Here is a 71,650-nt window from a genome sequence, read left to right as displayed (position 1 = left end):
ATGAGTTCCCGTCTATGGAGTGGGCCTTAAATATTATCAGAAACACAGCAGTGACAATTGTACCATCTTTGCACCAGGAGGCACGTCTTGGTACTGTAGCATGCGGTGTCCATAGTTGTTGGTGACAGTTCTTTCCCAGAAGTCCACACAGTGTCTTATGACACTGTCAAAGCTAGGCAGCAGGAAGGGAGAGTCCGGTTCAGACCTAGTTCAATTTCTTTACATTCTAGCCAAAACATGCAGTGTCTTTGATGATGGGATCTTAGCATCTAGTTCTACCATGCAACCAACAGCAGTGGCAATAGCTTGTATGGTGTGGGAGACCCAAAGGTCTTCTTGGCCGACAGCTCCTGGTGAGGAGCATACCATTGGCACTGGGACTTTCAATAGACAACAATATGGCTTCTGGGCCATACCCTTCCTGTTCACACAGGGTACTTTCACTTAAATTCTATAATTGTTAGCTTTGCTACTCTTCCAGATGTTTTTACAAACCTGCAAGACACTCGAGAGTTAACATTATCCAAAGGAGCCTTTTTAGAAAGGGTGGGTTAGATCTTAGGTTCATCATCGTCCATTCTAAGTGCCTGCCAGTTGGTCAAGGGCAGGTAAGGGGATACAAAAAGGTAATAAGGGTCAATGCAGTACAAAATGGTCTCGTTTCTTGCATCAGCTCTTTTGTCAAAGAGCAATGTTTGGTACTGTAGCATTGATAGAGGGCACACTACTCCAGGTAGTCCTTGACAATCCACAGCCATCCCTGTGAGCCATTCCTCCTTCCTTATCTTCCTTATCCTGCACTGGGTCCCTGCATATCTGTCTACTCAGGAGAGAAATGTTCACAGCATACTGCCCACCCCTAGGCTAAGCTTAACCTTTTACCTGGAAGTTGTTCCAGAGGCTTAGAGCTTTCCAGAAACTATTGTAACATTTGATTTTCTGTTAATTTTTCCCCTTAGGAACTCCAGTTTGTCACATTTGCCCTCGAGCTGCCCAGATGTCTGCTTTGTCCTTCTCTTCCCCTTCTTGATAACTTTAGCACCTTACAGATGCAATTGACAAGCTGGCTAGAGTTTACTCAGCATAAGCCTCTACTCCATAAAGATCTCATCTCAACACAGGCTTGGCTAAGCCAGCAAAACCCCACATCAGTTCCGTGGTCCCTACAAAATCAACCAAGCTCTTTCTTAACTCTCCCACGCACATAGAGCACAGCTCTGGCAGGTCCTGTGAACTGAGAACCACACTCTTCCCCTTACACTTTCAGGTCCTTCAGTAAAACTTGCCACTGGCTTTCAGTTCTGCTATTCCTAGACATCTGAACAAAGGACCATCAAGTATCCTTAAAGGCTCCTGTGAGCCAGTCCATGGAGGAGAGTATGGAGGAGGGCCGATATCCCTCCTATTGCCTCAAGCTGTGCTGCTTTGTTTCAAGGAAGGATGGGAAATTATATTAGTTCCTCTGCTTTCAAAATACTCAGCCCGATCTAGTCCACCCTCACCTCCCAGAACTTCACCCTCAGGTTGTCAGAGGCTGTTCTTTGCTACCTCAAGTCTTTCCCTGTTCAGTTGGTTCAGATGTGGAGTGTCCCCTGATCCTCACACTGTCTTGTATTGGAGCATTATGAAGACCTGCCTACCCACCATCTGCATGCCAAATCATAGATTCCCTTCTTAGGCTAAAAGGTTGGATTCAAGGGCCACCTTCTGTCACCTTTAACCTCTTTCCTGCCTCTTCACTGTCCAGGTCTTCCCTTGAATTTCAAGTTGTTATGAAATATAGCATGGGGTGCATGCATTGGGGTGGGGTGTGCCTGGTGGGCCTATGCCAAGGTGTCTCCCTGAGAAATCATGTCATGCAACAGACCTGGTATAAAGGACATTTATTAGGGGGGAGGGGAGTGAGAGAATGGGGAGGCAGACAGACTAGAGCAGAGCCATGAGAGCAGAGAAATGGGTACAGAAAAGGACAGAAAGAAGGACAAAAGGGGAGAAAGAGACTGGCTGGGAGAGAGAGAGAGAGAGAGAGAGAGAGAGAAAACTGGGGTGACAGCAGTCCTTTTATACCTCGCAGTTGGCAGTGGCAGGTAACAGTGGCAGATGATGTTGTAAGCGTTTGCTATGTTCCTGGGAGGAGCCTAGTAAAATCGCCTGTAAGCTAAAGCAATTCTTTGGATCTATTTAGCACAGATCTCATTTGTATTCTCATTTCCTTGGAACTTGCCAACTGTAAGAAACAGCAAGCCAACACTTCCATCCCATCTCCCACAAGCCTCTTCAAAAGAGAATTTTCTGCCAAATTAGAAGCTAAAGCAGCAGACAACACCCAGTGCCTTTTTTGCTTTGTCATTTCTCCCTTGGGTGGGCAGCTTCTTTCTGGGAAGATAGTTTAATTCAAATTGCATGTGGGTGACCACAAGAAAGGTCACATAACTGACACCACAGCTTGATGACCCCATCCTGTGAGTGCTACTTTTAGAGAGGGCAGTGCAGTTTCCAGCTCAGCAGTAGTTTGGGGGCATCTCATAGTGACATGGTGACATCATTCATCATGGCGCCTCAGACCCAGTAGAAGTAGATGGCCAATGACCAGGCTGGATAGCAATGACAGGTAAAGCAAACAGTTTCACCAAAGTCTACTTTAGTGATCCAGTGAGTTACTTGGAGTGTCTGACTCAAAGAGAGCTGTATCACCAAAGAGCCTACTTACCCCAGCATTGTCATGACTTGAGAGCCACACGTTTGGAGTAGTCTACACAATTTTCAGGTAGCTTGGCTAGCCAGCAGTACTTACTGTCTCTACAATCCCCTGAGTATCAGAACTTACAAGAGGTCTCCTACCCTACTCTTGTGAATAATGTTTCCTGTTTCCTTCATTTCCTGAGTCTTAAGAGTCTTTCCAGCCCCTCTGGAAACTCCAATTGGGCACTCCAATGTGGAGGAAGGGACTGCACTGCCTTCCCAAGGCCACCTCCCCTTTTGTTTCATGTTGGAGATGAGTTTAGAGCTTGTGACTGTAAATTCAGACAAAGACTATTTGACAGAACAGGTGCAACGGAGTTGAACGTGCTGCAAGAGCACGCCATATGTGGTGAGCCAGGGGTCCTTTCGTCAACTTTTATTTTGTATTTGTTCCTATTGAGTTTTTGTATGTGGTGTGTATCACTATGACTTGCAGTTTAAAAGAAAAAGAAAAAGAAAAAGAAAAAGAAATGAGGGCTGGTGAGATGGCTTGGTGGGTAAAGGGGCTTGCTGCCAAGTCTGATGACTTGAGTTTGATCTCTAGAACTCATATTATGCAGAGAGAACTGACTCTGGCAAATTGTCCTCTGCCCTCCATACACTCACACACACATAAGCAATAGATTAAAAACAACAACCAACCAACCAAGCAAACAAAAAACCTTGGATAACTTGGAAATCAGTGCAGTGGTTCCTCAGAAAGATGGGGATCGATCTACCTCAAGTCAACCCAGCTACCCACTCTTGGGCATATATCCAAAGGGCGCATCATTCTACTACAGAGACAGCTGCTCAGCTATGTGCATCACTGTTCTATTCATGATAGACAGACATTGAAAACAACCTAGATGTCTGTCAGGGGATAAAGAAAATTTGGTACATTTACAGAACTTACTCAGATGTTTAAAAAGAAAAACGATATCATGTAATTTGCAGGTGATTGGATGAAACTAAAAAAAAAAAAAAAAAATCATCCCGAGTTAGGTAATTCAGACCCAGAAAGGCAAGTATGGTAAGTATTTGCTTTTATGAGGATGTTAGCTGTTATCAATCAAGTCATTGATAAGCAAGCTATATGTAACCATATAACTGTTTTGTTGTTGTTGTTGTTGTTGTTGTTGTTGTTATTTCCCCAAGACAGGGTTTCTCTGTGTAGCCCTGGCTGTCCTGGAACTCACTCTATAGACCAGGCTGGCCTCAAACTCAGAAATCTGCCAGCCTCTGCCTCCCAAGTGCTGGGATTAGAGGTGTGCACCACCACTACCAGACATAACCATATAACTGTATAACCACAGAATTTAAGTAGAGAATAAGGGACTTGGGGGGTGAGGGGGATAGATCTCCCTAGGAAATGGAAATAGAATAAACAGTTATGGATGGACATGTGTGTGAATGCAGGTGTGTGTGTGTGTGTGTGTGCGCTCATGAAAGTGCTGGAGTAGGAGAATCAAACAGGGAGTGGGAGGGAAGAGGGGCAGAGGAGAGACTATGCAGAGAGACAGCTAAACCTAAGGGTTGTTTAGAAACCTAATACAGTACTGTAGAAGCTTCCTAAAGTATATACATATGTGAAGGCAATCGAAATGAAGTCACCAAATAACAGGGAGACAGAGCCTCAACTGGACATCTTTTGTTACCAAATAAAGCTTTCCAGTACTGAGACTGTGTTACATCTAATTGAGTTCTTAACCAAAGGGGTCCCATGGGAACTCCCAAACAACCCAGGCTATTATAAGGCTATTGGTGGCTCTCTACAAGCCAACAGTAAAGCCCTGTTGCTGAAGACAACACCCACACAACTCACTGAGCACAGGAATTGAGCCTACCTAGAGCCTTCTCTATGGACTAGTTGTGTTAATGGTATTGGAAGATATAATCAACACAGCACCAAAGGAGAAAGGTAAGCACCAACCCAGCTACAAATCCTTTGACTGATGGTGGTGACCTGCCTGTATGGTACACCAGTGCAATAGTGGCGTAAGGCATGTGGAAGTAACCAACCAATGTCTGATTTGACTTCAGGCCCACTCCATGAGATACCTGGCACTGCTTGTGTGGCCAAAAATAGATAGGCCAGGGACCTATGGAAAAACCAAATACTACTTTTCTGCTAAAGAACATAGCAATAAAATGGCTCCTAATGGCATGCTGGTATAGTCTTAGTTCTGTGCCTCACTCAGCCATCATCAGAGAAGCTTCCCCTTGTAGCAGATGGGAACAAATAAAGACACAGACAGACAATATGCAGAGACTGACCTTGGGACACATAGCCCTAAAAGGTATGTCTCCATCAAATCTCTCCCCTCTGGGCTCAGGGAACTCTTTAGAAGAGGAGGTAGAAAGATTGTAAGAGCCAGAGGGGTCAGAGGACACCAAGGAAATGAGGCTCTAACACAGCAGGAACAACACACATGTGAACAAGCTCACAGAGATGATCTCTAATTGATAAACCACTTGCAAATGAAAACATTGCCCCCACACCCCAGGGAGTTTCATTGGAGAAACAAACCATTCTTTTTTAAATTTTTTAATTTTTTTATTTTTCTGAGACAGGGTTTCTCTGTGTAGCCCTGGCTGTCCTGGAACTCATTCTGTAGACCAGGTTGGCCTTGAACTCGGAAATCCGGAAACAAACCATTCTTAAGGGTAGGCAGCATGCCTTCAGTAGATGCCCAACAGAAAATGAACTCAACAGCATCTTTGGAGATCCTTTGTCTCAGGTTAAACTTACAGGTCCTTTGCATCTATATAATGGCTTCCAGCTTTGGTTTTTTATGGGATTCCCACGTGTGAGAACATTTGTGTCTCTGCAGTCATATGTGTTTCTTGTGTTTTCCCTTTGGCTCTTTTGGTTGTTTTGTTCTATTGTTTTTGCTTTTTTATTTTATTTTATCATTATTCTTTAGAGGCCTGTAGAAGTTAGGTCTGTTATTTTTCCCAGCCCCATCTTCCCAGAAATAAGACTCAGAATATATTTACAAATATCTTGGCCATATAGCAATGCTCTTATCTGACTAGATCATAACTTAATATAACTCATTTATTTTGATCTACATTCTGTCACATGGCTGGTTACCTGTGTTCAGGTACCATGCATCTGATTCATAATGTCTTCTCGGATGAATCTTCCATGCCTGGCTCTATCCCAAACTCCTTTCTGCTTCCTGGATGTCCCACCTCCTATTTCCTGCCTAAGCCATAGGCTGTCAGATTTATTATTGACAGGTGCCACATCCATACAGACATTAGATAATCCCTCTACAGTTTCCCTTTTTAGTCTAATAAAAGGCTCTTTTTCTTTCAAATATACATTGAATAAAATAATATCAATTATGAAACAATTATGAAAACTATTAGGTAAGATTTATATTCATAATGTCCAATCTGTTTATATTTGGCAACTTAGATAAAGTATTTGATCACCTTCCCCATCTTGGTGAGTTTAGAGTTCTATCTCAAAATAATGTTCTATCTTAACTTGTATTACCTTTCTAAAAACATTATTTTAGACCTAAAACATCTGCTTAAATCCTAAACAACTTAAGCTTATAGTAAGACTATGACTATCTAGTCTTCAACCCCACCAGAGACCTGAGAAGGAAGAAATATTACCTGAGTGTGCAGGAAGCACAGGACACAGCTTCCAAGAATTAAAAATGACAGAGACAGCTAACTGCCTAGACACTCCCCAATATTCTCTAAATGTTGGAGCATCATCTTCAGCCTTCTGGCCCACAATATCTGACAGACCTTTGTGAAGCAGGAATTATGAAGGACTTGCTTACTCTGTATTGGCAGAACTTGGCAACCAACTTCCCTGCATCCATTTGCCCTTTTTGGATAGCATTCTGTCTGAGGTTGAAGTTAGGGTATTTTCTTTGCCCAGTGGCTGGCCTGCCACAGTTGAAGCCATCTCCAAATGGAGGTCCTTTGATGTTCATCATCTTCCTCCACAAGTTGAATGGGATGCTGTCAGGAGCTGATACGCCTCGATGTCAAAAAAGATCTTAAATTAATAAAAGCATGTTTGAATGCCATATTCTGTGAGTCTCTGAGGTTTTTGAAGACCATCTATTTATAGAATATTTGAACAAGGAAACAATGCTTTTTTTTCCTAGCTGTTTATTATCTGTTCAACCCAGGATGTATATTTTTGTGATAATCTAGACTAGTATCTGGCAAAAGCATTGGTTTTATTGACTGACTGTTAACTTACATTAATAATTAACTTAATTATTTTAAACAGTTTGTAATATCAGCTATTAAAAGGACTGGTACTAAGCCTTGCATTTTTAAATGAGTTGCAGAGGCACAATACCTGTTGTGTTGAAACATATATACATTGTGGTGTAACAAAATTAACCTTAAATTTTGAATCAATATACAAAGATTTATACCAATGAGAACCTTAAACCTTTATCAATATACAATAATCCACATCAGTGTAAACAAAAATAACCTTATTCAAGAATCAAAAGCTCTAAGTTGAAGAGGAGATTCAGTAATCTACCCTCTTAGTCTATTACTTCTATATGATAATTCTATATTACCCATTTTTTCCTTCTCAACCCCCTATTATTTATCTAAGAAAGAAAGAAGGACAGCGAAAAGGAAAGGAAAGATAGAAGTCCCCGAGTCTAAGCTCCCTATTTTGTTTCCTCCCTATCCAAGGCCGTGACTATTTGTAATCATCCCCTAAAATGACCAAAACTACCCACCAAACTTAAGGGACTAAGATGAAAGTCTTCCGATAATTGCTTCCTGCTGAATTTGGATGAAGAATTCCTTTTCGGGGGCTCAAAGGAAAGGACAAATGGTTAAGTTAAAAGAAAGCTAGCTGGCAGCTTTTGTTGTCCAGTGTCTATATGCTGGGAAAGTTCAGGCTTAAGGGAAGTTCTGACTAGCTCAGTCTGTACAGCTGGACGAATTAAGATCAACTGGGGTCAGCAGCTTTCTAAAGCTGTTCTGGAAGCAAGTCTCTTGAGGAAACATCATTGGAACAGTCTGAGGCAGGATCAGGCATCCCAGAATCCTCAGGGGTGGATCTTGTCAGGGTTGCTATCTTGGTTTTCCATTCTGCAACATACAAGCATTTATAAGCAATATGCAGTTCTATAAAGACATTAGTACGGAATGTGCGGTGTGCACAAGTCAGGTAAAGATGATTTTCTGCCCCTTGTTTGAGCGGGTAAAAGACAACTGGTTTTCTTTAGAAGTTAGTTTGACCAATAACCAAATTGCAATATAAATCAACCTTCATGCCATATAAAAGGATGACATGCAATGATAAGTCATGAAAACTCTGTAGCCAACAAGACCTATTGGCCATTCAAGCTGAAGTTTTGGCTGGAGACATTTTTCTCTCAGCCAGTCTTAGAGTTGTTCCCAAGCACAGAATCACCATATACAAGCTATCGGTTCTGTTTGATCTTGACTCGATTCTTCTTGTGCCTCGCCAAGATCTTCATGGGGTTTCCCTCTGTCACACCTGATTTTTATCAGTTTGGATGGAATCCAGAGGTTTTTCTTTTCTGCTGAAATCTCCTCCCTAACCTTACCTCCTTTCTTCTCTTTTAGAACTTGGACTCCCAGGCTGATCTAATTCAGCAGTGCTTTCTAGAATCCAGTGTATCTTAGTAGTTGTGCTGTTTGTCAACAAAGCACATTTTAAACCATCTTTTGGAGACACCACATCTCCTTTCTATCTATTCTATGAGCATTTCCATCCAAGTCCTGTTACAACTTTTATACCTGTGGAGCCTATAAGGTACATCTGTAATGGGTTTTATGTCATGATGCCTAAAATACCATTGTATTCTAATAGATGTGTATGCCTGAGATTCATCAGCTTTAATTTGCAAAGTCGTTTTAAGACAGTCATCATCTCTAACAAATGTGCAATCTCAGAATCGTTCCCCTCGGAACTCAAGGCAGAAGCCCCATTGGAACTACAACCATGCATCAACTGTACAATGGATGGGAAAGTGTACGTATTTCAATTATCTAAACTCTATAACGTGGAACACACAGTCCACTGTGTGGCATTGCTTTAAGTTGGCATCAGCAAGCAGAATCTGGGATCTTCATTTAATATATTGCATCTCTATGGGCTGCCATCCCAGTTTCTCAAGCCCTGTGGAGCCTTCCCATCTGGAACTGTTTTTTGATGTTATTATAAGTTCCAGATTGGATTACTCAGTGTTTCCTATTTTGATTTAAAGGTCCCTTCAACCTCTGTTTCATGGTCTCTAATCTATTACCTAATTTCTCAGTCTCTTCTTTCTCCAAGTCTGTCTTATTCTGATCTCTCCTAAAGAGGACTGTAATCATTGAAAAAGCAGCCATTTGCATGCTGATAATCGAAGCAAGATCACGTGGAATCCAGATAACATTGTGCCACCATGCTTCCTTCCATCCCAAATATAGAAAACATTTTTCTATTTTAATATCAAGACTTCTCCCTAAGGACTTTATTTTCTTACATTTAAATTAAATATTTCTTTTCGTGAATTTTTAATATCTCTCTTTCCTTCCCTTTTATTGTTCTTTAAATTTAATACCTCACCAGTTTAGATTCTTGGGACTTTTTATTTTGTATCTTGTGCTGTTGCTAGCCCAGCCCTGGCCATTCAGATAGCTCAGGGCTCTTGGTTCCCCCTTATGCTGGCCCTGGCCAGGCCTTACCTGTAGAGCTTCTGCTGGCTTCAGACCTAGCTCCAGCACGTTTTTAACTGTGCAGCTCTTGGTTGACGTTGCAGCCATTGTGCCCCTGGGCTTTGGTTTGCTTTTGTTCTTTTTTACATATACCAGGCAGGCCTCTTGTCTGGCTAGCCTCCGTCCCCTGCCTTTCACCTAAGCCTTTTCAGGCTGTGTGCTTGGGTTCTACTTGCAGTAAGTCTAATGACAATTATAGAAGTTAGGTCTGATACTTCCTCCCAGCTCCATGCTCCCAGAAATAAGACTCAGAATATATTTACACATACCTTGGCCGTATAGCTAGGCTCTTAACTGACTGGATCACGACTTAGTATAACCCATTTATTCTGATCTACTTTCTACCATGTGGCTGGTTACCTTCTGCCCAGGTACCATGCTTCCAACTCCTGAGCAAATCAACCATGCCTGGTTCTATCCCAGAATCCTTCCTGCCTCCTGGATGTCTCTCCTCCAATTTCCTGCCCTTAGGCCATCAGATTTATCGTTGACAGGTGCCTCATCCATACAGACAAGGTATTCTCACTACAGATGCCTTCTTTGGTTTTTATTTTTATATTGAGAAACAGAAAGGATGTTGATCCAGATGGGGTAGGGGGAGAAACTAGGAGGAGTATGAGGAGAGGAAGCCAGAACCAGAACAGAATATATTGTATGAATAAAATTTTTTTTTTCTGCGACAGGGTTTCTCTGTATAGCCCTGGCTGTTCTGGAACTCACTCTATGGACCAGGCTGGCCTCGAACTCAGAGGTTCACCTGTCTCTACCTCCCAAGTCCTGGGATCAAAAAGGTCTGTCCCATCATGCCCAGCAACAAATTCTATTTTTAATAATAATAAAAAAATTAAAAAAAAAACTTGGAAAACTTGACTTTCCTCACTGAGTAGGCTGAAGTGTCAACTCATGTCTCTTTCATGAAGGAATGCATTCAGTGGGTGTGTTATTGGCATTTTTAGTTCTGTCCTGGATAACGGAGGCTCAGTGTGCACGGCTGGAAACAGCTTCCCTCTGCTGCAGCATCTGTGATCTCTACCTGGGTGAAGATGAGATTCTTTTTATTTTTTTTCAAAGATTTATTTATTTATTTTATGTATATGAGTACACCATTGCTCTCTTCAGACACCACAAGAAGAGAGCATTGGATACCATTACAGATGGTTGTGAGCCACCATATGGTTGCTGGGAATTGAACTCAGGACCTCTGGAGTTAACCGCTGAGCCATCTCTCCGGTTCCAAAGATGAGCTTTTTATTTTTTCATTTATTTATTTTGTGAGTGTGTGTTTGGGTATAGGCGCCGTCGCATGTGTGTGGAGGTCAGAGGACAGCACATGGGAGTCAGTTCTTCCTTTCTACCAGGTAGGTTCCAGTCAGACCTCAGGCTGTTAGGCTTCAAGGCAAACACTGCCGAGCTGCCTGGCAGCCCAAGATGGCCTTCGAGACTTTGTTGCAAAGAAGCATTTTAAGATGAGGCAGTTTGAAGCACAGTTAGAGCTTATTAAGAAGAAAATTTAACATAGATTTAAACACGGCGGTTCATAGAAGGAGAGACACTTGGGGAACGATACTCCAGGGTTAGTGTGGACTTCTCAAAAGAGAGGTGCTTACTCACCTTAGCTGTTAGACACATGTGTGATTTTATTGGCTTTCAAGTTACATGTCAAAGGTTAGCCAAGAAAAAAATGCTCCCTCCCCCATTTTTTTTTTTTTTTGATAAGTGAGATTATAGGATGGTCCTGGAGGTGCCTTGAATAGGATTGTAATCAGACTTCAGATGCCAACGTGAGCGGTCTACATTCCCACTGGCAGACAGTAATAACTGGACCCAGTGGGTTACAAAGTAAGGGTTGGGAGTATGGGGGGGTTAGAGGTTGGAGGACTGGGGGTTTGGGGAATGCATTAAGAGGTGTGGGGTGGATGTGAACCAAATATATTGTATACATGTGTGATATTGCTAAGGAATTAACTAAAGATATTCTGGGTTGGAGGATGGATCAGTATTAATAAAGAGTGGCTTATTATTGCTCCTGTAGCGACCCTGAATTCACTTCCCAGCACCTATAGGTGAATGGCATACACCTTCCTCTGACTCCAGCTTTAGGGGATCATTGACCCCTTCTGGCCTTCATGGGCACCAGGACTCATGTGCACATACCACCAGCCTATAAACATGATTACAAGTAATAAACTGAACTGGCCAGTTTAATGTCAATGGGGGAGGGCCCAGCCAATTGTGGTCGTCTTGGGTTCTATTAAGAGAGCTTGCTGAGCAAGCCATGGGGAGCAAGCTAGTAAGCAGCACTCCTCCGTGACCTCTGCATCTGCTCCTGTCCTGCGTGAGCTCTGCTTTGAATGATGACCAGTTCTATGGAACTGTGAGTAAAATTAACCCTTTCCTTTCTGACTTGCTTCTGTTCATAGTGTTTCATCACAGCCACAGAAACCCTAACAAAGACGTAAACCCAATCTTTAAAAAAAAAAAACTGGAATAAATTAAAAGATATTCTTGGAGAGGGAGAGAGCAACTATGGTTATGAGTCTCTGGAGTTGCACAAAGAGGCAAGATGTGCTTTTACTGTTAATGGGGCTTTTTGCTTTCTTCTGAGACTGCTAGGAAATTTCAGGCTTATAGCTGGAAAACTAGAAAGGCTATATATGCTTAGGCCAAAAGCATGATTTGTTGCTATTAATATTTCAATATTTTTATTTGGAACAACTCTGTATAAAAGGATTGTTATCTCTGGGTAGGCAGCCCTCACAGCAAATGTTAACTGTGCCTGAGTTCTTGACTCTCAGCAAGTGAGAGGCTTTAACCAGGTTGCAGGATGGGGCCTCCTTTCCCTTCCCACGGTCCCTTAATTTTCAGGCTTTCTATGCTGCCGTAGGTCAAAGCCCTGGCCCTAGCTGCCCTAAGCAAGTGAGGCTTGGCCACCTGTCCTGGATACACTAAACGCAAAGAGCCATAATAGAGAAGAACAGAGAAAGACTATCCATTGTGCCCACAAATGAAGAGGCCCAGGGAGTCTCCCATGTCTGCCTTCAGGGATGCTGGCATGGTAGTGAGTGGAGAGCAAGTCTGAGTGTGACCAAGCAGTACCGATCAGGTATGGCCACCCATCACTAACCTGTCACTGACACAGCACACCTTCAGCTCCCGGCTCCCTCCCTGTGCAGTTAGCAGCACTGTGCTGTGTCCTGAGAGGCAGGTCCCTCTTCTTGCTGGCAACAGGCTTCAGGCTTTCTCTTTCCTCCACCGTGAGACTTCTTTGGAGGAAACTTCAGTCCCTTAGGATATGTTGTGACAATGGCCTCATAACTGAAGGGAGGGGCACCAGGGCCTCTCTTTAGTCTGCCTTTGCTCCTGCCAGATGGTTACAGGAACAGTTAACCAAGGGAGGGGCAAAGAGGAGAGCACTTAAGGCTCCAAACAACAAACCCACTAGCCTGCCCCGGAGACTATGGCCTGGGGGGTTTTATCGGGAATACCATCTCTCTGATGCAGTCCCAGCTCAAGGCTAAAACTGCACAACTAAGTCTTCATGTGTCCACACCACAGCCTGAGCAGGAACCCTCGCTCCTTTGAAGTACTGACTCTCCGTCTCCCCTGTGCCTCCAGTTGTTACCGTGATTAATGTGAACAATAACAACTACAATAGCATCAACATTCTTGTAACTCCGACTCCTTTCTGGCTTGCAAAGGGTTTTGTTTTGCTTCTGACTTAATTCTACAATCCTGGGAGTAATCAGTCAGGGCCCATCAGGGTCAGCCTTGCTGGTTCCCAGTTATTTACAGCTGTTCTTTTGGAGTGTGGAGGGGGCCCAATAAGCGATATTTCTTTCCGTGCCTGCAGCCATGGTTTATGGAGAGACAGAAGCACAGGGGTCTGACAGAACACTATTCCTTTGATCTTGGCAAATCTTGAAGCTGACCAGGCCTCCTTGCTGCCTGGGTGGCTGGAAACAGGAAGTTAGAGTGGAAGGGAGGGAAGCCAGAGCAGGAAGGGCTAGCTAGAACCAGCAGTGGGAGAGAGCAGGCTGGATTGGTGCAGTGTTACAGGGTCATTGACAAGTGGAACGGGGCTGAGAAGCAGATGCTGAGCCCGGATCCACATTCTAAGAGCCACTTTCAGTACAGCCTGGGCTGGGGAGCTCCTGATTGGGAGCCCCTTCAGGAAACTTTTGTGAGAAAACTTTCTCAATTCAAAAGACCCACACAGGTCTAAATGCCTCTTGTCATCTGAGCCAATGAATGACCCAGTTCAGTAGATTCTGAGGGCTGTTGATGTTAGACTGTTATATAGCCCCCATAGTATAGTTACAAAGGAAAAATTAAAACGTAATGTGTAAGAGTATAGAACCTAAAGAAATGCAATTACAAAGAGACATGGACAACAGGGGGTCATCAGAAGAAGAGAGATTTGAGAAAAGATGAAATGGTTTGACTGCACTGTAAAATGTACTAATAGTCACTTTAAAATTGTTCAGTATGAATTTTATGTTATGTAAACTTTCTGCAAATAAAGAAGCAATAGTCCAAGTTAAATACACAATTAAAGAATATAATTCTTCCAATTAAAATTCAGTGGTGCTCAACATGGTGACCAGAACTTGTAATCTCAGCACTTCGGGCTGAGGAAGGGGGGTCCTGAGCGCATGAGGAGGCTAGATCAGGACTAACCTGAACTGTCTGCTGAGTTCTGGCTAGACAGGGCAGCATAGCGAGACTTACTGCCAGAAAATACCCTTCATTAGAAGCCATTTAGGTCTGGTTGTAGAGAGGATTAGTAAATGGGAAGACATAGCTGAGAAATTTAATCCCGGGGGGGAAAAATCGAGGTTGAGACAGGAGAAATAAAAGTCTGTGGATAAAGACAAGCTAATAGCCATGGCTGTGGCTTGGGTGTGGTTTGTTTCCACTTAGACCCCTGAGGAAGCTTCATTTCTAGTTCAGTGGTGTTGAAGATGGGAGGAGCTTTAAGAGGTGAGCTGGCCATTAAGAAGTTCCAACATGCTTCTTGAGGGAGGGAGTTTTTGGGCTGGATCGGCAGCTGCGAACAGGGGTTGTTACACAGAAGGGCAAGCAAGCAAGGCTGTTCCTCTTGTTCACCAGCAGCCGCTTGCCCTTCTGTGTTCTCCCATGGATTGAAGCAGTTGGTCAACACCACGATGGGCTTCCGTGCCTCCAGAAGGGTGGTCCAAGATAAACTTTTTTCCCATCTCAGCCTTTGGTATTTTGTTATAGCAACTGAAAACAGACTAATACACCTATCTAATGAAAGTTTAGGAGAAGAAAGTGAGAGAGATAGGCAGTATGGGAGCAGATATGGAAGTCACTTTTTAAAATTCATATACAATCCTGGAGACTAGCGTAGAAGGTTTCAATAGACCTTTTGGGTTTCGATGAGGCAAATAAAGACCAGCAATGATAAAAGGAATAGTGGAGTGGGATGGAGACATGGCTTTGAGATAGGGTGCTTGCCTGGTGTACACACGAGATGCTGGGTTTCATGGCCAGCACCAAAAAAGAACAGAAGAAGCACTGATCCCACCCCCATGGAGGAGGGGCAGGGTTAGTGTTGAGGGATGGACCCTAGGGGTTGCCATGGATACTGGCCACAGCACCTTCCTTTCCTCTTTGCTTGGTTCCCAGGTTGGGGGACCATTGCCCAGTGTCCTGAAGTGATAAGGGAGAACTGCATTTTGTATAGTTCCATGCTACAGAAGCCCATACTGCTTGCTGCATGGCCTTGGCTGTCTTGGAGTCCACAGTTCACTGGGGCTTCATTAGAGTCTGTTAGCATCAGAATTCTTGTGAGTGCCAGGCAGCTGGGCCTGGCTTTGGGCACTTGCTGGAAGCTCTTAGAAGTCAGATCTTTCAGAGGCAAGCGAGTCTGGAATGGGTTTCTGAGTGCTGAGGTATTGATCACCAAAGCCATGGTACCTGGGGGAGTGTGAATTTCCAGGCCTTTTACTTCCAGCTCTGAGTAACCCGGGTTCTCTAGAAGTGGCTTTTCTTTTCTTTCTTTTTTCTTTTCTCTTTTCTTTCCTTTTTTCTTTCTGTTTTTTTTTTTTTTTCTTTTTGACAAGGGTCAGTCCTGTTCTATTGTTTGGATAGTAAGTGTGGCATTCCTTCAGGCTGCCTGAGTAGGGGTCAGTAGTCCACTGTTGGGCTAGGTCAGATTTTCTCTAAGTTACTCTGCTAAGAATGGATGGAGAGCTTATTTCGAGCTTGGATCCCCAGACCCTGGCCCCAGGGTACCTGGTTCTGAGTCTGCCACCAGAACCACCATCTGCTGGTCTGGAACCTGACTGGTCAAAGTTCTTGTTCCAAATTTTGGCTTTTACTGAGGGCCAGTTTGATATACTCAGGGTCTGTCTGTGTTGGGCCCCAAAGCTAAAAGGCCAAGAAATAACAAATGAAACAAACCAGCCAGCTCAGGGCAGAGTGATGAACGTTGGTCCCCAGCATGGCCAGTGCCTCCTGGGAGCAACACAGAGACTGGAGGTCTCTGAAGGGACAGGCACTGTGGGTGGGTCTCAAGAGAGAAGGACAAAGCTATTCCAAGTCAAGGAGGCTGCTTTAAAAGGAAGCAAAGGTCTCCTTCCGCTGGTGAGGGCAGTCTGAGCTCTTCCTTCTGGCTAGGGAGGGAGCAGGAGCTGGGATAGCTTGGGACACACTTGGGGGCCATGCTGCCAACAGCAAATGTATGTGACCAGGTCTGCTTTCTGGGGGAACAGATCAGAGGTGAATCAGGCTCTGAGCTCCAAATGCACTCGGTCCTGCCCCCGGTGACCTTCAGACCGGAGCAGGTAGCTCACCTTCTCTGATCCTTACCCGAGGCCCACAAGTAAGATGGCGAGCACCCAGAGCTGAAGCACTTAGGAGGCTGAGACCAGGAGGCTTGGGAGTTCAAGGTCAGCCTGGGCTACCTTACACAAACAAAGAGTAAAATAGGCCTGTGGTGTGTCTAATACACGAGGTCATTGGAAACAGGAAGGCACACAGGAAAGCTCTTCCGCAGGGCCGGGAGCCCAATGACTCAATAAAATAATGTCCTTTGTTTCTCTGTTTGTGATCGGCAGCTGGCGGGCAGGGCTGTGGGCCGGAGCTGGTGTGGAGTTCCGTCTTCACATCTGGAGGATTGCAGGGGTATGGAAAGATGAGAGTGTATGAAAGAATTGGGGTACCTGTGGGTAAGACTGGTGTCTCAGACAAATATCAGCAAGTGAAAATCTGGGGCACCCTCCTTCCATGGGTGGCAGATTCCAGGCTGCCCCATGGAGATCTTAGTAATTTGGAAGAAAGGGGGTTCTGGGTCAAATTTTGAAAAACATCATGCTTGAGAGGCTGCCTGAGGAGAGAATCTGGAGAGAAGTTAGGAGAGGGATATGGGGGAGGAGGAGAACACCAGCCACTGCAGGGGTGGGCTGAGGGTGTGGCCACACTGCTGACAGTGACAGGCCAGTGGACCAAACTGCAGAAGACCAAGGTGCCCTTCAGGCGGCAGCAGGGAACGGAAGGGTTTAGAGGGCACTGGGCAGGCCGTTGAGAGGATTCAAGGCCAAGGGAATGGTGTTGTGTGCTGGTTCCATGTGGAACGGAGAGAGCTCTGGCCTGAGAGAAACTTCCATGCCAGGAGGCAGGAGCAGGCAGGGGTCAAAATGTTTCATGTGGCCAAGGGGTGCAAAGTGGGATGCTGGGAGAGCTCTGATGCTGAGTTAGGGGGAGGGGAGTGCTCTACATTAGGGCAAGGAGGGAGGAGGAAGAAAGCCACGAGGAAAACCTTTGGTTAGAAGGAGAGGGGGGGGCATTACAGAGATGGCTGAGCTGGTAAAGACATGCTTGTATCGATGGAGGAGGACATGAAGTGGGTGGGGCATATCCTGTCTCTCCCACAGGGCCTGCACCCTGGGGCTGTGTTTGTGTGTGTCTCAAAGAGACACAGGAGCTGGACCTGGCCGGTTAACATGGGCGCTGACTCAGCTTTCTTCCCGGATTTGTCGTCTGTGTGGTCCATCTGCCCCCTCCCCCAACCCCAGTTATATCTTGTGTTTTTGATTTGGTCCCCTTAATAAATGGCTGGGAAAGGAGAATGGAATTCAAACCACATCCTGGGGTAATGAGATCTTTAAGGGGCTTTTCTTCCTTTTTTCCCCAATGCTAGAACCTGCTCCCTGCCCTCCTTGGAGAGACACAGATCTCTGATTGCCTGATGAAATCCAGTTCCATTTCCAAATAGAACTCAGCTGGCACAATCCCAGCAGCGGGTGCGAAAGCTTTGAGGAGAGCAAGAGAGTCTCTTGTGATCACGATGGAATGGCCACAGGCTGGTTCTTGGGGAGAGTGTGGCCAAGCTGGAAGGAAAGAGAGAGGATTTTCATGGAAAACCTGGCAGATTAGCATGCAGGCCTCTGGTTTTCATCCTGGAGTATGCAGAAGGCTCAGAGCTAACTGTGAGAGCCCTCATGCTGGGTGGGAGAGGTCAGGGACCAGGGTCACACTGCCCAGGAGATGGCTGTCTAGGATGCAAGTCAGATTCCCACTCTGGGGCCAGGGTGGAGTGTGGGTGTGCTGGTGGAGAGTGGGGTGGGGAGCAGTCTGAAGCAGGTTACAATCTGCTCTCCCGAGCCTCCTTATGGCCACTTCCCTTTGGCTTTAGTGACTGGGCTGGGATCAGTGCCTGCCACCCACTTACTGGGGATGAGGACTGGGGTTCCTCTCCAGCTAAGAGTCCCCTGACAGGGTCTAGCTCTAGCTCCTGGCCTTTCATCCTGGGACAGCGGCCACCTTTCTCTACTTCTCCTGACCCTGGGCTACTGCTTTACTGTGAGGTCTCTAAAGGTTAAGTTCCTCAGATAGCATCCCATCAGCCCCTATAAGGAATGTACACGGGCAAGGAACAGGCTCCTCCTGTAGCTGCCTCTCCAAAAGCTATCACAGACCTGCACCTGAAGGGCTTCTCCTTGCCCACCTGTGGCTTCTGTCCAGGTAGAGCTGAGGACCTCGTCCTGCCTATTGGAAACATTTGTGTCGCCTTCTCCACAAATCATGGTAGAGGCTGGAGTCCTGAAACTAGGCTCTCCCAGCTGTCCTGGGCATGCGACAGGAAGAGGCGTGACTAGAGACATGTGTGTTCTAGTATGTGGGTGTGAGCTTTCCTGTACCCTCAAGCAGTGGCTGTCTCCTGGGTTGGCTCAGTTCTCTGGAGCTAACGACATGGAACCCGGATACTGCCATACTCCACCTTGGTGATGATGGACTGAAACTGATCCCATAAGCCAGCCCCAATTAAGTGTTGTCTGTGCAAGAGTTGCCTTGGTCATGGCATCTGTTCACAGCAGTGAAACACTAAGACACTTCCCCTGTGGACACTCTAGAGGGCTTGTGTTTGAATACTTGAGTGGGGATAGAGGTAGGAAGGCTGAGCCCTATCTCTTAGGGACAGCAGGGGAATCTGCCACGTATGGTGGGGCAGACAGCCTTTATACTCAGCCATCCTTCATCTGCCACTGGACAGTTGTGCCCTCACCTGGATATGCAGTCCTACTAAGAGGTCCTGTCGCACTTCTGCAGTGACTCCCAGCTCTAGTCTTCTGCCTTAGCTCAGGTCCCCGAGTGCTACATATAACATACTTTTCCAGATCTCCTTGGCCTGGTACTCAAGACCCCTACTCAGACACGAGGGTTGCCCATGGCCAACTTTCCCTTCTGATACTTTCAGTCATACCCACTGACCTCTTCCAGTCTAGAAGACCTTGGGTCTTCTCTTGTTTTGCACCCCAGAGAGTGTACAACCTGGCACCTGTCCCATCCCTCCTCCCCTCGCCACTTCACCCCTCCTCTGCTCTACAAGTCACTCTTGCCTATGAGCATGAACTCCATGTTGCTACAACCCTATCCCCTTTTTAGTCCTCCCTGTCCCCTCTCTAGTCCTCCCTGTCCCCTCTCTAGTCCTCCCTGTTCCCTTTCTAGTTCTCCCTGTACCTTCTCTAGTCCTCCCTTCCCCCTCTCTAGTCCTCCCTTTGTCCTCTCTCTAGTCCTCCCTTTTTCCCCTCTCTAGTTTTTCCTATCACCTCTCTAGTCCTCCCTCCTATAGCTCTCATTTGGGCATGCATAGCAGTTTCCTCCTCAGAGCACACCCTTTCCTGTGTACACTCTCTGCTATCCTTGTGGCCTCCCTGGTGGCCTTGGGGCCACAGCTTTGTGTGGCTAGGAAACAAATGCTTTGAACACATTGAGCAAAGTTTTGCTGCTTCCCTGGGGCTGAGCAAGGGCAATAGTGGTACCTGCTTGGAGTCCTTAACAGACTGGATTGTGTTCTTCCCACCAATGCATTCGTTCTACCAACCCCAGGTAGACCAGCCAATACTTGGCTGTGCTTGGAGGTGGCCCTTTGAAAGGGACATCAATGCAAACTGAGGACAGATGGACAGGCCCTAATCCAATATGACTGATGTCTAACCCCAAGTTCATCTTGGGATCCTGACATGAAACTGAAGTTTAAATAGAAGGAGTGACGTGGTTCTGCCCAGCAGGGACTCTTCATTGTCTCAGCTCGGGAAGACATCTCTGAGAGACAGGATCTTCCTCTGGCTTGCTCCAGGGCCCCAGTCTTTACCTCCTTCCAGCACAAGCTTCTGGGTTGTAATTCTAATTTACTGTGGGACCGTTGTTTCGTTAGTAAGATGGGCAAGGGAGGGGCAAGAGCGTCCCTCTAGAAAGGATCTTCAGTCATGCCACTCTGGCTGCAGTGTCCCCAGGACAGCTTGGAGTTGCACGGGGGGTGGGGTGGGGTGGGTGGGGGGGAGGGATGAGGGCACTGCGGTCCTTTGAGGTGAGGGTACTGGGAGGCGTAGACTTCAGGGCAGGGGTGGAAGGCTGGAGTCAGGGAGGCAGAGGGGACAGGATGATGTATCTGGTTGAGGGCTATTGGGTCATGCCATCCATGGCCACACACTGCACATATATTAGTGACAAGATCAAAATTGTCTTGGGTGCCTAGAACTTTGGGTGCCTGAAGACACTGAACTCAGCAGAGGGTAGGGACTGTAGTAGTCAGGGTTCTCTAGAGGAAGAGAAGGACTCTCTCTCTCTTTACATACATACATATATATATATTATATAATATATTATCTATATTACATGATATATAATATGTAACATATTATATATAATGTTATCTATACATCTAATATACATATATATAGATATATTAGATATACATATATGTGTATATATGTATATTCCATATACATATATATGGAATTACATGGAATTTATTAGTTTATATGGAATTTATTAGCATGCCTTGAGGCTGTGGTCCAGCTTGTCCAACAATGGCTGCCTACCAACAGATATCCAAGAACTCTAACACCAGTGAAGGAGAACACTTGCCTGTGAGCGTTTGAACAGGCAGGCAAAGAGCAAAAGCGTCCCTTTTCCATGCCTTTTGTATAGGCTGCCAATGGAAGGTGTGGCCCAGATTTTAGGGTGGGTTTTCTGACCTCAAATGATCTGGACTTAGGGTGGGCCTTCCGACCTCAAATGATCTAATGATTCAATCAAGAAAAAATCCCTCACAGATGTACCCAGCCACTTGGGCTTTAGTTAATTCCAGATGTAATCAAGTTGACAACCAAGAATAGCCACCACAGGGATCTACCTCAGTAGTAGGGCAGCGACCTAGATGTGCAGGACCCTGGTTATATCCCTAAGACTCCGGGAACAGAACCAGGAGAGGGCAGTGGATGGATTGGCTAAAGGGCAGGAGGAAGTTCAAGGCCATTTGGGAATTAAGGCTAAGCTGTAACCATGGCTATGGCTCAGGGGGAAGAGAAGAGTCATGGGAGGGAATCTGTCCAAGTTTTTCCATCTGCAAAATGGGTAATGGCTATAGACGCTTGTCTTAGAGATGACAAAGTGTATTTAACAATATTGCTGTGTCACTGATGTAACAAGGGCAGTTCCACAGGGCTTGTCCCCCTGCTTTACATTGGCTTATTAACAGCTCTTTCAAAGATGTGACCACATTACTAATTGCATCCTGAAGCCACATGGTTCTGTGAACGCAGCCCTGGGTGGCATTGTTTTTAGCCCTGTAGACTGCTGCTGAACATGGGGTCAGACTTGTGTGGGGCATGCTTTGAACCCAAGGATTCATCAAGAAGAAACCAAAGCCTGCTCTAGGCTCAGTGCATGTCTCAGACCCCAGACCTGCGTGTTGTTCCCCCCTTTCAAGCAAACGCAGGGGCCATGCCTGGTATGCCCAGCTTCAGACGGTAATAATGAGCTAGGCTAGGGACAGGTAATGTGGAGTCCAAGAACTAGATTGAGGACATCCTGGGGCAAGGAAAGGACACTCTCCAGCTTAGAGTGTGGAGGTTCTTGGTCCTTAGCCTCCTACAGACTTGCCAAAACCAGGGAGTCTGATTTGACCATTCTGAACCACCAGGCTTGTGAGCTTTCTTGGAGCAATGGTGCCCTCTTGTGGTCTTCTTTGCAATTGCAGACAGTGAATGTGACAGCTCAGTGCTGCGGGAGAGTCTACCCCACCATTTCCAGGGTGACAGTCCAGTCTGTTTTTTATACTTGGATGTCCTGGTGCTGTCTTTGGTTGCCTTGGTATGTCCTTGTTCCTCGTTTGTGTCATCTTTGTCCCTGGCATGTCTGTCTCCTACTGGTGTGGGCTGTCTGTCAAATATCTCTTCCCATCAGCCTCTGTCCCGCTGCCAAATTCTTTCCTGCTGTCTCTGGCTCTCCCTACCCTGCTCTCTGGTGTCTGTGTCCCTAAGCTGGGGTCATGTCTGTTCCCCTCCAGTTGGAACTGGTTTTTGAGAATGCAGGCTTAGCTGCTCTCTCCAGAATGAGTCAGGAGCTCCTGGAGGGACGAGGGCTCAATTCCCAGCTCTTGCTGACCTCAGAGAGGGTGCACAAGGGCAGAGGAACTGGCTCAGCCGGGGACTGGGACAAGAGATTTTCCAAATCATGTTTATGGGGTGGGTGGAGACATCAGGAGTCATGGGAGAGGAATGAGCAAACTAGATGTGGCCTGCCTGGCACTGTGCCTGTCCCCCTCCTCCTCTGGGGAGGGCCCAGCATGTGCTACCCACTGCGAGGGGTTGAGCACGGCTGCTTGAGTTGAGCTCCCTATCTACTTAATTGTCATCTGGGTCTGCTGTGCCTCAGGGCCTTTGCACAAACCCCTTTCTGACAGTTTCTATCTGATGCTTTACCTTTGAAATCATCTCTTCTGTGAAGCCTTTCCTGATTTACAGTATCTGAGATGAGCAGTGCTGTACACCTGGCTAATAGCTCTTCTTCCCTACTGTGTGTCAAATGCTGTATTATCAAAGTCTGTCCCTTCTTGGCCCTCAATAAATACTTCTAAGAGGATGTCCTAGAGTCTCTCCTAGTCCTACCAGAGGTTACCCCTTCCTGACTCCTCCTTTCCCTCTCTGCATATATATATGTGTGTGTGTATGTACATTTTTGTATATATGTACATATATGTATATCTAAATATATGTATATTTGCACATATACACATATACATATATGTATTGTATATATTTGCACATATATGTATATATGTACATGAACATGCATTAATGCATATGTACACAGGGTGGATGATGCTTTTACAGCTGTGGCATCTGGTCCACGAGCTGCTCATTTGCATCATGTAATAAGGCTTATGTCTAAGTTCATTACAACTGTATTAGGAGGGAAAATTCAGTTCTTCAGTCCCAATAGACACACTTCAGATGCTCAGCATCCATGTGGGCTAGAGATGGTGGGGCCCAGGGGACAGCACAGACACAGAACACTGGTGTCACCCCAGGAAGTTCCATTAGTCAGCACTGTCAAAGAACAAGCTTTGGAAAACATCCTACTCCTGGATTCTTTCCCACTGTGACGAGAAGGAGGAGGAGGAGGAGGAGGAGGAAGAAAAAGAGGAGGAGGAGATCTCCATGTGTCCAGCTCAGGATCTGAGGGATGGGGCATCTGATAACATGCATTGTTGGATGGCTCGATGTATGGTATGTACATGTAGATATGGGTGGATATACATATATATGGTTATATGTATGTATATATGTGTATATAAATGTACAGATGTATGTATATATGTACCCATGTATGAATACTCGTTCCTGATTTCCTGTATTCCTGAAACTCCTATCCATAGATGCCCCAGGTTGGAGCAGCAAGCAGTGTTGCTTCCTAGCTAGTTAGTTTTGTCATTTGTACACAAATTAGAGTCACCCGGGAAGAGGGTAGCTCACCTGAAGAACTGCCTCCATTGGATTGTCCTGCGGGGTGTCTGTTAGGCATTTTCTTAATTTCTAATGGTTACAGGAGGGCCTAGTCCACTGTGAGTGGTCCTTCCCTAGGCTGCTGCTAGGCATGGGCTGTATAGGCCATCACCCCTCTAGATGCTGGCCATCATCCCTCTAGATGCTTGCCATCTGAGGCAGTCTGGAGATGAGAGCAGTGAGTTGGCCCTGCTCCTTGCCAGCTACAGCACTTGGGAGAGTGGCCCTGCCTCTCCACTGGGCTGACTCTGGAGGCAGGGTGTGGGTGAGCTAGCCCGGAGAGCATGAGAGTGGGAGAGCTGAGTCTGCTTCCTACCAATGGCCATGTGGCCCAGCCAGAGCAGTGCTGGGGAACCCTCCCTGGTGGGTGGTGCAGATAAGGGAGAGCTGGTATGCTAACCAGCTTAACTCCCACCCAGGCCCAGATCCAAAATCTACATCATCTGTGAACTGCTGGGGCATGTGGAAGGGCCAGTCCTGCTGATCCAAGGGTGCAGCATCTCCATGACACTGGGCAACAACAGGACGACTGGGAGGAGTCACGGTGAGGGTCTAGTACTGATGGTGTTTCAGAAGCCTCGAACCAGACCAATGACTCATTGCGAGGAGCATTTGCAAGTGAAGATGTGTGGACAGAAGAGTATACTATGGGACACACTGACACACTACAGCTTCCAGGATAAGATGTTTTCTATGCTTTTTTTGGTTAATTTTTTGCTTGTCTGTTTGTGTGGTTTTTATTTGGGGGGGGGTAGGTTTTGAGGGCAGAGGGTGGATGCAAGGGGGAGATGAGTGGGACTGGGGTAGATGATGTGAAAAAGAATCAATAAGCCGGGCGTGGTGGCGCACGCCTTTAATCCCAGCACTTGGGAGGCAGAGGCAGGCGGACTTCTGAGTTCGAGGCCAGCCTGGTCTACAGAGTGAGTTCCAGGACAGCCAGGCTACACAGAGAAACCCTGTCTCGAAAAACAAAAACAAACAAACAAACAAACAAAGAATCAATAAAAAGTTAAAAAAAAAATACAAAGTGAGTTCCAGGACAGCCAGGGCTATAGAGAAACCCTGTCTCAAAAAACCAAAAAAAAAAAAAAAAAAAAAAAAAAAAAAAGTTAAAAAAATAATACACTGGTAAAAGCTATAGAGGAAGATTAAAAAAGAAAGGAAGGAAGAAAGAAAGAGAAAGAAAGAGTGAAAGAGAAAAAGAAGGAAAGGCAGCCCAGCAAGCCAGGGGAGAGAGCCAACAGGCATCCTTGCTCCAGGACTTTACGCAGTTCTGTCTCGGTTTCCCTCTGTAGCTTGCTTTCGGTTAGTGCTTTTTGCAGCAGCAGAGAAGCAAGCTGAACAGCCAGCAAGCTGGCAGGCGAGTGAGTGCCCTTTGCTCTCTACAGGCACTCCTGCTTCTGCAAATGAGCAGAGGGCTGTTCATGGCCTTTGTTTGAAATGTTTGACTTAGGGTGGCGGTCAGGGCACGTGGGGGATGTAAGTGCTTACCGGTCCCTGCTGTTAATGACAGCAGGGCAGCACAGGAGACTCCAAGCTGAGCAGTATCACAGGATGGAGGTAGCCAAGGTGGCTGGCATCAAGGAGCTTTCTCTACAGACCTGAACCCGAGAGGCACTGAGATGCCTGGAGAAGGATGGGGTAGCCTCGAGGCCAGAATCCAGTCCAGGTCAGGGAAGAAAGGAGCTGAGGCAGGCCTAGGGGAATCCCTAGCCCTAGCAAAGCCTTCCTAGCAAGTGGGTCTGGACATCCTGGGCCTGATGCAGAGGAGGTGGGAGCTGAGCAGTGCTCTGTCCATCCCCAGGGGCTGCTCTGCACTCAGTCCTGGTCAACCTTATTCTGCTATGGCTGGCATGGAGGGAAGAGTAACGCCGATGAGGGGAAATCTGCCTGAGTTCACCACATATATTTACTCAGAAGCATGTTTATACAGATGCGCATACCTACACTCCATCACAAACACACCCCTACACACACACACACACACACACACACACACACACACACACACAGGAAAATGTGTACGCATACTCTCACATGCATCCACAGACATATACAGGTGCAAACATACATATCTCCCTCCTAGAACTTTAATGGGTCCTTGGCTAACCTATGTTATTGTTGAAAAGTGGCCTCAAGGAGACTGGATTTGGTCGGGGCCTGTGCTTCAGGTGAGCCACACCAACGTGAAGAGCCAGTGGGCTGGAGTGGGCTTTAAGACTTGGCAATTCTGGGAAGATAAGAAGCCCCCTCACCTGCCATGGACCCAGGGACTGGGAGGAGAGGGTAGCAGTGAACCAGGTCTTGGAACTGGGTGGCTTTGAGAGGTTGGTGAGTGGGAGTTGTCATGTTCAGTGACAGTGAAGGATGGGTGACACGGGCAGGCAACTTCTGCCACTGTCCTGTTGTTCCCAGACTTTTCTGATCTGTCTTTGATTCTTCAGCATCTTTGTGCCAGGAGCTCCCCCAAAATTTCCAGAAAGTTTTCTAGATCCCAGAGTCAGGCCCTGGGAGGTGTGCAGAGAAAGGATGGAGGGCTTGTTGTTCATCACTGCTCTGTCCCATCTGGTGACCAGGTCAGGCTGGGACACTTATAGCACAGGTCCTCTTGGGGTGTGGGTAGTGAACGTGTCTCCTGGGGTTGGGGAGAGGCAAACTCCAGGTTCTGGGTCTGCTGGCTGTCCCAGGGACCATGTGATGCCCTAGCTCTCTGATGGGGCCCTGGTACTCTAGGGCGTGCACAAGGAGCCATGGCATCAAAGGGAAAGCTGCATGCTCTACGACGCCTGAGTCATGTGTTTCCCTCCTTCCACGATGGATTGCGTGGTCTGGTCTGACCTGAGTGATGGGCTGCTGGGGACATGCAGAGTGTGAGAGCTTCGTTGGTGGGTAGTGACATTCGGGATGGACACTTAGGAGCTGATGGTGAACCTGTCTTCCCAGGGACCCTGAGGTCACAGACCTTAGGCAGGAAGTGGGGCAGGGAAAGTCTGGAGGCTCATGGAGTCCCCACTTAGGATCCTGGTACCTCAAGTGGAGATAAGCGTAGCAGAGAGGCATGGGCTGTGGGCTTAGGGAGCAAGGTCAGGTCCTAGGTCCTGCTGCTGGCCTCTGTGGGCTTCAGGCTTTTTTTAAAAGATTATATAGATATAGATAAAGGTATAGATACACACACACACACACACACACACACACACACACACACACACACACACACTATTGCTCTCTTCAGACACCAGAAGAGGGCATCAGATCCCATTACAGATGGTTGTGAGCTACCATCTGGTTGAGATGGTTGAGAATTAGACTCAGGACTTCTGGAAGAGCTGCCAGTGCTCTTAACTGCTGAGCCATCTCTCCAGCCCGGGCCTCAGACTTCTTAATGGTGAAGAATGGAGATCATAATGCCTGTGAGCCCTTCTGAGGGCCGGGTGAATCTGTACATAGGATTGCTTGACATGTGGCAGACTCTAGAGAGGAGAGGGGATGTCTCTCGACTTCTCTCTGTTCTCCATCTTTCTACTAGCTCTTTCATCCCTGGACTGACCTGGAACTCTTAGCAAACAAGAACTGAAGGAGGACAGACATATGGATGATCTGGATATCCATACTCCTGGGACACAGCTCAGGGCCTTCTCCATCTCTCCTGGTCAGCCACACCGCACAGAGCCACACCACAGCCACATGGGTGCCACCTGCCCTCCAAATGCTATGTTGAGACCAATGGACAGAATTGTAGTGCTGCGGAGGACTCTATGACCCAGGGAAGGCTGGAGCTGAATAGGGTTCAACAAGTTCTTCCTTATGACTTCTGTGTTATCTGCCCCATGTTCCACGTTCAAAAGGACAGCAACTCCGCAGCTTGTGTGCCTTTAGCCCACCTCCACCTCTTCTGTGGAATCAAACTGGTAATAATTGAAACTGCATCCTGTCTAGAGCTTTGGAATACAGGGTTTAATAACTTAATATATGTATTCCTTACTGTTCATGTTGTGGTGACCAAACACCCAATAAAAGCCATTTGAAAGAAAAGGCACATTTGACTTACAGTTTAAGCATAGCTGAGAAGGCATGGTGGCAGGTGACGCCAGGGTTGCAGGGGACTTCCCAGCACAGCAGGGAGCAGGGAGTGTTTGCGCTCAGCTTCCCCCATCCCTCTGGAGGAGCTGATGCCCTCTGTGTTTAGGGTGGTTTTTCCTCCCAATTAATGCTCTCTGGAAGAGCCCTCATAGACCTGTACTAAGACCAGCTTCATGAATCCCTAACTAAGACAAGCAGTCTGACCTGAGTGTGACAATTGAAATTAAACACTGCACACATATATGCCACTTTTGTATAAAAATCAAGAAAAATTATATAATACGCCATTTTGCATCTCTCAACCTTGGATTGTGGAAAATTTCCCAGTCAGTGCACCTCAGCTTGCACACTAAAAGAAGGCTAGCTCATCTTTTTTTGTTGTTTGCTTTTTTGAGGAAGGGTCGCATGCAGAAGACCCCGTCTCTACCTCCTGAGAACTGAAATTATAGGCATGAACCACCACATCCTGCTTACTCAGTGCTGGGGATGAAGATGGGGGCCTTGTGCAGTTAGGTGACTACCAGCTAATCATCCCCTGAGCCATTTGTCATTCTGTGTGTGTGTGTGTGTGAGAGAGAGAGAGAGGGGGGGGGAGGGGGGAGGGGAGAGAGTGAGAGTGAGGGGGGAGAGGGGGAGGGGAGGGGGAGGGGGGAGAGAGAGAGGAGAGAGAGGGGGGAGAGGGGGAGGGGAAGGGGAGGGGAGAGAGAGAGAGAGAGAGAGAGGGAGAGAGAGAGAGAGAGAGAGAGAGAGAGAGCATGTTCACATGTGTGGACATGTGTACTCGAATGTGTGTGGAAGCCAGACACAACCTCAGCAGTCATCCTCAGACCTTCCTTTGAGTCAGGATCTCTCACTGAACCTGAAGCTCATCTATTCTGCTAGACTGACTAGTTAATGAGTGTTAGGGACCCGCTGTCTCTGCCTCCCAAGTGCTGGGGTCACAGGCATGTGCAGTCATGCTTGGCTGCTAATGTGGGTTTTTGGAACTCCTTATGCAGTGGGTACTTTACTGACTGAGCCATATCCTCCAGCGATGTGTGTGTGTGTGTGTGTGTGTGTGTGTGTGTGTGTGTGTGTGTGTGTGTGTGTGTGCATGCACACAGGAGTGCATGTGTGCTGATTGGGCCAGGCTGTCTGGTCATCAACCTTCAGGGATCCATTTATCTTAGTCTGCAGCACTGGGATCTAAGTGCCCATGTAACCGGGCCTGGCTCATTTATGTGCTGTTGTGTATGGTCAGGAAAATCATCTCCAACAACTACACTTTTAGTGGTGAATGAATGAGTCTATGAATTATAAAGCAAGCAGAGGTTAAAGGTTAAATAGCAAATGATAGGTAGATGATAGATAAACAGATAGAGAGATAGCTAGATATAGACAGACAGACAGACAGACAGACAGAAAATTGGTCAGCTGGAGTTCCTGATAGAGTACTGGGCAGAGCAGAGGGTCCCCTTGAGTGTGATTTCAAAGTCAAAGACGAAATAGCCACAGAGAGAGATGACATCACCCAACTGAGTGCTACCAATACCTAGCAGGAACAGACTGGGGAAGTCGAGGCAGTCAGCTAGAGTTCTGAATGCCCTTTCTTCCCCGACTTCTCTTTCTGCTCAGGGTCAGAACACTGTTGATACCTGTTGGGAATAGCCTGCCTGCCAGCAGCTCTTCTTGGCACAGTTAGAGGAGCCAGGACCATCCAAGTCATCCGAAGACAAAGGTTCATGGAGGACACATGATTAAACATGGCCCACAAGTATGCGTGTGGGCAACCTTGTTTCCAGAGCCCACTTCCCAGTGAGCTCAGATAGCACAGGACAATTTACCACCATGACGTACGTTGCATGAGGCTCTTGGAGGCATGTGTATTTAATGCTTGTATGACAGGCACTTTATTGACCAAACCATCTCTCCAGTTCAGTTTCTTTTCTTTTAAAAGGGATTTGTGTGTGTGTGTGTGTGTGTATGTGTGTGTGTGTGTCTGTCTGTCAGTCATGTGGGTGTCTGTCTGCCTTAAGAGGTCAGAAGGCACCAGATGAAGCTAGAGTTATAGGCTGTTGTGAGCTACTCCGCGTGGGTGTCAGGAACTGAACTCAGGTCCTTTGGGAGAGCAGCAAGCGCTCTCAGTACTAAGCAATCTCTTCAGTTTTAGTGTTTTCCTTTCTTGACACAGATGTCCATGTGTGCACTTGTATGTTCAGGGGGCAGGTGGTATGTGTGTATAGAGCACAGCTCCTGCGACTAGGCTCTTTACCTAATCAAGGGATTTGGGGCAACTTGGTGCGAGGCCCTTAGCCCTCCTTCACAGGGCCACAGGGCCACCTTCCCTTTTGCTGCTTGACTCTTTTGTCTTTGTTCTTTCCTGAAGGCCTTGTTTTCTACCTCAGCTGAGAACTTTACTTCCTGTCTCACTGAGAATATAGAAGCACTAGGAGGGAATGCCCACAGTTTCCTCACCACACCCGTCCCATCTTCAACAGTGTCCACGTCCTCTGCTGTCGGGGTCTCTTGACCTTCACAGATCTGCAGAGAGATGATCTTTGGGAAGCCAAAAGACAGTTAACTTGATTAAGGACGACTCAGTAGCTGGTGTTAGCTCAAACTTTAGGAGTGTGGTGGTTTGAATAGAGATAGCCCCATAGAATCATGTGTTTGGATGCTTGGCTCATAGGGAGTGGCACTATTAGGAAGGGTGGCCTCATTGTTGGAGATGTGGACATCTTAGACATCAAGTTTGTCACTGTGGAGGCTTTGAGGTCTTAAATGCTCAAGCTTCACCCAGTGTGAAAAAAATCCAGTCTCCTTCTAACTGCCTGAAGATCAAGATGTAGAACTCTCGGCTCCTCCAGCAGCAAGTCTACCTGCACACTGCCATGCTTTCTACCATGATGATAATGAACTAAACCTCTGAAACTGTAAGCCAGCCCCAGTGAAATGTTTTCCCTTATAAGAGTTACCATGGTCATTGTGTTTCTTCACAGCAATGAATCCCTAACTAAGACAAGGAGTCTGACCCGAGTGTTTTATTTTAAGCACAGCACAGTTTGATGACAGTTACTGTGGTGATTAACTCAATTCTGCAAGCACAACAATGTATACATGAATCTCCCCGAGGACAAAGTAGGCTAAATACAGATCAGACATACTACAGTGAAGCACGTTGTAAAGTCCATAAAGATAGTGTGGTGGTTTGAATAAAAATGGTCCCTCCCCCAAAGCCCTTAGGGAGTGGCTCTATTAGGAGGTGTACCTTGTTGGAGTAGATGTGGTTTTGTTGGAGGAAGTGTGTCACTAGGGGGCTGAACTTTGAGGTCTCAGAAGCTCAGGTTAGTTGACTTCTTGCTGCCTGTGGAACCAGATGTAGAACTCTCAGTTCCCTCTTCAGCACCATGCCTGCCTGCACACTGCCAGGCTTCCCACCATGATGATAATGATAACCTCTGAAACTGTAAGCCATTCTCAATGAAAGGTTCTCTTTCTATGAGTTGCTGTGGTCATGGTGTCTCTTCACAGCAATAAACCCTTGCTAAGACAGATAGATTCTATAGATTGAGGAAAAACAAGCTCACACTAAGGGTCTGGGGGAGGGTTCAGTGCTGGAAGAGCCTCTAGCCACACAGATAGAGCAAAGGTCACCAGGCTAGTAAGCATGTCTGCTCTAGCCTCCTGGGAGGATAACAGATATGGCATTTCTTCCCATGAAGGAACAACTCCGTGTGCTTAACAGTCCAGGTTCCCCAGAGCTTATCTGTGAGCACAGAGACCTCTGTGCCCCCTATATTCTGCCTCCTTCCTGGGCTGAGGCTGCCCCTCCATTCCAACCAAAGCCTGTAAAAAATTATGTAATATTAAGATATAGCATATGCCGGGCAGTGGTGGCACAAGCCTTTAATCCCAGCACTTGGGAGGCAGAGGCAGGCAGATTTCTGAGCTTGAGGCCAGTCTGGTCTACAAAGTGAGTTCCAGGACAGTTCCAGGGCTACACAGAGAAACCCTGTCTCGTCTCAAAAAAAAAAAAAAAAAAAAAAAGATATAGCATACTCCATAAAGTTTGCATTTGAAAGTCTACATTCGGTAGTGTGAAGCATAGTCACTGAGTTACGCAACCCTCAGCGCTCTCTAATTCCTGAATATTTTTCTCCTATGAAATCCTGAACCCATGAGTAACCACCCCACCTCCAGCCCTGGCCACCATCCCTGTGCTGACTGTGGAGACGTCTAGTACTTTAGATTCAGGTCCTCTCAACACTTCTTATCACTGGACTCACAACCTGTGGTCCGTTGTGACTGGCTTCTTTCTCTTAGGCTCTTGTCCCCATTGTAACTTGAAGCAGTTGTACCTTATTCCTTTTTATGGCTTACTAACATTCCCCTGTATGGATATACCACATTTCGTTTACTGGTGATGGACATTTGGATTGTTTTCATTACTAACCCAGTCCCGTGTGTAACACGGCAACTTCAGAAACGCATTTTTGAAAAAAGAGAAAAGAAGCAACCACAGATGAGGAGATAGGAGGCCCCAGTCTCCAAGGACAGGGTTCGGGGAATGGTGAGCAGAGGTGTTATCTCTAGTTAAGTAAAATCAGAAAGCCAAGAGCAGGTGGCGTCTGGAGCACAGAGCAAGCGGTTGATTCTTTGTTTCAGTGTTGGCAACAATGTGTGCTTTCATCTTTTGAGCCTCTATCTGGGAGTGACTACAGAGCCGTGGGATAAACCCTATGGTTAGCGTTCTGAGGGATTATCTTTTTCTTCCCCAAAGTGACTGCTTTTTTCACACTCCCTCCAACATTTCAAGAGGGCTCTGTGTCCCTGTGCTTGTGGGCACTTGTTTATTTCTTGCATTTATAGTTGGGACTACTCGGGTGACCCTGTCCCAGTGGCCCTGGCCATCTCTTAACAAGGATCAGTGGCTCCCTTCTCCTTCCTGACTTGGGGTCTGGTCTGGCTTCTCACCACTGTCTGGCCTCTCCTTCCCTGTTTCTCTAATGTTCTGACCTTGAGATGTCACAGGGCCCTGGTGTCCAGACCATCATCCCTCAGGCCTCGGGTCCTTTTAGTGCCAGGATTTAAATATCGCCCAAGTGCTGTAGTTCAACTCTAGGCAGGCACTCTAGCCTGCTTCCAGGTTCTGCTACCCACAGACATCTGACAATCAGCTCTGATCCCACAAATCCTAAATGGGGGTCCCCATTGATCTCCCTGAGCCCGTCAGTCTCAAGCCCTAATCTAGGCTTAGAGTTCTATCTGGTACATCAATCTGGTGATTACAAGATGCATGAGGGTCCTTAGGATCCCTCACCTGCGAGGAGCAGGGATGTCGAAGAAGAAAGGTCTCCAAGGGTTGGCAATGAGCATAGCTAGACTTAACCCGAGGATTCCATCTGCCCCCTCTCCCTGCACCTGTCCCCATCCCAGAAGGAAGGACAGAGATGTGACCGAAGGCTAGGGAGGCTGGCTAGGCTGCTATGGGATTCATAAAGATTCCTGATATCTCACTATCACCGGGATCCGGAGCATTACAAAGCAACAGTAATGGTAGATAATGTTAGTCCAATCAGGAAAGAAACAGGCAGAAGCTTGGCCCAAGAGGCACATATACTGTCACATGCCCAGTCTGTTTCAGTGTAGTACAGCATACTCTCTCTGTAGCTTTGACTGCAAAGTCATTTCTGAGTCCCAGAAAGCCCTTTGCCTCGACACCTGCCTGGGATCCTGATCAGAAGTTGCTTTGGTTTGCTAACCGGTCTCCCTGCATCCCTTCTTGACCTTGACTTATAGGCTGCTCTCAAATAGAACGATATAGCACTTTAAGAAGGCAAGCTCTTAAAGATCAATGGTATGACCTAGTGGTAGCCCCCTATATAGTTTGTCCAAGTTCCTGAGTCCTGTCTCTACCAGTGCTGGGATAAAAAGACTAGACAACGCTGTTTTTCTCCGCTGAGCCAAGCAATAAAGTCCCAGGCGTTTGAAGTCATCTTTCAGGTTCTGCCATACCCAGCCCCTCCCAATTAGATTCCCAGACCTTCCAGGTGGAACTCATTCCTACTTCAGTTTGGTGTGAGCCAGCTCAGAAACCAGCATGGCTCTTTCCTCACCTCCTGGACACTCCTCAGCGTCCCTGGCTTGGTGAGGCCATGTCTGACCTCTTGAATAAGATCACAGTATCCCAGGTGTTGTTTCCTGTCTGCTGTATATTCCTCCTTAGCGCATAAGACTCCTGCACCCTTTCATGTGTATATTACATGTCAGATCCACTCTTTAACACTCTCTCCCTTCCAACTGTAACCTCCACCAAGGCCTGGCTTGTGGTCTTTCAGTTTATTCCTGTGTACCCAGCCTTCAAATGCTACCTGCCATGCAGAGACATTGGATGAATGCCCACGTCCAGTTGTAATGCTATTCCCTAAATGGCCAGCAGGTGGCATGATAACCACAACGATACTGGACTCCTGGCTCCCAGATACTTTTTTTGCAGAAGTTCACCTCTGTTATTCTTAGTTCAGAGGTAACACTCTTGGATGGGCATGTGACAGTATATGTGCCTCTTGGGCCAAGCTTCTGCCTGTTTCTTTCCTGATTGGACTCAGATTATCTACCATTACCGCTGGTTTGTGGAGAGCCACCAATATCTTGCCTATCACTAGGCTCGGGATCCCAGTGATAGTGAGATATCAGGCAGCTTCTGATAGCCGAGCCCAAGGAATCTTTATGAATCCCATAGCAGCCTAGCCAGCCTCCCTAGCCTTCGGTCACATCTCTGTCCTTCCTTCTGGGATGGGGACAGGTGCAGGGAGAGGGGGCAGATGGAATCCTCGGGTTAAGTCTAGCTATGCTCATTGCCAACCCTTGGAGACCTTTCTTCTTCGACATCCCTGCTCCTCAGCAGGTGAGGGATCCTAAGGACCCTTATGCATCTTGTAATCACCAGATTGATGTACCAGATAGAACTCTAAGCCTAGATTAGGGCTTGTTCCCAGCTTTGTTGATTGCCAGCTGCATGACCTTGGTTAAGTGAGCACCTGGGTTTTGCCATCTGGCTGCTGGGAGAGACTTGCCTGTCCAGAAGGTTGTAATGAAGGTGAGATAGTCTCGGGGAACATACAGAGTGGGTACCTGCTGGAAGGGCTAACTCTTGTTATAGAGACGGGAGGTATGAGGGCTACCAGTCCTTCATAGTCACTTAAGCAGACATGAATGCAGCGCTTCCGCCTTGTGCTCACGGCTGTGCACAGCTTTGGGAGAACTGGAGGGACCAAAGTGACCTTGTTCCTGCATTCACGGAGTCATGAATGGATGGACGAGATGGGCTCAAACCCACAGGAAGTAAAGTTAAATAGCAAACAGGAGACAGAGTACAGAAGATGTCAGCAGACTGCTCATGATGAATACCTGCTGATCGGGAGAGATGGGAAAGGCCGTGAGCTGGCCATAGAGGCTGAGGTGTGGGAACAGGGTAGCCGTGGTACTGGTAGCCTAGCCAGGGTAGACATGGTAGAGGTCGTGGCTGTGGTTCTGGAGGGAACCAGCCTGGGCTGGTGCAGGCTGCATGGCCCCATCTCCAGCAGCACCCAAGTATGATCTTGGGCTGAATTCTAGGAGCTGCTCTTGATTATGGTCAATGCTACCAGCTTGGGGGTGGGTCGGGGAAGAGACCATCTGGAGGTGTCCTGTCGCTTGTGTGGGGCTGTAGCTGGCATCAGCTGTGGCCACCTGGCATCTGACCCAATCCTCTCCCAGAGAACAGTTTGTGTGTGGACAGAGGGGTGAACAGGATGGCACACTGAGCAACGGGTCCCCATGTCACACTGGGGATGGCTGGTGGGAGGAGCTGTACTGTCAGCTTGGGCATTGACCCCAGGAGCCCATTAGGACAACACAGAGCCTGGGGCTGATCCAGCGGGATCCTGTGGATGGAAGGCATGATGAGGACTGTCACCACCCTGTCCTAATGTCACCTTTGGGAAATGTAAAACTGCCAAGAGCTTGTGAAAGCTGCCACAGCCAGTGGATGACAGATGCACACTAGGTTGTGAGCTCTGTGTCCTGCTGAGCCTGCCGTCACCATGTCCAGGAATGTTGTGCCTTGCACTACTCGGCCAGCATTTCCATATTGTCCTACAGCAGAGGCAGTCAAGGACCTGAGGCTGTCATGGGATGAGGGGCAGGGAGGGCCCCATGGCTCCTGCTTTACCCTTTCCCTTTGCAGAACTAAAGCTTGAACCACATCAAAGGTATGCCCAGGGTGGCCAGCTTTGCACGTTAGTCCTGAGTCTGCCACCTGTCCCCATTCATCTTGGCTCTCAGAGACTCCCGAGGGAGGGCTTGAGGTGGCAGGAGAGGATATTGGAGGATAGTGCTCAGAACGGCAATGCCATTTTCTGAAACAGTTGACCTCTGTGACCTTCCTCTGCCACAGAAGCTGCCATCCTGGGTGCCAGATTCTGGTCCTAGAGACCTGGCTAGTTCTGCCCCTCTCCCTGTCTGCCTGTGCTCAGTGATGCTACCCTGCCTAGCTGTCTGCCTAGAACAGAGAGCCTTGGCTGGTCCCTTGGGTCCTGGGTACTGGGACAGCCTGTCTACTCCACTGTGCCCATCCCCCACAGCACAGAGCAAGGCTCACTCAGATTAATTAATCTGCTGCCCAGCCCGCTCCTCCAGCTTATCTTTTATTCATGGACAAGCGGCGTTCTTCGCTTTACTAGGACGGGCATCAATATTTCATCTCGCTTAGCCCTGCCAGCTCCTGGCTTCTCTCCACCCCCACTCTGCTTCCCACTGGCTTTAGGACCTGGAGGGCTGGGTATGCTGGCCAGCCTAGAGTCATCAGATGCCAGGCTGCCTTCTTGGGCCCCTGACCTGTTCTCCACACAATCCCTGGCAGAGCAGGGCCCCGCCTGGAGACCTTCCTTCGTAAGTAAACTAGAGAGGCGTGGGGGATGGGGCTACAGGGCACAGGGGATGGGATGCGATGTCTTGAGGGATGCTGGAGCACTTCTGGGCCAGGTGTGGCTGACACAAGCATGTCTTTGCCAGGTTGCTAGGATTCAAGATGAGGGCTTATTTTTTGTATGTTTGTTTGTTTGTTTGTTTGTTTGTTTTAAGTGCCCAGTGCTAGTCCTGGCATGATGTAAGAGACCCTTTAGGCCAGAAATCTTACTAATTTCCCTGACTCCTGTGCCTAAGTGGGAAGAATGAGATGCGAGCATGGACTGACCCAGGAGCACCTGGACCATCGATCTCATCTCATTAGCTCCTAGACCCTCAGCCTTGCCCGTGGGTGCTCAGAACTCTAGGGGCTGAACTTTTACATTTGCTGGGGCTCAGAGCTGCCCACAGGGACCTTCTGGAAGGGAACAAATTACAATATGCAAAATCAAGTGTGGTATATCTGAGTGAGTGGCTATCTAAGTATTGGGGTACGGATGCATGTGAGGGAAAGAATGGGATTTTACTGGGGTTGTGGTGTCCCTAGCTTTCAGCTGGTGCTCCACAAAGTTGTAAAACATGGTGCTCTAGATGGGTTGAATCAGTGGGGTGGGCAGTCCCAGGTGCCACTGGTGTGAAGTGTGAGTGTGAGTATGTACAGTACGGGTGCATGAGTGTGCACAGTCTTCAAGAATGTGTGAGTGTTATAACCTTTCGAGGGCACTGGGGACACTGAGGAGCCTGGTGTCATTGTGGTACTTTCTTGGAGGTTCTGCTAGGATCCCTCCCCCTTGACTCACATGGAAGCAGTAATGCCCAAGTGACAGGCTTGGGTTCTCACTGTCTGTGTGCTGGACCTGTAGCTAGTGTGTGTGTGTGTTTGTGTGTGTGTTTGTGATTGCGAGGGCATATGTGTGAGTGCATGTATGTGTAAGTGCATATGTGTGAGTGCATGTGTGTATGTGTGAGTGAATGTGTATGTATGTGTATATGAGAGCGCATATGTGTGAGTGCATAAATGTATGTATGAGTGAATGCATGTGTGTGTGATGTGATATGTGTGTGTGTGTGTATGTGTGTGTGTGTATGTTTAGTCTCTGGCCCTGGCTTTGATGAGGTGCAGAGCAGGGGACTGCCCCCAACACAAGTCTCTCAGGTTTCAAGAGGGTACCACGAGGCATCCACTTGCAGCCTCTCTCAGACCTTGTACTCAGCCTTTCAAGAAAGCCATTGAACATGAATTACACTCAGAACCCAACCACATCTTCCATCTGTGCGATATAATCTCTGACCCCTCTGTGACCCTGAGGTTCTCACCTAGCACCACACAGCAGCTTGGAGAAACAGTCTAGCTCTTGAAGCCAGGTTTTGCTAACCTGCCTCCTGGGTACTGCCCCAGCTGTCTCCCTACCTCAGGTGCACCAGACAACCCTGCCTGACACCCATACCTGGGGCCATGAAGCCCTTTTCTTCTCCAGATGTTGCCTGGCGCACTCTCTGACCCCCTTCAGGTCTCCGCTGAAATGCTACCGCCTGTCTGAGGCCCGGCTTTATTCTCTGTCTCTGTGCTGTTTCTGTGATTTCCTTTCGCAATATGCACAGACTCCTCACACAGTGCCGAGTAGTTCCCCATGTTTACTGAGCAGCAGCTCGCCTCCAGCCAGCACAATGAACACGCCGGGAACTTGGAGATCACGTTCACCAATTCATCCATGGTAGGGATTGCTGCGAAGGGGTGGACCAGCATTATGGAGCGAGTGAGCGAGTTAATGTGAATGTGTGGACGAATGAATCACGGTTACTTTCCCCCTAAGGTCAAATGCTAGAAAATCCTTAGTATGTTTTGAAGACCTGAGTGTTCGTTGTTTGCTAATTTGGTTAATCATTTCTTTATCAGATATGCATATTAAGTTCCAACTATGTCCTAGGTGTGGAAACCATCACGCCAGGCAGGTAGACATGGCTTACTTTCTAATGGTGTGTCTCCTGATGGGTCCAAGGCCTTTGTCCTCTTCTCTCTTCTGCTTTGGCCATTTCCACGCCAAGAGTTTAGTGAGACTTTCTGAGTCTGAGAACCTCTCCTCTGACTTCTTCTCACCTCCTGGATTTTAATGGTGAGGGAATTCATTAAACAGATTCACAGTGACAGGCAACATGGAGGCTCGGATGGTCTCTTTCAGAGCTCTCTTGACCATGATCTCTGTACTTCGACTTTGTCTCCGGGTCCCTGTCACCTGCTCCCTTCTTCTTTCACTGGTTGAATTGCTTTCCCAGACGAGGCTCCATCGCTGTCACCATGACAAAGTTGTCTACCTAGATAATCAATCTTGAGGTACCATTCACATTCTTCTTATTTGTTTGTTTGCTTATGTGTGTGCATGCATGCACACGTGTGCGTGTACATGTGTGTGTATGTCTGTGTGTGTGTGTGTGTGTGTGTGTCTGTGTACATGCTTATATGTATGGAAGCCAGAGGTTACCCTCTGGGTGTCTTCCCGAATCTTCACCTTAGTTTTTGAGACAGGGTCTCTTTCTGGCCAGAGCTTGCTGAGTTAGCTGGCCTGCCTGGCCAGCAAGTGAGAATCCTCCTATGGGTGCCTCCCCAGTGTGAGATTACACATACAGACGGTCACACTTGACTTTTCTAATGTGGGTGCTGAGGACCCACCTTAGGTCTTCATGCTATGCAGCAAGGACTTTACTGACTGATCCATCTTTCTAACCCATTATTTATTATATGTATTCTTTTAAACAATTTCAAGTCTCTTAGCAGAAAACTGTGTGTAGATTATTCTTGTAGGTGTGCGTGCATGTGTGTGTGTGTGTGAATGGATGTGTGTGCATGTGTATATGTATGTGTGTTTGTGCCTGTGTGTGTGCATGTGTATATGTGTGTGAGTGTATATGAGTGCATGTGTGTGTACCTATATGTGCATGTGCATGTATGTGTGCCTGTGTGCAAGCTTGTGTGCATATGTGCCTAAGTGTGTGCTTGTGTGTGAGTGTATGTGTATGTGTGTGAGCACATCTTTGTATATGTATGTGTGTCTACATAGATGTGCCTGTGTGTGAATGCATGTATGTGAGTGTATGCATATGTGCATGTATAAGGGTGTGTGTGTGTGTGTGTGTGTGTGTGTGTGTGTGTGTGTGTGTAGTGTGTGTAGCAGGGATGGTTCTGGAAAGTGAGGCCAGGTTCAGATGAAAGACTTGAGAGAGATAAGCTGAAGCCAGATGTCTTGCATGAGAGGAGACATCCTCTTGCTGTCGCCATTTCTTCTGTTAGGTTCCTGGGATAAGAGTCAGTGTGGCCTGGCAATGGCTTAGTGGGCACATCCTTGGATCCCTGCACTGTTGCGGCTAGGGTGCCCTTTGTCGTCTGAAGTTTGGTATTAGCAAAAGGGGTGATTAGTGGGAATGGGAGGCAGCAGTGGTCGTCAGAGTGGGGGGTGGCCATGATTTATGGGCATCCCCTACCCTTCTTTTGGGGAGAGATATCCCTCTCATCAGCACCACAGTCTTAAACACTGGACCAAACTTTGAAGAAGAGAGTGACAAAGATGGAAGAAAGCTTTTCTTGAGAGTCAGAGGGGTCCAGGCCTCTTGTGGCCCTGGATTCAGGATTTTTATTCTGACACATACCCCCCTTGAGTAATCTTCATGGTCAGCCTTAATGGATCTAGAATCACCCAGCAGACACACTTTTGGGTGTGCCCATGAGGGTGCTCCCAGGAAGGCATAACTGAGGAGGGCAGAGAGAGTGTGTGGTGAAAGAGAGGGGGGGGGAGATCACCAGCATTTCCTGCGTGCTGCTTTCTAAGTGTGGGTGCAGTGTGACCTGCCACCCCATGCTCCTGTGCCATGACTCCCCTGCCTTGAGAGTCTGCACTCTGAAACCAGGAGTCAAAGCAAGCCCTTCTTCCTTCCATGCTCCTCTGTTCCCTGGCACACATCCTGGCTCGGGAACAAAAGTCGTGGGGAGCAGTAGCGGCTGCTACGTGCCAGGCCAAGGCACCATGGCTAATTGCCCTTGAACAAGCTAAGAAACTTTTCTGTTTGGCTTCTTCACCATGTACACTGAAGATATTAACAGTGCTTTGCCTGGGGGTGAGTGTGAAGATTAAATGAATTAATATGATAAGGAATTAATTCTGCAGAAATGCATTTAGAGGACCATTCAGTAAAGTCCAGCCTCTATTACCATCTAAGGAATTCTAAGTCACCACCACCCCAACCACTCCTCCTGGCCTGCACAGCCTGGGAAAGATTCCCCCACTTCAGCTGGGCATAGCAGGAGACTCCTGTAATCCCAACACTCGGTAAGCTGAGGCAGGAGGATGGAGAGCTTGAGTTCAGCTGGGGTTACATAGTGAGGACATATCTCAAAATAAAAAAAGACAAATGAGAATTCCTTCTTCCACTTATTTTTGGGGCTATGGGTCCCTCACCAAACCTACTTTTAAACTATACAGGATAGCATCTGATATGAATATAGTGTGAATATACGCAGGCATTTTAAGTCTGGCTGAAGATGTAATTCATCAGCTGTGTGATGTAAGGCCACTCCTCAGCTCTCTGAGTTAAGGCCGACCTTGAACTTCTGTTCCTTCTGCCCCATGATTTATGCAGTGTTATGGATCTAACCCAGGGCACTGGACGTTCTAAATGAGTACTCTACCGACTGGGCCACACTCCCAGGTCCCCTTTTCCTTGTTTGTTTATATAGTATCTCACTTTGTAGCCCAGGATGGCTGTAGATTCTTGGCAATCTTTTTAACTCAGTTTCCCAGGTGTGAGCCACCAGTCCTGGTCTAATCTCTTTTCTTTAGATGAATGACAGAAGACTTCTGCAGAGAGAGAGAGAGAGAAAAAAAAAAACAAAAACAAAAAAAACCAAACCAACACGTTTGAAGGACTAAGGTACAAATGGAAGCAACAATACGTTCCGTCAGCAAACAGGCAACGGGGACCTCCAGCACCCCCAGGTCTGTCCCAGGTGTGTGAGGGATGATGGCCTTACCCCAGGGGCGATGTGGAGCCTTCACACACGTGAGAAGGACTGGACTCAGCTGGGCCGGCTGTCTCTGCAGTAGGTGGTCTCGGAGGTCTGGCACTGATAACTGTTGCCTGACTGTGGTAGCTAGGCACTTAACTCCTGACCTGAGAGCTGGCGATGACTGGTGGGAATGGGAACTTCTTGGGAGGATGATTAGGGTCCCTAGTGAAGTCTCCTGGGTTCTCTCTACCTGCAGGCTGGCCTCACCTGTCCACTCTGGACAACTCCCAGACCTGGTATCTGTGCCCAAGAGCTCTGGGCAGTGCCCATTGCAGGAGAAGCACCATAGTGTCATCCTAGTCCCTCTGGTACAGGTTTCTGGGAAGCGATTACATCTCTGCAGATCTCGGGAGGGATAAAGTCTGGCCCAAACCAGAGGTTAGGCTTTGGACACATTCTTTCTCTCTCTCTCTCTCTCTCTCTCTCTCTCTCTCTCTCTCTCTCTCTCTCTCTCTCTCTCTCTCTCCTGAGATTGTAAGGAAGAAGGGGGGAAAATGAGTGAAAAATTGCCCCATCTGGATTGTGCAGGGAGAAGCAATTTCCTCTCCAAATCTCTTTTTCTGGTTCTCAGAAGATGCAATTTGGAAATGTCCCAGTGGCTCTGGCCAGGGTGTGGGCCAGTTCACTTACACCACCTAGGGAAGGGGTTGGAGGACCATGCTGAGATATGAGGAAGGTCTTGGCAGACAGCAGCGGTGTGCTGGGGAGACTTCCAAGCTTGAATGGCGTGGTAACTAGCACCCACAAAAGACCCTGTTCTGGAGTCTGTAACTTGGGAGATTGTGTGGACAGAAGAACAAGCCCCCATTATAGGCCAGTACTTTGCAAGCCTCCTTAACTGGCAGGTTTTCTGGGTGCTGGGCAGACAGGTAGTATCTTGGAGGCATTGTCAGCCATCCAGGGTCCTGGTATGGGGTATCAGAGACACCCGGACGAGCTCTGAGCCCTCCCTGCCGTGTGCTGCCGTGTGTTGTGTGAACTGGGGCCACTCTGCAGTACTGTCGTTTCAGAGATCTCAGGAAATGGCTATGACAGCCCAGCCTGGAGAGCCACAGGCTTCCTTAGGCAAGGCAGGACGTGACAACTGAGACTCTAAGGGTCCTGTCAGGAGCCTTCCCTTCCCTTTGACATGATGCTGACCCTGTAGCCTGAATATATCACCTGTCCTTCAACTAGCCCAGAACCAGCTCCTGCCTCCAAGCAACTAAACCATCACCTTGCTATTCACCCACACTGCCGACCGGTCTACATCCTGCCATCTGGTCAAACTATAGTTTTCTAAGCTATAGAGCAAACTGCTCATCAAATAGGAAACCCACCCACCAATCGACTTGCTAGTCAGTCTATTCCTTCTTCATCCTTTCACCCTAGCTAATCTACCAACCAATCCATCTGTCACCCATTTCCCCACTGTCCAATCAGGAGTGAGGTTCTACGTGATGGCGGCGACAGAGAAGATTGAATGTAAAGACCTATAGGCTAGAGATATGACAGTTCATAAAGTGCCTACAAGGTATACTGGAGTCTGGGTTTCGATTCTCGACACCTCCTAAACTGGGAGTGGTAGTGACCTGTAGTCCTGGTACTCACAACCTGGAGGCTGGATGATCAGAAGTTCAAAGTCAACCTAAGATACATGAGACCCCATCTTAAAATTAAAGCAAAAGTCAAACTACCACCCAAACCTCGAAAGAACTATTAATTATAGAAGATTTTCTACCATCATAAGGGATTGTATGCCTTCTCTCAGAAGTACAGAAAAGCTGGGCCATGGACCAGTGGTAGAGCACTTTCCTAGTGTCTGGAAGGTTGGATTAAATCAGAAGGGACTCCTCCCATCCCAGCAGTCCCAGGACATAGATCTGAGCCTTGTCTGGGAAGGGACAGCCAGCCTTCTGGGTGTCTGGAGTGTGATGAGGTCCCACATTGCTGCTGGAGGGACTGGAAGCTGTTTACTGTGGATGCCTGTGGGGCACTGGTAGAGAATCCTTTTCTTCAACAGAGTCCTTCCAGCCCCACATCCCACAGAGCTGAACGAAGAGCCAGGAGGTAAGGAAAAAAATGTTCCCAGGTCTCTGCAATCTGCCCAGCAACCTCCTCCTAATACATTAGTTAGATGCCCCCCTCTGGACCAGTCCAGCAAGCTGGTTTTCCCAGCATACATCGGTTTCAGTCTCTGTGCTCTGAGCAGTGGGGAACCCAGCAGCAAAACCTTGGGTTCCATCTAGAAGAGGGGACTCCTGGGAGTCTAGCCAAAGAGTTAGACATGGTCTGGGGTGTTGTTTAGAGGTAGAGTGCTGGCCCAGCGCTCCGTTCAAGTGCTGAAAAACAAACAAACAAACAAACAAACAAACAAGCAAAGCAAAGCAAACACCATGAACAAGTGGGGGCTAAGCCAATAACCAGCCGTGGTCAACAAGTAGTTGCCACAGGGGTTGTCAGCAAGCTCTGATGTGGACCAGGAGGGGACCACTATGACCCGACTGTGAAAGAGCTCCACCGAATGAGTGGAGTGAAGATTTAGGAAGGGAATGGAGGGAAGAAACCCCTCTGAGACCCCAGGTGTCAGTAAGGACTAGGGACCAGGAAGACACAAATGAGAAAGGCTTACTGAGTTGAGGGAGTCCAGGATATTTTAGCTGCTTGCAGCTTGCAAGGTGTGAGCACATATCTTGTCACACTGCGCCATTGTGGGAGGGGCTAATCACGCTGTCACCTTCTTCTCCAGGTAATAAATCAGGCTTCTATGTGATAGACACCTCCATCATCAAGGAAGAAACTGACTCTTTTTTTGTTTTCCTTTTTTAAGGTTTGTTCTACATCAGGCAGACAACAGAAAGGACTTCCAGTCCAGATCAGGGGGCTCATGAATCTAATTCTCTGTGGGCCGTCAGGAAGAACTTCACACACATCTGTGTTGGATGTCAGGTTGACCAGGGAAGAGTCAGGGCATAACTGTAATGACCTTTCCTAACCTTGCTAAAGTGGCCCAGGTCTACCTGCTCCTAGGTTCCCATCGACGGCTCAAGCACCATTAAGTCTCTTGGAATAAAAATCTAACTTCAGAATCAATTGATGGAGAAAGGTTCCTCAAACATTTCCCATAGAAGGTAATTAAATTCCAATAGGAGAAGATGGAGCGGCTGGTGACGGGCGGTACCCCCCGCCCCCCCCCTCACTGGCGTCGGGCTGCTGAGCAATGAAATCACGGGTGTGCGCCCAGAGCTGGCAGCCTTACAAAAGAAATGGGAACAGTCAAATATCTCCCTCCTCGTTGAGTTCCATTTACATGTTTATAATAGAGGTTCTTAAGGCCCTAATGAGAAGGCTGCTCATTGCAGGGAGGAAGATGATTAAGGTTCTGCCAGACGAGATCAGGGACGGGAACAAAGGACTGTTAATTACTACAGAGGGACCAGGGAGAGCCAGGCCCAGGCTGGTGCCTCTCTGCTTTCCCAACATCTCCTCTGTCCCCTGCGCAGGTGACTTCTGAGGAGTGGGTGGGGCAGCCTGGGGGTTACATTCTCCGGCTCTGGGGCCACATTCAAAGACTCTCCCAAGGAGTAATTTCAGGTTAGACCGTGGAGCATGCTGTTGTGTAACCTGGAGATTTCCCTTTGGGAGCAAGGGAACGGAAGACACCACACTGCTTGCTTGGTCACCGTGTCGGTCACCCAAAGGCAACTTGCTTGAACTTCAGGCCCTAGAAAGGGACATTACCCAAGGCAGATGAAAAAAATCTCCTCTGCCCAGCCTGGAGGATGCCCAAGAGACTTAGATCCAGATCAGAGCTGGTGGCTACCCATGCCTCCTGATGCCACAGTGGGGTCTTTCATGGTATGTGGGAAAATGACAGATGTACTGTCATGTTCTAAGAACTGTATCATAGTACTAAATATCTACTATGTTCATGCACTGAGTGCCTATACTAATGTGAAATATATAGACCATGTTCTGAGCACCTATACCAGCCATCATTCAGTGACTACCTACAGCTTTGTGCACTGAGAACCTATGCTATCTTTCTCCAAGCAGATCTATACTTGTGTGCACCGAGCACCTGTGATGTTCTAGATTTTGTTGGTATTAGACCGTCAAGGTTTCAAACCCACCTAGGGTATAGATGGGATATCTGTTTACACCTGAGAAGGCTGAGGTCCCAAGAGGTTGATGATCTACACAGGGCACCTCACTAGTCAGACTTGGGCTTTGAACCCCTGTCTGACCCTAAGCCTATACTAATCAGTGCATGATAGTAGATGTTTAGGATACAGTGATACACCATGTATGGCAGTGTAAACAATCAGTGCATGGTGGTGTAGACAGTCTATGACAGTGTAGATGCTCAGTGCATGGTGGTGTGGACAGTCTGGTGGTGTAGATGCTCAATGTATAGTGGTGTAGACAGTCTATGGCGGTGTAGAAAGTGCATGGTGATAGAGATGCTCAATATACAACGAAGATGCCCAGCACAGAGTAGTGTAGGTGTTCAGTATGCAACGCAGGCATCAGTACAGTAGTGTAGGATCTCAATATACTATGGTAGATGTGCTCAATGCAGAATAGTAGCCTCCCCATTCTTTGGGGATGAATTGGTGGTCTGAGGCTGAAGACATTGGACATCTCTCTATGCCTCCTGTAGACACTGGGCTAACTAAATGTGTGCATAGGCCAGTGTCCTTAAGCTTGGTTCTGATTCCAGTTCCTCTTCTTGTGAAAGGAGTGTTGCGTAAGATCAAGGATGAAGAGGAATTCTTTGTCTGGGAGAAGGTAGAGATGAGAAGGGGACTTTTTTTTTTCTCTCAGCCCCAAAGCTTTGGGGCTCAGGTTCAGCCTGGGGTTAGGGTGGAATGTGAGTTAATATCACTACTAGGATTAAGGCTGGAGATAATGAGCATGGTTAAAGGAAGTCATGAGGTTTTTGCTTTAAGCATGAGGTCTGGATAAAACAAGCTCTTAGACCCAGGGTGGCTAAGAACTTGGTTACTGTCAGCAGCCTGTTCTACCTGAGCTAGAACTCTCCTTAGCATTGGTCATGCCAGGCAGTGATGGAGTTTGCAGCAAGGGTCTCAGCTGCGGGCTGGGTCAGGAGCTTGGCAAGGAAAAAAGTCTGGCAGACAGTGAGCTACATGGCAGGGAGTGGCCAGCCATGCAGTGGCGGGGAGGTTCTGAAGCCAGCACCATGGACAGCTCCAGGAGGGGTTGAGAGTTGCCTCTTCATTAAGGAAGCTGCTGACGTTTCCCACTTGCTTCCCATTAAGCCGTGACATCACAGTCAGTGACAGATCCCCAAGAAGACCAAGTCTTCCAGGGTCTCGGTCTCTCGGCTTGCGTGCCAGTTAGAAAGCTCTGATTTGGTGATTGTTTTTCTAACACTGCGCGTCTATTTTCATTTAATCGCCAGGTTTACGTGGCTCAGCATGGCATCCTACTCCTCTGATCCCCCTTCCCAGAGGGAAATTAGAACTCTCCCCACTTTTTTATTTTCTTCTCTTCATCTCATTGTCTGAGCCCTCGGGATGAGTCCTGGATGGCTGGGTTTTTGTGGCAGGCACTCAGGGTAGACAGGTCTGTTCCTGTACCATTGTCAGTATGAACAGCGGTCTCTCAAGAGGAGATGCCTTGGAGAAAACAGGGCCATTATTTCCCAAAGGAAAGGGCTTGGTTGTGGGGCTCTTTCATGGAGCAGGATTCTCTTCACTGCTTCCCTCTTTTTGTATGTCTCTCTGCCTCCTGGAATCTCACCATGAGTGCTGGTGTGGATAGGAAGAGAAGGGGGAAGCAGCAGTCTATATGATCTGGTGTAAATGTTGGGGTATCCTGGTCCCTCTTCATGTCAGATCCTCGTTGATCTCCATGACACTCACTGAGTGGGGCTAAGAAAGTTAAAGGTCCATAGAGGCTAGATCACAAGTCACTTGCCTCAGGCCACGAAAACGAAAGATCCAGAAGTCAAATAAACCCCTCTGGATGCAAGTCCTAGAATCTGGGAAGGGATTTAGGAAAGACTTCCTGCAGGAAGTTCAGGGTAGCTGGAATAGGGGACTGGGTATTGGTGTGTGTGTGGGGGGGGGGCAGCTGAGATGGAGGTAGAATGTATAGAAGGGAGACTGGCTGTTTAAGATACTTGAATGGAACTGAGATATCTCTATGGGCTAGCCTGAGCTGGGCCTTGGCCCACTGTAGAGGGGCAGAGAACTTTCAAAGGGGAATTTCAGCTCTTCCCTCCAGCAGTTGAACCCAAGCTTGGAGTCTGCTCTCCTGGGAGATAGAGGAGGGGTGGGGAGGACAGCAGCCAGAAGAAAACACACTGGCATTACTAGGAGAGGCACAGTGAAGTCCACCTGTCTCTGTCAAGGGACCTTCTACTTGTTCCTCCTATGCCTCATTCCTCTCTCCCACAGCCAGACTATGCTCCTCAGTCACAATTCCAATCTCCTCCACCCTCCGTCCTCTTCTCTCAACCAGGGGCTCCTTCTTGGTATCCATATGAAACTCCCCTTCCCCATGTTTCATTTTCCACTGTCAAACCCCACTGCCCCTCCTCATTGGCTCTCTGGGTTCCTTGAACATGAGTTGACAGATGACTTATCTACACCGGGATGCCACCAAAGCTCAAGGAAGCCAGTGCTAACATTGATTATGCATGGGCATCAGGTATCATGCCAAGGTTCCCATGGATCCTCAGGGCTACTCCTCACCACCCCCAGCTCCTTAGTGCCCGCTGCTTCTTGGTTCTGGAACAGGAATGAAAGGAGCCCAGCCCAGCTTTCTGCCCCCCACCCCCAGGTCCTATCCTGGTGCCTCCTCCTTTTCTGTAAGTAGCAATATCAAGCCTGCTCATCTCATCTCCCAGAGAGCACGTGGTGAGCACATGACATCCACAGTAGAGGCTCACTGGTGTTGTGACCCCTGTTTCCTGCTTGTATTTTGGCTTTCTATTAATTTTGTGTTGTCAGTTTTCCTAGAAGCTTCCTTGTCTGCCTGCCTTTCACAGCTCCTTCTCCCTGGAGCTTCCAGCGTTCTTGGGCTGAGCTTGCAGCCTGGGGCAGATCCCTATCCCCAGCTCATATCAATCATGCAGCGGGTGGGCCTCATGCAGCAGAGGTGGCAACTTTCAGCATATCCCTGGGCACCGTCATATTGATGCCATTTGATAGGTCCATCCTCAGTTCAGTCGTTGTTCAAATAAAGCATGTCCCAGAATGGCCTGATGGACTTATTAAAACCCCATGCTAGCCCAGATCCATCCCCATGCCTGGTTTCTGACTCAGTAAATAAGGTCTGGGGCCAGAGAGCCTGCATTGCTAGTAAGTTTTCAAGTGGCACTGATGCTGCTGGCTGCGGAGACCATACTTCAAGTCCCGCTGCTGGTCTCAGCAGAAGCCTTGCTTGGTCTTTTGATTTAAGGGCACTGACTGGAAAACCCTCATCCTGGGAAGTTGGGGCTGATGAGCAGGAAGTGAGCCCCCTATCATGGAGAGCCCAAGCATTGCATGTCTACAACCGTCACTGCCACCTCCTAACTGAGTCTGTGTGGAGCAATTAGGGGGAAGAGCAGAGAGGGGTGGGAGCTGGGAAGGCGGCTGCATATTGCATGCTGTTCCCAGTTTCGAATGTCCTAGGTTGGCAGGCATGTGATACAATGCATGTGAGACAGCTTCACAGCAATGATTAGGGGATGGACCCAGCTGGGGTGGAGTGCAGAGTGAGGGGATCCTGGAGAGTGTGGAGAGATAGGTGGAGTGTGGTGGGGGCAGGGAGGAGAGGATGGGGATGTCGGGGAGATGGAGGATCTCATATCATCTCCCCAACTTGAAGGGGTGAGATGCTTGAAGGGTTCAGGGCTGTCCCCAAGGGGCTGCTTTGGTTCACAGAGACATCTCAACACATGCAGAAACTCCCCAAAGTTTCCCTAAGCTGGGCCCTGGTGGCATGGGGGGGGGGCTCTGAGTGGAGAGAGAGAGAGAGAGAGAGAGAGAGAGAGAGAGAGAGAGCGCCTAGGCATATGGTTGACAGTCATGGAGGGCTCCTGGCATACAGAGATGGCTGTAAGCATTTCTCTTCCTTGCTCAGCAGGGGCCAATGCTGACCTCTGAGGTATCACAGAACCATTATGATTTTCATATGGACCCCCAAATTCTTAGTCAGATCCTGGCATGAATCAGGGGCTTTGTGCAAAAGGGATTCCAGAATGGGAGTCTAGCAGATGCTGGCTCTGAGATCCCGGGACTGCCCAAGATCTGGGCTATGTATGGGTGTCCTTCAAGGGACTTGGTACCTCAGAGTGTACAGATGGCACTGGGAGGCAGAGAGGAGCAGCAGAGCTGTCTGGCTTGTCGTAGAACAGACCCTGGGTCTGATCCTGCTCTCTACTTTCTAAACGTGTGACCTTGGGTAAGTCACTGAGGCTTTCAGGGCCTCAGTTTGCTCATCTTGGAGATGGGGATGATCATAGCAGCTTTGTGGGGGCACCAAGAACAGCACACTCAAGACCACAGGAGGGATCTGAAAGCTGATCAGGACCTCCCTCCACCCTAGGGCCTTTGCTCTCCAATCCAAAAGAGTGGAACCGAGGACCAGGCTTGATCGAGTTCCCACCCTCAGAGTAGTTGTAGTGAGCATTCCATCCTGATTAGCTCCACCGGGCTCCCTCGTGACCTTTTCATTAGGAAATTATGTTTAATAGAAATTGTTCTGACACCTCTCAGCGGTGTTCCCTTGCAATTCATTACCGAAGGGAGGGGCCCAGAGCTCCGCTCTTGGGGGAGGGGCTGTACCTTTCGTCCCCTCTTCAACCTGATCCAGTGTTGCTGTAGCTCTGTGGGTAGAGTGACATGGGACAGAGCTTGGTGTCCTCATGTAGCAAGAGGCCAGCTGTTGGGACACATCTGGATGAGCCAGTCCTATGCACTCTCGCGTGGAGCTGCTTTGGGACTTGCAAGCTCACAAGCTATTATTGCCAATGATGATCCTGGTGTGTGGATGGCACACCCAAGTCTTGTTGTGTCCCCATACTTTGTCCAGAAGGTAAAACAGCACAGGATCTGTAATACAACTAATTTAAGTGTCTCCCCAACTCCCTTACTAATAAAGGAGACTCGGTCCCAGATTAGCATTCTTGCAACTTTAGAGATGGGCCACAAGCAAGGAGGTGTTTCTGATTAAAAAAAAAAAATTTAAAGGGATGTTATCAGAGACAGCAGACTGTCCAGGCTATCCATAGACAGAACACAACAGAGACTAACTCTTCAACTGAGTCACTGATGATGAAGCATCAACAACCTTACTACTGAGGTGGTTGACTGACCAACCTATTTGGATTGAACAATGGTCCATAAGGCCCAGGGTCATGGGTTCGTGCCCCACATTGGATACTAGGATACTAATGTAATAAGGATAGAAAAACAAACATTAGAGGAAATTTTAGAGAAATTTATAAGCAAAATTGCAGGGGGAGATTAAGATGGTAAAGATATAAGAAAAGGAAAATAATAAAAATTGGAGAGAAGTCTCAAGAAAAATTACAAAAGATTATAAGTAAAATTGAGGTATATGTTAAGATAGGGGGAGAGGAGGAAGCTGCCATAAGGGGAGATAGACCATGAACACACGGCCAGTAAAGACAGCAATATCTGGGGTACACGGCTGGGGAGGCAGCCAGGCCGGCGGTTAGAAGAGTAGACTAGGGGTTACCTAATCTGTCTAATAGAAATGCCAAAGCCAAACAAAATAACCATAGTCTGAGTCTCATTTATTTGTTACCTGGTCAGGGATAAGCTTAAATTGCTCCCACCACAGGAATCCCCCTGTTGTGCAGCATAGGAGGAGCTGAGGAACACTGGTCTCTCAGCTGCAGACTCGATGATCTCTGCTGCTCCTCCCTGGGAGAAATTCCTTGTGGTTGCTGCTGCTGAGCATCCCCTCCAGGCAGGGATGCTTGTGTATGCAGTGTGTGACCTGAACCCGGGACTTATTTTACTCTCTCCCTTGACTGGACCTGTCTCAGGTTCTTTCATATCCCTCCATTCATCTGGGGGTCTTGGTTCTGAGAAATCCTAAACACACTAACAAACCAAAGATCTTTAAAATTTTATTTTTATTACATTTATTTACTTAATTGGTATGCATGTACATTTGTGTGGGGGTGTGCACACATGTGGAGATCAGAGGACAACTTGTAAGAGTTGGTTTTCTCCCTCTGCTATGTGGGTCCTAGGGATCAAACTCAGAGGCAAGCGCCTTTACCCTCCAGGCCGTCTTGCTGTTTTGGTTTTGAGCAGTCTTCCAGAATCTTCCTGTTTCTTCTTTAACTCCTGTGTGTGGCATGAATACTTGGGTAGAGGAGTTGCTGGTGGAAGGTCGTTGAGGCTTTTCTCTGTGTCATCTTCCTTATGCATCTTGTCTTGATGGGTCCCGGGCTCCGTATACCGTTGGTGCCTTAGATACAAAAGTGTTCGTGCAATATGTCTGTATGTGTGTGGACAGTGGCACACACGTACAAGTATCTTCAGAAGCAAGAAGAGTATGTCAGATCCCATGGGACTGGAGTTGCAGGCAGTTGAGAGCCACTCTACATGGGTTGTGGGAATTGAACTCTGATCCTCTGGAAGAGCAGCAAACGTTCTTAACCCATCCCTGATGACCTGGAGTTTTTGTTTTTCTATGAAGAGATCTGGTGACTCATTCTGCTGGTGTAGGTAGCCAGGCAGCCCAGACGGTGCTTGCTCCCCAGGGCTTTGGGACCCAGGGCCAGCCCTGACCATCTTTCTGTCCTTCTTACTCAATAATGGGTGAGAGCCCCCCTTACCACCTCACCATTCAGTGCCTGAGACTGGAGGCCCTAATCTCTTTCTGCCATATCACTCAGTGGTGTAATTGTGCAGAAAAAAATGTATTAAAATGCAAAACACTCCATTGTACTTCTTTATGTTAAACCCCTTCTTCACTCTATCTCCCTTTTAATTTTACAAGGGTTTTTCTCTCTCCCCCTTTTATAGAGAGATGAGGCAGGCATGCAGGGAATCACTTCAACTCCCCTATAAATCTCCAAAATGAATACTTAAATTTGAGGCAAAAAATACATTCTTACACCTTTAATTTCCCTGCTATGAAGTGTAATGAAAAAAAGCCTGATTATTTTTAATTCTCCCCTTTAATAATTCAGCAGCGGAGTGATTTAAGGCTAGGGCTCGTAATTACCTTTCCACTTTCTTGGCAAATGGAGTTTTAATAGAAATGAGAGCTCTGGCAACTGGATGAATTCCAGCAGGTTGCTGGGGGTCAGGCTGGACACCAGTTTGGTGGCCCTCAGGGTATAAAGGCTGGGCTTCTGAGAACAAGCAGATGGAGAGGAAGCCCATGGCCTGCGATGGCTTGGGTCAGCTGTCACATGGGAGTGGAAGGTCACAGACTGGGTGATGAAGAACCTGCTCGTGTTGGAACTGGTAAAAAGTTGCCAGGAAAGTCTTGGTTGCCAAAAAGGGGAGTTACCATGAACCGAGCAAATCCTGCTTGTCAAACACATGGCTGAGCGCTTCAGGCAGGGATAGAGATGCCAAAGCCAAAGAAACTGACAGAGCTGGAGGCCAGACTCAGGCGTGCCTCACTCTAAAGCCACCACTGCCCTCTACTGACTAATGGTCCACATGAAGCCAGAGTCCACTGCCCAGACCCAGTGCTTGCTCAGATACATTGGTGAGTGGGGCGGGGGTGGGACTCGGTGCAGAGGGCTTTGGGTTGGGACAGACAGCAGCCCTGAGAGTCCAAGGACTCGGAGCCCAGGGTCCTCATCTATAAAATGGCTGGTGAGGTGTCTCATCAGGGAAAGGCACTTGCTGACAAGTCATCTGATGGCCTGGGTTTGATCCCTGTGTCACACTAATGCTGCTCGAAATACACACACACACACACACACACACACACACACACAGAGGGGGGGGGAGGGAGAGGGAGAGGGAGAGGGGGAGAGAGAGAGAGAGAGAGAGAGAGAGAGAGAGAGAGAGAGAGAGAGAGAGAGAGAGATGGAGAGACAGACAGAGGATAAAAACATGACAAAAAAGTAAAATGGGAATAATTAAAAAATGACCTGCCAGGCAGTGATGGAGCATGCCTTCAATCCCAGCATTTGGGAGGAATGCAGAGAAAGGAGGATCTTCAGGACAACCAGGGCTACACAGAGAAATTCTGTCTCAAAAAACCAAACCAAACCAAACCAAACCAAACCAAACCAAACCAAACCAAACCAAACCAAACCAAACCAACTCAACCAAATCCAACTGAAAAAAACCAAACCCTGATCTGCCTAGTGTGAGTGATGGTCATGGGATATACACATGGGAAAGCCTTGCCAATCCTAGATTGCTCTACAAGGGGAAAGTAGAATTGCCATTGTTTGACAAGAGAAGTTTAAATGCATCCATCTCTGCCCCTCTGCCCCCCTTCCTCCCTTACCTTCTGTTCCACACACTGCCATTTCGTCAACTGCTTGTATACTCAGGCTTCTGAAACCCAGCTCAGACCTTGCCTCCTCTTCCTGAAAGCCTCCAGGACTGACCTTTCCCAAAGACATTGCTGGTGACTTTTCACTTGCCACTTTCTCTGTATCTCACATTTGGTTGTTTAAGTGTTTAAATTCATTGACAGAGTACATGTGTACATGTGTATGTACATACATGTATGTGTGTGTTTTATAAAAGACGTGAGGGTAGGACAAAGCCTGTTTCTCCCTCCTCTCCCCTCGATCCCTTTCTTCTTTCCTGCAATACTTGGACTTGAACCCAAGACCTTGCACGGCCTGGAAGCACTCTACTACTAAGCCACACTTTTGGACATTGCTTTTAAAACACCTTTTTCTTTCGTAAGTGCAGAACTGCCTCTGCATTCACACTGGAACCATCAATACAGCTGATTCACTGCCTGAATAGAGACAGGGGTGGTGAAATATCGCAGATAATTCTAAACCAAGAAATATGACTATTAGGTTGCTGTGGCAGGAAATGAGATGCTGGTATGGACACACACACACACACACACACACACACACACACACACACACACACACACACACGACTGGCTCAACCGAGCTTGCCTGCCTTGTTATCTGCTTGCAGACACTTATGAAGTGCTTTTTCATAAATTAAAGAACTTGATTTTTTTCCAGCAGCCTCAAACAGAGAGACGCAGAGGCTAACAGCATCCCTGTGCTTCTTTCAGAGGAAGATAGAGAGAGGTGAGATGACCTGTCCTTCACTCTCTGGGGAGCAGGGAGAGCTTAAGCCTTCAGCCTCCTCCACCTCAGTCTCCTATCAGGGCTTCTCAATGGTCGGGAAGGACTTCCCCTTGTGTCTGGAAGATCATGAAGAGGCTTCCCAGGAGCTCACAGGCCCCAGAGTTGTGAGTCTGGGAGGCAGAGCCCTTCCCAGGACAAACTGGGGTCTGATTCTGACCCAGCACAGGTTGTGGTGAACGTGCCTTAAGATCCACTAGCCTGCTGCCTGTGGAGCCGCTCGCTCGTGGCTTGGCCCTGAGAACCTCATCAGGTGAGGAGGAACTAAGAGTCCAAAGCGAAGGCTCCAAGGACCTCTGCCCAGCCTGTGGGGACACCTCCCTGCTCCCTGCCCTCCTCTGAAATGAGGCAGGCGAGGCTGCAGTAGAGGGGCCCTCCGAGGCACTTGAGGCCTGATTGGGAATAAGTGTCTGATAATGACTCCCATCAAATGTCAAGCGGCCTTGTGCGGTTCCTAGGACTGATTGCTTTCTTGGGGTGTGTGTGGGGGGGTGTCTGTCCTTGGATGCTTCTCCACTGTGGAGATCCCACCCCAGGATTTGTCTGCAAAGAGACCTCTTCTCCGCTGTGGGCAGCTCAGGCCCAGAGCAGCATGTAGCCTGGCTTTTCCTAGCCAGGGGATCACCAAGCAGGGTGGGTGTAGCCGGAGCCAATGGAGCTGAAAGGCTAGGGCTGAGGCTGCCCAGGACCAAGAAATTGGACCGAGAAGCTCTGTAGAAAGGGGAGCTCCTTCAAGGCCCCCACGGAACACAGGCCCACCCTTTTCCAGCCTCTCGACTCTCTGCCTTCTCTCTCCATGTCCTTTCTTTCTAACATTTATTGATTGATTAATTGATTGATTGCACACATGTGTGTATAAGCCTTGGCACCCAGGTAGCAATCAGAAGAATTAGATCTTTCCTTCTGACATGTGGCTCTCAGGGATCGAACCCAGGTCACCAAGCTTAGTGTCAAGCGCCTTTACCTACTGAGCCTTCTTGCTATGACTCCTCTGTCTCCAGGCTTGCCTTCCTTCCTTCCTTCCTTCCTTCCTTCCTTCCTTCCTTCCTTCCTTCCTTCCTTCCTCCCTCCCTTCCTCCTTCCTCCTTTCCTTTCCTTTCCTTTCCTTTCCTTTCCTTTCCTTTCCTTTCCTTTCCTTTCCTTTCCTTTCCTTTCCTTTCCTTTCCTTTCCTATCCTATCCTATCCTATCTTATCTTATTTTATTTCGAGACAGGGTTTCTCTGTGTAGCCCTGGCTGTCCTGGAACACACTCTGTAGACCAGGCTGGCCTCAAGCTCAGAAATCTGCCTGCCTCTGCCTCGAAAGTGCTGGGATTAAAGGTGTGCACCACAACCACCCAGCCTTTCAGGCCTCTTCTCAAGGACTTTTCCTAGGACCTGGAAACAGATCATGCCAACCGTGGTTCATGATGACGTCAGAGGCTCTGGCCACCTGAGCCATTCTCCGGTTCTTGGCTGAAGTGCATTGCTGAGCTGAGGCTGGCTATGCTTTGAGCAGCATCTGTATTGGTGTAAGTTTGGGGGGTATAAGTTTTTGGGGGTCAAGTGGTTATAGGCTCGTGCAAGGCAATCTTTTTTTTTCCATTTTTTATTAGGTATTTAGCTCATTTACATTTCCAATGCTATACCAAAAGTTTCCCATACCCACCCACCCCCACTCCCCTACCCACCCACTCCCCCTTTTTAGCCCTGGCGTTCCCCTGTACTGGGGCATATAAAGTTTGCAAGTCCAATGGGCCTCTCTTTCCAGTGATGGCCGACTAGGCCATCTTTTGATACATATGCAGCTAGAGTCAAGAGCTCCGGGGTACTGGTTAGTTCATAATGTTGTTCCACCTATAGGGTTGCAGATCCCTTTAGCTCCTTGGCTACTTTCTCTAGCTCCTCCATTGGGAGCCCTGTGATCCATCCATTAGCTGACTGTGAGCATCCACTTCTGTGTTTGCTAGGCCCCGGCAAACACAGAAGAGACAGCTACATCTGGGTCCTTTCAATAAAATCTTGCTAGTGTATGCAATGGTGTCAGCGTTTGGATGCTGATTATGGGGTGGATCCCTGGATATGGCAGTCTCTACATGGTCCATCCTCTCATCTCAGCTCCAAACTTTGTCTCTGTAACTCCTTCCATGGGTGTTTTGTTCCCAATTCTAAGGAGGGGCATAGTGTCCACACTTCAGTCTTCATTCTTCTTGATTTTCATGTGTTTAGCAAATTGTATCTTATATCTTGGGTATCCTAGGTTTGGGGCTAATATCCACTTATCAGTGAGTACATATTGTGTGAGTTCCTTTGTGAATGTGTTACCTCACTCAGGATGATGCCCTCCAGGTCCATCCATTTGGCTAAGAATTTCATAAATTCATTCTTTTTAATAGCTGAGTAGTACTCCATTGTGTAGATGTACCACATTTTCTGTATCCATTCCTCTGTTGAGGGGCATCTGGGTTCTTTCCAGTGTGCAAGGCAATCTTATCTGAGACAACTGGGCCTTGTCTGCTTGTCCCTCCTCTGGCATGCCAGTCTGATGGATTGCATGGTATTGTGGGGTTCTAAGAACGGATAGAAAGCTACAAGGTCTCTAGTGTCCTGGCCTTGCAACTGGCCTGCTGCCATCTCTGCTGAACTCTGTGGACCTATTTAAGGGTTTTTTTTTTTTTTTTTTGGTGAAGTTCTTGTCCCTGTCACCATTGCCATTGTCATCACTGTTGGGTTTGGGGGAGGGAGAATAGAGGTGAGTCAAGAAAACGAGGTGCTGAGCCAAATTGTACTCCAGAGACAGCAGTCATCACAGCAGGGAGAGGGCCTCAGTGAGTGCCTTCAACCCCTCCAGACACAAGGTGTCTGTCTCCTCTTAAAGGTTTCTGGGGGGAGAAGGGGGAGAGAGGACCTCCATCAAGGTTGAAGAACCAGGCTGAATTAATTCATAACATAGGTACTTGACAGAGGTGGGCAGAGGGGCCCTCACGATAGGGTCTGTAGCAAGGACCACAGTTTTTTAGATTGGGGTTGTGGGGCCTGATTCATATATGAGCTGTAAGGACTTGACGATAGCAAGAAGCCTGAATGTGTTTCTTTCCTGCTTATGGTGGGGGTGGCCAACTTTCTCAGTAGCTGTGAGGAAGAGGATGAGGGGGAGGGGAGGGGGAGGGGGAAGAGGGAGAGGGAGAGGGAGGGAGAGAGAGGGGGGGAGGGAGGGGGAGGGGGAAGAGGAAGAGGGAGAGGGAGAGGGAGGGGAAGGGGGAAGAGGGGGAGGAGGAGGGAGAGGAGGAGGAGGAGGAGGAGGAGGAGGAGGAGGAGGAGGAGGAGGAGGAGGAGGAGGAGGAGGAGGAGAGCCTAGGTTCTGGGGGCCCTCATGGTCATCGTCACCACTGTGGCATATCTAATGTTACTAAGGGCTTTCAGTATGTCAGGTCCCTTTTGAAACCCCACGCAAACAACAGCAAGATTAAGCTACAGAAGAACCGTATGAAGTCAATTGTACTTAGGACAACAGGTTTGGATCCAGATGGTCTAACTCCATTGGAGGTCTGACCCTCATTGCTTAGGCTATGTGGGCAGCTGCAGTCTGCCCTATGCCTGTCTAAGGCCCCCTGGAAGCGTGAGCCGTGTGCTGCATGGGAAGACACTGGATACTCCTGGGAAGGGGTCGTTGGATGTGTGCGGCTGCGAGGCAAATAGGGAATGGAGGAAAGATGCACGAGCAGAGAGCCTCTGGGTCGGGCCTCCCTTCCCAGGAAGTGATGCATCATCTAGCTACCCAACAGCCATTAACTCTCTCATAGGGCTTCTTTCTGCTGGGTTGTTTATCATGCCCAAGGGCGTGAAATTGATTCCAGAAAGCTTGTCCGTTTCCTCCTGTTCTTCCTGCAGAGGGGATAGAGTGGGGTTTATGTGCACAAGGGCTGGCCAGGATGAGGGACATGCCTGGGGTATCTACATGTGGGTATATTTCTCCAGAGACCTCAAGAGCACCATCCCAGTGTCTGAGGACATACACTGTGCACGTCCCCGGGGCTGGGGCTGGGGCTGGGGCTGGGGCTGGGGGTGGGGGTAGGGGTAGGGGTAGGGGTGGGGGTGGGGGTGGGGGTAGGGGTGGGGTTGGGGGTGGGTGAGCAGCCAGAGCTGCCACCACTCTTACTTACTCCTCTCATTGCTATGATAGAGTGCTTGAAAGATGTGACTTAAAGGGAAGAGGATTTATTCTGGTTCGGGATTAGACAGGCTGTAGTTCATCATGGCGGGGGACTCATAGGAGAGGGAATGGGTTGCAGCTGCAGTCACAGCAGCTTGCTCACATCAAAAGGAATCAGGAGGTAGAAAGAGGGCCAGAGGCACACCAGCTATAACCCTCCAGGTCCGTCCCACATTCCCCAGTGACTCACTTCCTCCAGCCAGGCCCCATCAGGTTGCACAGATCCCCAAGCCCATCTGAAGACCCATATTCAGAGATGTGAGCCCAGAAGGGACATGCGTTTCCAGACCACGGTGGACCAGCTGCACTGAAGGAGGTGTTACAGGGTCTCTTGCCAGGCAGAGGTGGGGAACCAGTGAGTGGCCAGAGGGCACACCTGTGGCACTTTAGGGGATATTCTTAATGGGGGCTACAGTGCTTGGAGCTATGAATGAGAACCTGGGGGCTGATGGTGGGAAAGGTAGGCAAAGTGTCAATTATATCTACATATGCTGCTCTTGGAGTAGTCTCCCTCTCCCTCTCCCTCTCCCTCTCCCTCTCCCTCTCCCTCTCCCTCTCCCTCTCCCTCTCCCTCTCCCTCTCCCCCTCCCCCTCCCCCTCCCCCTCCCCCTCCCCCTCCCCCTCCCCCTCCCCCTCCCCCTCCCCCTCCTTGTCTCTCTGTCTCTCTGTGTCTGTCTGTCTTCCTCCCCCCTCTCTCCCTCTCTCTCTCTCTGTGTGTCTCTCTCTCTGTGTCTCTCTGTCTCTCCCTGTCTCTTTCTTTGTGTTCATGTGTGTGGATGGGGTCTCCTGTGGCCCAGGCTGGCCTCAAACTTAATAAGTAGTTAAAGATGATCTTGAACTCCTAATCCTCCTGTTTCCACCTGCAAGTGCCGGATTTTAAGGAAGACACCACCATGGGACACACCATCATGCCTGGTCCTCAGCCTGGGTCCTGCTAAGCTGGGGTTCTATAGGAGACGGGAGATGTAAGGATAGAGAAGATGTGGCCTAAGTCTTATGGATCTCAGAGTGCTGCGTATGTGTGCGTGTATGTGTGTGCGTGCGTGCACCTGTGTACCTGTGCACATGCGTGTGCATGCCTGTGTGCGTGCCTGTGCGTGTGTGTTGGGGGATGGGGTACCAGAGACTGAAATAGAAGTCCATGCTCTTGAGAAGACTGACAAAAGGAAGCCATGAGCAAAGTTCCCAGGCCCCAGAGTGAGGTAGCCATTAAAAGCAAGGGCTGCCCAGCCTGGGTCATCAGGATGAAGAGCTCCTTAGGGATTGAGCAGCCCTCCACGTCAGTCAGTGCTGTGGTCTGGACACATCCCCCACCAAGTCTGCATGGTGAAACTCTAATGCCCTCACAAATGGGCTTAATACCCTCATAAAGGAGGCTCACGGAGACCCTTTATCCCCGGTAGACGGCACAAGGACACAGCTGGAAGGTGCTGTGGCCCCCTCAGCCCCCTCACTGGTCATCACATCTGCCAAGCTCTTCATTTGGTTCTTCCCAATCTTCCAGCGCTGTGAGACATAAATGTCTGATGTCTATAAGCCTCCTAGCCTATGGTACTTTGTTACCGCAGCCTGAATGGACTCAGGGTTTAGAACTGTGGTGATAGGAGCCAATTCTAACTGCCAAGGCAGAAAATGACTTTATTTGACAAATTCTGGGTGCCTCATACACTTACAGGGAAAGCTGGAGAGGCTGAGATCCCAGTGTGGAGGTTAAGCTGGCAGGCACCGTGCCCACTCTGCACAGAGCCAGACCATGGGGAGCCTGCAAAGGCCACCACTGTCCCTCCAGGCGCCAGCGGAGCCTCTGTCCTGCTGTCAGCACCCCGCTGACTAACTTCCAGGCCAAGAGCTTAATCTTGACATAACATCTACCTCAACTGCCAGAAACTTCCATTACTTCCCCTGCCAAGAGTGATGGATTCTGGGCATTGTCCCCTTGTTCACATTCCTTCCTTCTGGAGCCAGGCATTGCCTGATGAGTCAATCTGAGCAGTGGGGTCTAAATCACTGTCTGAACTCCAGCTGAAATGGAGACTGGAGAGTCAAGCTTCCGCTTTCTATCTTGGGCAGGCGTGAGTCATGAGGTAGACTCTACTCCCAAACCTCAGAAAGATGTTTGCAGCTCAACCAGGAAGCGCGGTATGGTCCATTGCAAGGATGCTGAGTCCTCAGATAGACAAGTCCCTTACCCCTTGCTACCAGTGAACTTCAGCTCTGCCTGGGACAAAGTCGGCAGGCATTCCGTACTTTACAGTGATGGTGAGGTGGGTGATGGCCTCACTGCTGGGCTATGCAGTCTTTCTATTTTTGGATCTCCCTGGAAGCTTTCCAACCTCTGGACAGCTCTTTGTGTTATGTGTGGGTTGGTCTTGCCACATGGCCTGTGATCTGAACCATCAGTCTGATTCTCTGCTCTTTGGAGGTCAGGCGACAGCCTGGCTCTTAGAATTGGGCAGAAAGGAACTGTGCTGGCCTAAGAAGGGAAGGCTGAAACCAACATGGTCAATGATTAAAAGGTGCATTGATTTAAGCATTGCCTCAGCACCGGATCTCCTGTGATGTCAGCAAGGCCTGTCCATCAGGTACCTCACCCCATTTGCTCTTCTCTAGCTTTGTTCTGATGTCTCCTCGGGATGCAGGCTGTGTGCACACAGCTGGCTCCATCCCCAGGACCTGAACAACCCAATGGGACTGACTCAGATTCCTCTCCTCACCAGCATTTGGTGTGATGCAGAGTGTGAAGCCAGTGTGAAGTGAGCAGTCTTATGGGTGGGGGGTAGAGACAGACTTTTCTGCTCCTCTGAAAATTCAGATCTTAGAGTTGCTATCTTCCAGGTTTATTGTTAGGGATGGATCCAAGGTCCATCTTATCCCAGTTGTCTCCTGGGTCTAGTAATAGGTTGTCATATGCACGTGAGAGAGCCATAGAGGAAACACACACAAATATACACATACACACATATGCATATACACATACATACACAGATACACAGACACACAGACTCACACAGAGACACACACTCAGAAACAAATAGACACACACACACACACACACACACACACACACACACACAGAGGAGCCTTCCTTTGAAGTAAGTTCTATTCCTCGCAGACCCCAGCATCTGGCTGGATAAGGATTCTCAAAGAGTAGGTGTCCCATGGCTTTATTGTCTCAGAGCACAGACACATTCAGGGAAGTTTTAAGCTGGCTACCAACACTTGGAACTCAGCTGGAAAGAGAGCCAGAGTAGAACAGGAGGATGGCAGGGCATGTCACCCCAGGGCACTGTCTTCAAGGACACCCAGATGGGTGGGACAGGCTTCCTGTTCTCTTGTTCCACCAGGCCAAAGTCCTCCTGAGGCTGGGTGTCAGCGAACTCTTGCATGTCTGTGATTCCAAATGGCACATTGGTTGTTGAGGACATTGTTGTGTCTCCAAACACCATTCCCTGCTTCCACATTATTTAAAGAGGAGGGAGGGCCTTGTGTTCCAGAGGGCTCCAAACTTCTCCCTGTTTCCCTGGGAGGGGAGCTGGGAGGAACATAAATAAGACAATTTATTCAGAGAAACCATCTCCCCTATTTACATTTAAATTGAATAATTTAAAACACCTTTACCCATTTCCATAAATTATCCCCTTTGGACGGGCAGCCCAACTGTGAGGAGGGGTTGCCATCCTGGGAAAGGCCTAATTACATTCCCGCTACAAGGCGGGCATGGGAGGGGCAGTGTGCAGAGGCAGGGGCTAGAGATTTGAGGAGGGAGCCGCCTATGCAGGCACATGCTGCTCTTGGAGCTGGTAGGATGGAGGTGGCCAGGAGACGTGAAAATGAGGTCCCTTTAAGAGCTTATACACAGAAAGATTAGTCATTTTGGCTCATCTGGTAAAGGTCCTGTGGCCACGTCTGGCAACCTGAATTCAATCCATATGGTAGAAGGGGAGACCAGACTCTTACAAGCGGTCCACGGACCTCCACAACTGTCCTGCCTCCCATACAAAATAAATTTAAAAAAAATTGTAAAGAGTGAAAAAAACTCCAAAATTTTCTTTTCCTGGGAACAATGACACTGGAAATAAACTCTCACAAAGGATACCACCCAAAGTTTGGCCTTGTGTCATCCGTGGAGTCTTGACAACTCCCACAGACACATCCTCGGTGCCCTGTGAAGAAGGAAGATCTGAGTTTCTTTTCGGCTTTTCCTGAAACCAGTTACTTGCCAGGCTCTGGGCTGAATGCTGGGGACCCAGGTGTCACTCTGTCCTGAGCTTCAGGGTCTCCAGGGCTGTGCGCTTAGAGCAGAGGTGAGACAGACAGGGTGGGAGAGCAGCATGGGTGCACAGGTGCAGCATGGATGTATGGATGCCTGGGTACTTGGGTGCACAGGTTCAGCACAGATGCATGGCTGCGTAGATGTAGCACAGATGCAGCACGGATGCACGGATGCATGGATGTGGATGCACAGAGGCATGGGTGCATGGGAGCTGCATGGACACAGCATGGATGCACAGGTGCACGGATGCAGCATGGACACAGCATGGATGCACAGGCATGGCTTTTGAAATGGCTGCTCAACCCCAGGAGGTTCTGACACGTAAGCCCCAGGAAAGGCTACAGTGAAGCAGGGAGCCTCTTAACCTAAGAAAAAGGGGGATAGAGTGACATTTAAAGGACTAGTGACAGACTGGGAAGGTGCAGGGGCCTACAGGGGGGTAGGTGGCTGGATTTATCTCTTGGAAGAACTGGAGGGGGGCAGGAAACAGAGCTGAAGCCCAAGCTTGGTGACATTGCCACAGAGCTATTTTCAGAGTAGCTTGAGGTAGAGCATGTGTGGGCACAGTGTGGGCACTTGACCCTTTGTCATTGATCCCATTTGGGTCCATTAGGATGGAAACTTCCCTGGTGACTAACTGCCCCTGGATGCCCACCCTCCAACAGTCTCACCAGGGCCTGAGGGTCTTTCCGGGCCCTGTGGATGCAGAGGGCACCCTGTCTCTTGGCATGTGCCAATTTAAGTCACAAACTCTGTGGGTCCATCTGCTTTTAGAATCTCTTGTGTAACATACCCTGTCCCTTCTGCCTGACTAGATGTGAGAACCACCCACTGGTTCCACGGATCCCCAGGATGTCCTCCCAGACATGGCTTTCCTGGAGCCCCTGTCTTCTGTGCGTGAGGGTGACAGCCCCGTGGGATGGTGCTCTCCCTGATTAAGGCGTTGGGATGGAGGGTGAGCTGTGTGGTGACTTGGCTTGAAGAAGAGAACAGTGTGGGACAGTCTTGCAGGGAGGCTGGTGACAGGCTCTTCCATGCTGTGGCAGGTCTGTGTGTTGTTTAACAGATGTGGAAACTGAGGCTCTACGCCTGGGAGCCAGGGCTTGATCTGAGCCACTTGGCCCTGACACTGCTGGCAGCTGAGCTGTGTGGCCATCGAGGATGCTAACGGTGGTCACTGGTGTGCAGTCCTGTGCTGGGAGCTCTGTGAGCAGATGGGGTGGAAACCTTTCTGGGGAAAATGGATTAGCAAGACTGGTGCCTAAAACCTCTTCAGCCTACTTACACGTCAGAGGACTCTAATCTATGCATTCCTTTGCCATTCCATGGTTCTGCTGGGGAATGAGGAACAGTCTGGTAGGGGGAAAATGTCTACAGACCAAGAAACTCCTCGCTCTCCTTTCCTGCTTTTTCAGAGCCAAGGAAGACAAGCCCTCTGTTGAGAAAAACGATCTCCCATGGTGGCCTCTGAACTCTTTTCTACACTTTCCCTCGCATCTTCTGTGCCTTCCAGTAAAGTCAGTGGCTTTGCCTTTCCCTCCCTCCCGGAGCCAGGTTCAGATCTCCTGCCCACCATTTCCTAGCTGTGTGACTTTGGGAAAGCTGCTTGCTGTCACTGAACTGAAGTCTCTCTGGAAGTACTGTTGACCTCAGATGCTTGTGAACCTTGGATGGAGTTGCATAGGGGGTGGGTGCCATTGAGTTTGGCACTCAGCAGATGGTCACCAAACACTAGCATCTTTCCTGGTTGGTCTTTCACTTCTTAACGAGAGTCTTGCAGCTATTCCCTGACTTTCTCTAAGGTCCCAGGAAAAGCCCCTACCCTGACTTCCCAGTGCCTGTGGCCCCTTGGACACAGAGCTATGCTGTTTACAGATGTGGCCTGGGAGTTTCATGGGAAGACCTGCTCTGCTGCCTGGCTCTCCCAGTTTCTTGCTGTGTGACCTTGGGTAACTGTCTTGAGATGTCTGTCTCACTCCATTTATGTCTTGCTCCCCACTGTTAAAAGAGACAAAATAATACTTACACAATGTGGGGGTACACCGAACTCACCCAACACCTACCATACCTACCTACCATACTTTTTGAACCCATAATGAACACAAGGGTGGTCTTACTGTGTCTACACTGGGAGTGCTGGGTAGGATCAGAGGCATGTTCCACCATGTCTAGTTCATGCCGTGCTATGGATTAAACCCAGAGCTTTGCATGTGCCAGACAGGCACTCTGTCAACTGAGCCACATCTCCGGCCTGCACCCATAATGCTGTGAGTATATACACGTTCCCCCGGGTAGACACTGATTCCTCTCTCTTGCAGGCCTGTTCATGCTCCATGCAAAGACAACCGCCATCCTGGAAGGATCTGTGAGAACCTTCCCCACACCCACTCCACAGGTTCCCACATTATTCACCGTGAGTCGGGTAAGTATATGTGAGCCATGCATGTGCCTGAATCGTGGTGTCAACCAGAGAGCTTTTAGGGGACAATTGTGATCCCTCTGCTGGGGCTTCCAACATGAGATGGTCAATGACCTATAAGGTGGAATTTTATCTAACAGGCTGATTGGCATCTGTGACGTGCAAGGGATGTCTATGCTGTGCTCTGGGCTTCTATTGGCACTTCAGGGATTCCTCTCGATTCTATCCCAGAAGGACCTCCGGATGCCATTTTTCTCCAGCCCCGAGCTGGCTCATTAGCTAGATTTTATAGGTCTGGGAGAGGGAGACTAACAAGATGCAAAGGGAGAAATCACACAGGGCAAGGCCCAGGAAATCCTGGACTATGGCACAGCCACACCAGCTGTTTTAATAAGTTCCTAACTTTTCATAAAGCACGGGGTTTCATCAGAAGGCAAGTCATTAACAAAGCCCCAAGGTTTTGATTTTCTAGCGCTTGAGGTCAGCTAGTCGGTCTGACAGCTAGTAGATCTGATCTGGATTTCTCTTGCTGCATTTGAAGCCACCAACATTCCTGATGATGCGGGGCGGGGGGTGGGCACCACTGGGTGAGGTGAGACACCCCTTTCTCAGCCTAGAGGGCTGCACAGCGTTAGTCTCTTGAGGGGAGAGTGCTCTGACCTGATTTCTTGCTAATTAAATATCTAATGGGAAGTATCTGTCTGTTAGAATCGCTGCCATCACCTTGGGGACGGGTCTTCTTTGTTTTGTTTTATTATTTTTTTTAATCTGTAACTTGCCTACAATTTTTAGAGACAAGCCTCACCAGCAGTCTCTCTCTCTCTCTCTCCTTCCCTCTACCTCTGGTGTCTCTCTGTCTCTCTGTCTCTCTGTCTATCTATCTATCTATCTATCTATCTATCTATCTATCTATCTATCTATCTATCTATCTATCTATCTATCTATCTGGAGTGTAGGGTCCGGAGAGCCGAGAAAGAGTTGTGAGTTTGAATCTCAGAGCCTGACCTTCTTCCCTGAGCTTATGTTGCACCTCAAGTAGGATCTAGAAATGGGTCTGACGGGCTGCAGTCGAGGCTGCTTTCTATTGCCTGCTTTCCAAGAGCGGGAGGAGGTTAAAAAAAAAAAAGTGTGTGCTTTTTCTCTGCGTTAATAAAACCCAAAATGAGTCTTCATTAAGGGCTCCATTAGGAAGCCACTGTTATTCTTGGCACTCATTAGCGTTGCTGCTCACCACTAAATTGCCACACTGGCATTTTCCCAGGGCTTTGCGGAGCCCCCTCCAGATGCTGGGGGGCAGTGCTTAAGATAGCTCCTGTGTGCTGCTTCTACGGAACGAAGGAAGTAGTTTCCTAGGCCTTCACCTCACCCATTCAGCTCGCTCACTCTCCCATCTCTACGTTCTCACTTGCTCCTGTCGCAGATGCCAAGGACTCCTTGCTTTGTGCTGTTTAAGGATCTAGGGGACCCTGCATGGAAGTTCCTCCTCTTGTCTATCTCCTCCATTCCCTGCAACATGAGCCATTTGGACCTTTCACAGTGGGACTGAAGAATATCTTTCTAAGAAAATTGTGCTTATTTTTTCTTGCTGAATTCAGCTCCTAAGTTATGCACTTATTTTGCATGCGTGTGTGTGTGTGTGTGTGTGTGTGTGTGTGTGTGTGTGAATGTGAGAGAGAGGAGGGTGGTATGCATGCATGTTTGTGTGTGTTCATGTGTGTGGGTGCACTTGTTTGGATGAATGTGGTGTGTGTGTGCGGGCACATGCGTGAATGCATGGATATGTGTGTGTATGTGTGTGTGTGTGTGTGTGTGTGTGTGTATGTGTGTGTATGGTTAATGTTGGATGTCGTTCTCAATTGCTCTTCACCTTGTATATCGAGATGTGGGGACTCTTGCTGAACCTGGAGCCATTTTTCAGTATGAGTAGCCAGGCTTGCTCCAGGGATTCTCTATCTCTGAGTCTTGTTCATAGGCAGGCCACCATGTCTAATTGGCTTTTTGTGGGCTCTGGGGATCTGAACTCTGGTCTTTACATTGCCATGGCAAACCCTTTACCTGATGAGTCATCACTACATCCCTCCTAAGTTGATTTGGATGACTGGAAAGCCTGCTTCCTTCATTATCCCCATGGTGAAGAAAGTCTACCTCCTTCAGGGGTCCCTGTGGCGAGATGCAAGTCTATATGATGTGCTCCCCTAGGACCAGCTTGTTCCTCAGGGCCACGATATCCTTCCTCATGCAGTCTTCCCTATCTCATCAAATCCCACCTTTCCTTGGCTCTCAAAGGCTCTGTAGCCCCAGAGGAAAACACCCGGCCCAGAGGTGCCGACTTGTGTTCCTAGATACTTTCAAGACCAAAGCAAGAAGTACAAAAGTCCAAGGCAGCCTGGGCAGCGGAGAGAGGCTCTGTTTCAAACTGAAGAGTCAAGGAGAGCTAGGGGTGTAGCTCAGGGGTAAGGTGCCAACTTAGCAAACAGGAGGTTCTAGGTTCAATCCTCAGCACTGCAAAAGAAGACATTAGGACAAAAATCTGAGAACAAAACCCCTTAACAAACAAACAGCCCTCTGCATAAGGTCTTATACCGCATTCTTAGTCAGATGGTCAGTTCCCACAGGTAAGAATTTTGGATCCTGTGGTTTTACAAATGGAACAAATTATCCACTGAGGAGTATAGGTCGTTGTCATGTTATCATAGAAAAACCAAATGTTAGGGTTAAAAACAAAACAAAACAAAACAAAACAAAACAAAACAATAAACAGTGAGGTTGGGACCACTGGAGAGGGTAGTGAGAGAGCTAATAGCTGGATGTGCTATGTTGAGAGGAAGGGCAGGCGTCTAGATAAACAACCAAGGCCATCTCAGAAGGCTCTGGCTTGCTCCCATACCCTTCCCTAAGGGGCACATACAGGACACCATTGCCCTTTTCCTTAGCAAACTTCTCGACATTGTGGGTATCTACACCTTTAGACACATGTTCTTGTATCTAACACACCCACCTGTAACAGACTGATTTGTGGGTAAGAATCTCTTCAAAGAAAACCTTCACTTTATTTCTGGAAAGGATCACCCCAGATTGCACCAAAGGCGGGTAGGGGTGAAACGCGACACTAGAGAGCTCCAGGTCGCAGAGGCAGCCCTTTGCACTTGTGGCCTCACTTAGCCCAGCCCTCTACTCCAGAAAAATTACTTAGTTTTGATTTTTCACCCCTGCTAAAATCAACCTTGGTGGGAGGAGATGGCTCTCTGGGTAAAGGGTCTTGCTGCCATCGACATGATTCATGGCATGTGCCCATATGCCCCCTCAAAATAAGTATTGTAATTTAAGAAATAAAATAAGCCTTGGTCACTTGCTGGGTCTGCCTGTACTCCCTGTACTCCAGCGGAAAGTCTTCTCCGTGGGGAGTCAATGACTGAGATGGTTGCTGTATTTGCTGTAGTTGTAGGAGGGATGTGAGGAGAGGCTTGCCCACACCAGTCACAGAGGTGGTAGGAGGCTCAGACAGACTCAACCTCAGTCTCCTGACTTCTAATAGAGAGCACTTCCCCAAGCCATCTTGATCCCCTTGTTCCTTTCAAATACTGTGTTGCTAACATCAGAAAGGATGCTGAGACCCGCAGCTATTGGTTACCTACAGACGTGACAGGAAGTAAGTAGGTGGGCTTTTCTCACTGGTGGAACCTTCTCATCTAATTCCATTGTATTCCTTCCCTATAGTCCATTGGAAAGCTTGGTACCTGGCCCAGGCGTGTCACATGACCAAGGCACATTGGGAACTTCCCTTTGCAAGTCTGTGGCGTGTGTTGATGTTTTCTGGGTGTGCTGGGTCTTCAGGAAAATTTCTCAAAGCGTCTGGATTTTAGCTGGGAGAGAAAGATGAGGCACAGGAATAGGAGACTCTCTTTGGAGTAAAATAGTTCCTTTTGAGCTTGATGGTGGTGGCAGGAAGAGTTCTAGTTCGAGGCCAACTTGAGCTACATCATTACAATTTGATATGAACCTGAGCTATTTGGGGAGACCTTGTCTCAACCCTGCTCCCCTCCAAAGGACTCTAAAATAATTTCTCAGTGAAGTATGGTATAGACAGCCTCTGCACTGCTGATCTCAGCTCCGTGTGGTATAGACTCATCCTTTGGGGTTTGAACTCTTGGCATAGGAAATGAAGGAAACAAAGCCTGACTGGCAGTTGCCTGGGAAGGGGGCTCCAAGTGCTCAGAGCCAAAGGACTTAACAATCTTTGCTCATGTTCTAAGCTGCTTTGGGGCCTAGGGAGTTGTAGTTCCTCTGGGGTATCTGGGGCATCGGTGGTCCACGGATTAACATCTCCTTGCTAAGGCACTGTAAAGTGTGGCTTTAGGTAGAAGGCATGATGAGTGGAAAACTCTCTCTTTTGTTCACTGTGACAAGGATGGGAGTCTAGCTTTTTGTTGTCTTTATTGGCATAAAAACAAACAAACAAAAGACAAACACTAACTCTCTTGCCTTCCTTGGTATTTTTATGAGTCCCAGGGAGGGAAGTGGGACATACTGCTTCTGGCTCTCCTGTCGTTAGAGCTGGTGACGATATGGCCGCGTGCTGTCTTTGATGCACCCTGATGCTGTCGTTTCCTCTTGGCAGATCCCATTTCTCTGGCTGCACTGGACCTGCATCTTCAGGTTTCACAAATACTCTGTTTTGGAGGGACAACACAGCATTCCCTCGCTTGTCTGTTGTTTGAAGCCTCTGGAGGCAGGAAGTGTGTGGTAGGAGGAGGTGGAAGAAACGCTGGAGACAACTTCTCCTTCTCTGCTTTATAGGGTGGTTGGAAAGTGTCTTGTGATGTCATATGCACGTGGCAATGGCTCTTGGAGCTGTGTACTCAGTGAGAATGGTGGGAAATGGCGTTGCCTCTGATGTCATCGACAATATCATCATTCTTGTTGCCTGGAGAGTGCAGGGTGAGGCTGTGCTGAAATGAGGCGATCTAGAGTAAGAGTCTGATTCATGACTGGTGCATAACAGGCTTCTAAAAATGAGAGCCAGGGCTGGAGAGAAGGCTCACTGGGGTAGAGTGCTTGATGCAAAACCCTAACAACGCAGTTCTGGATTCCTGGAGTCCACATAAGGAGCCAGATGTGGTGTGAGCATCTGCAGTCCCAGCACTCCCGTGGGAGGAAAGGGGACAAAACAGGGTAATAACCCGGATCGCAAGGGACAGCAGGCCTGGGAGACACACAGCACAGTGACAGACATGAGAGAAGGCTGCCCTTGAAAACAACATGGAAGGAGATAACTGACTGCTGAAAAGTTGTCCTCTGACCTCCACATGTGAGCTGTGGCATATGTGCCTGAACTCATGAAAGGAGGGAAGGAAGATATGAAGGAAGGGAGGAGGGAAGGAAGGTGGGAAGGAAGGGAGGAGGGAAAGGAGGAAGGAGGGAAGAAGGGAAGGGGAGGAAGGAAGAAGGGAATGGAGGAGGGAAGGAAGGAGGGAGGGAGGAGGGAGGGAAGGAAGAAGGGAGGGAAAGAAGGAGGGAAGAAAGAAAGGAGGGAGGGAAGCAAGGAGGAAATGAAGGAAGGGAAGGAGGGAGGGAAAGAGGGAAGGAAAAGGGAAGGAAGAGAGGAGGGAGGGAAAGAAGAAAGGAGGGAGGAAGAGAAGGAGGGAA

General features: G+C 48.3%; 1 long non-coding RNA gene across 2 annotated transcripts; it reads left to right on the top strand.

Moving 5' to 3' along the window:
• Positions 1-32,590: 32,590 nt before the first annotated feature.
• Gm30373 lies at positions 32,591-67,130 on the top strand. Of its 2 annotated transcripts, none has more exons than XR_003948148.1 (2): positions 32,591-36,761; positions 65,904-67,130. It is a non-coding gene; the product is annotated as a predicted gene, 30373 (long non-coding RNA). The 2 variants fall into 2 exon arrangements; XR_379333.2 differs by lacking the exon at positions 65,904-67,130 and adding an exon at positions 41,606-45,795.
• Positions 67,131-71,650: the final 4,520 nt, after the last annotated feature.

The sequence above is a fragment of the Mus musculus genome, chromosome 9 (genome assembly GCF_000001635.26).
Source record: "Mus musculus strain C57BL/6J chromosome 9, GRCm38.p6 C57BL/6J".
Lineage (NCBI taxonomy): Eukaryota > Metazoa > Chordata > Mammalia > Rodentia > Muridae > Mus > Mus musculus.
The sequence above is the reverse complement of the archived record's forward strand: the minus strand, read 5'-3'. Positions and strand labels throughout refer to the sequence as shown.